General features: G+C 43.8%; 2 protein-coding genes and 1 non-coding gene across 3 annotated transcripts; all 3 read right to left on the bottom strand.

Annotated features, from left to right (window-relative positions):
- Positions 1 to 27,823: 27,823 nt before the first annotated feature.
- On the bottom strand, positions 27,824 to 29,443 carry RPS20 (ribosomal protein S20). Its single transcript, XM_040972704.1, has 4 exons — positions 29,309 to 29,443; positions 28,636 to 28,735; positions 28,268 to 28,341; positions 27,824 to 28,046 (listed from the first exon to the last, which is right to left on the bottom strand). The coding sequence occupies exons 1-4, from the start codon at positions 29,309 to 29,311 to the stop codon at positions 27,864 to 27,866; spliced, it is 360 nt and encodes a 119-aa protein (XP_040828638.1). The 5' UTR covers positions 29,312 to 29,443; the 3' UTR covers positions 27,824 to 27,863.
- LOC121151412 lies at positions 28,408 to 28,472 on the bottom strand. Its single transcript, XR_005883171.1, has one exon. It is a non-coding gene; the product is annotated as a small nucleolar RNA U54 (small nucleolar RNA).
- A 25,868-nt stretch (positions 29,444 to 55,311) lies between the features above and the next one.
- MOS (MOS proto-oncogene, serine/threonine kinase) lies at positions 55,312 to 56,355 on the bottom strand. The gene has a single exon (XM_040972687.1). The coding sequence runs from the start codon at positions 56,353 to 56,355 to the stop codon at positions 55,312 to 55,314; it is 1,044 nt and encodes a 347-aa protein (XP_040828621.1).
- Between the last annotated feature and the right edge of the window lie 12,174 nt (positions 56,356 to 68,529).

Raw genomic sequence — 68,529 nt, 5'->3', positions numbered from 1 at the left:
GTATCATAGGAATACAACACAGTTTGTGTATTTTATTATTAGCTTTTTGCTGGATTTGAGCAAAAGATACCTAATCCCTTATCTGCTTCCCTTTACATCAAATGTGTGAGATTTTGTTAAGATTAATACAATGAGGACCTGATGCCATAGCCTAGCTACTAAAGGTCTCACCTTACACACACCAGGACCCCATGTGGGCGCAGATTCTAAGCCTGGCAGCTCTGCTTGTGGCCTGTGAGAGTAGTAGAGAATAGCCCAAAGCCTTGGGATCCTGTACCCATGTGGAAGACCTAGGGGAGGCTCTGGGTTCCTGGCTTCAGATTGGTACAGTTCCAGCTGTTGTGGCCACTTGGGGAGCGAACCAAAGGATGGAAGATCTTCCTCTCTGTCTCTCCTCCTCTCTGTATATCTGACTTCCCAATAAAAATAAATAAATCTCTAAAAAAACAGATTAATACAATGAAATGAACAAATAATGGGTGGTTTTCCTCAGTGAACACCAAAGAAGAAACTTCTAATTAATTAACAACATTTCTGCATCAAAATGCCACACCAGTTGGCTGCATGCAATCTCTAAATGGATTCAGGTTGGTTTTGGTAATGAATTGAGGGGAGGGGTTATTTCATTTCATTTTTAATGTTGTTCACATAGTTGAGAAAGATGGATGCCCATGTGGGGCACTGGTTAGGCTGGAGAAGGTAGAGGTATGGAGGAAGGAGCATGGCACATGTGTTTCCAATCTTTTTCTCCTGCATTGGGTGTGTTCCACTGCACAGGCTTCAGCAGCTGTGGAGGGCCAGTCCCAACCCTTGCCAGTGGCTTTCATCTAGCCTAACCCATATCTCCCACATGAGCAGGTACACAGGTCTGATTCAGACATTCCCTCCAATTTCCCCTCTCCGAATCACCCTGTCTCTACTCCCTCATTTACCTGTGAGTGACCCAATTCATGGATGCCCCAGGGGTCATTCCATGCATGTTAAGTACTTCCTCAGCAGCCACACTCCCACATTTCTCCAAACCCCTTTTTCCTGGACAATCCACAGCCACCTCACCAGCATGGGCCCTGGGTTGTCGTCATGCAGTGGAAAAGGATAGACAATTATATTGGCGTAATGGTATAGTTAACACAAATTTGGCATTAACCAGGCCCAGAATGCCTAGCAGATATTGGCTGTGTTTCTCCCAGCAGTGTGACACTTGCCTAGGTGGAAAGCAACCTAGACAGTTGCCTGCAGCTGGAGGACCAATTGAGTTCAAGCAGCATTTAAATATATATATGGGCGTCAGTTCTGATCCAGATGGTCCCACTTCCCATCCAGCTCCCTGCTTGTGGCCTGGGAAAGCAGTTGAGGACAGCCCAAGCCTTTGGGATCCTGCATCTACATGGGAGACCCAGAGGAGGTTCCTGGCCCTTGGCTTCTAATCTGCTCAGCTCCAGCTATTGCAGACACTTGGGAAGTGAATCAACAGATGGAAAATCTTCCTCTCTGTCGCTGCTCCTCTCTGTATATCTGACTTTGCAATAAAAATAGATAAATCCTTTAAAAAATAAAGATGTATCTATCTATATATTTAAAAGTCAAAGTAGGGAGTTGGGGAGAATTGATCTTCCATATGCTACTTCATTCCCGAAATGGATGCAATGGCTGAGACAGAACCAGGTGAAAGTCAGACTCCAGGATCTTCTTGGTCTCCCAGGAGAGTGGCAGGGGCACTTGCACTTGATCCATTTCTATTGACTTCTGAGGCACAGGCACATTAGCATGGAGCTGAATCAGAAGTGGAGAAGCTAAGACTTGAACCAGCTGCTTGTCTTGCTGTACCACAACACTGACCCCTAAAACACCTTTTGGTTCTCAGGTTGGGAGTTCACAAATGCGGTTAAAGGCTTATAAACCTGTGCCATGGTGGCTTGAAGAATGTGCCAGAGTTGTCTATATCAAATGGCGTTTCCTGTTCCAAAGGGGCACACTCATTGGGTGTGCTCCAAACCCTTTCTATGTAGCCATGCTCAAAGATGCAAATTGTTGGAGCTGGTATGTTGGCTCAGCAAGCTGATTCTCTGCCCTGTGGTGCTGGCAACACACATGGGCATTAGTTTGTGTCCTGGCTGCTCCACTTCCCATTAAGCTCCCTGCTTATGGTCTAGGAAAGCAGCAGAGGATGGTCCTCGGCATACTGAACCCTCATGAGAGACCTGGAAGAGACTCCTGGCTCCTAGCTTCAGTCAGCTCTGCTCCAACCATAGCAGCCATTTGGGAAGTGGCTTTCCTCTGTCTCTCCTGCTCTTTATGCAAAATCTGCCTTTCAAATAAAAATGAATATTTCTAAAAAAAAAAAAAAACAACCCTGAAAGCTGTTTCTCTTTCTCCTTGAAGCAGCACAACAACAGGTGAGAGAATCTCTGATCAGATGCCACCTTGGAAGGGTCTGATGTAGAGTAAGTGGGTGAACATCTGGTGGTTTCAGTTGACCACTTGCGATGGGTGAGAGCCATAACAGTTACAGCATGAAGTGCTGGGGAGCTTGACAAATCTCCCCATGCATGGAGAGGTGCTGCTTTATTACAGGGAATTCAGCACTCACAGGGGCGCCCCATCTGGCTCTCACACTTGATGGCAGGTGTTCTTATCTTCAGTGCCTTGAATGGCCACTTTAAGCCCAAAAAGGACACAGAGTCTTCAGGAGTCACAGCACAGGTGTTCCTTGATCTGATGGAAAACAACTGAAATCAACTGAAAATCCTTGTTCTGTAAAATTATTATGTTTTAAAACCTGCTTGGTAAGCCTAGGTTTTTTCTTCCTTCTTTTTACATAAGTAATCTTTTTTTTAAAGTTCTTAAACTGTTTAAGTAGATTGACTGATTTGGAAGGTAAAGTGACAGAAAGGAGTGAAAAAAGAGAGAGAGAGAGATCCTACCTACTGGTTCACTTCCCATATGCCCTCAACGGCTGGGACTGGGCCTGGCTGAAGCCAGGAGCTCCATTCAGGTCTCCCACCTGCATGGCAAAGGCCCAAGTGCTTGGCATTTCAGCTGCTGCCTTGCAGGACACAGTATCAGAAGCTGAACTGAAAACAGAGTGACGGGGACACAAACCTACACTCCAGTATGAAATGCAGAGGTCCCAAGCAGCCATTCAACCAACTGTATCACAATGCCCACCTCAAGCCATTGAATTTTCCATCCGGGTCTCTGTGGACTGATTGCAGGGTTTTCCTAATGCACACTCTGAGCAGAAACTACAAAGCAAGAGAGGGAGAAATGGATAGAGAAAGGGAGAGAGAGACACATAGAGATAGAGAGAAACAGATCTTTCATGTGCTAGTTCACTGTCCAGACGGCCCCCAATGGCAAGTGCTGGGCCAAGCCAAAGCCAGGAGCTTTTTCTGGATCTCCTACATAGGTGGTAGAGGTGCACACATTAGGGCCATCTTCTACTGTTTTTCCCAGGTCATTACAAAGGATCTGGATAGAAAATGGAACAGCAAGGATACCAACTGGCACTCATAGAGGATGCTGTTTTTGCAGGTAGTGGTTTTTTTCTGCTCTGCCACAAAGCAGGCCCATGTCCTGTTCCTTCTTAAGGGATAGTAGATGTTTCCTTTTCTTTGGCTTGCCCAGTAGGTATCTCCAGCATGGCTGACCGCTGTTTGTGGAAGGTCTTGGGACCTGGGAACCAACTGCAGGATTGTTAATAGCAGGAATAACATCCCAGCAGACTCAGGCCTCTACAGTCACTAAGTCCACACAAAATGCATAAATTTCAAGCTTTTGCAAATTTATCTTTTAATCCCAGTTTGAAATGCCTTCTAGTCATATTCAGAGGGTTAAGACTTAAATGAACAGGTGCACAATTTAGTCCATGACCCCAAGTCTTTTGGGAAATAAAATGAATAGAGTGGAATTGGAAACAGACTCAGGACCCAACCAAGATACTGCTATGGCCAAATGCTCCATTTTCTTTAATGGTTTCTTCATTGATTTGGGGATACAGAACTACTGCTTGCTATTATTCCATATCCCCAGCCATGGTGAGCCCCAGGGTTGGTTTCCTACAGCTCCTACAGCTTTCAAATAAATAAAACTAACATTTCAAAACAAAATTATATATATATATATATATCCACAATAAGTTGGGTACTGTGGCACAGTGAGTTAAGCTGTTTATTTTAACACCAGCATTCCATATGGGCCTTAGTTCAAATCCCTGATGCTCAACTTCTCACCCAGCTTCCTGCTAATGTTCCCAAGAAAGCAGCAGATGACCCAAGCGCTTGGGATTGGCCTCTGCATCCATGTGAGAGTGAGGCTCCTGGCTCTGGGCTTTGGCCCACCCAACTATGGTTGTTGTGGCCCTTTGGCGAGTGAACTAGTTGATGGGAAGACCTCTCTTTGTCTCTAACCCTTCTCTCTCTTTCAGATCAATAAATGTTTTTAAACACAACAATTTTAAAATTTTTTGAAAACAGAATAGTAGGGGTATACCAAAGGGATGTAGGAGTAAAATGGCCAAAGCTGGAAAAAAAAATCAAGAAACAAACTAACTAAATAAAATAGTTTTGGATTCTAATCCAGAATGTAAAATAAACATCCCCAAGTCCACACTGGTATCAATCAGTCAGTCAATCAATGAGGTAGAAGAGAAAGGTTTTTCATATGCAGGTTTCCCCACAGTTCATGTAGATCCTTCAACTTCAAGGAGGTGAGTACAGGATGGCAAGGAGGAGTGACTTCCGAGCAGTGTCTGACACACGCTTCCTCAGCCGCCATGACGATCACGTGCTTGATAGACGTGAGGGCGCATCACCCTGTACCTTCATCCCATCAAGGCAGAACCTCATGCCAGTCGGGGAAAATGAAAAACTTCCACTACACTACAGCCAATCAAGAGCTTTCACAACACGCAAGATCAGCAGGGACAGAGAAGGTCTGAGAGACTGCTACAACCGGGAGGAGTGCCTGGGGACACAGTGACTTAAGTGGACCGGTGGCTGGGTTCCAGGACTGGTCCTGGCTGCTGACTCCTGACCCCACTTCCCGGTGGGCAGCAGAGATGGCCCAAGCCAAGGGATTCCTGCCACGTGTGGGAGACCTGGCTGAGCCCAACCCAGCTGAAGCCACTGTGGGCACTGGGGAAGACAAGCAACAAGTAAGAGCATGCCCCCCCACAAATAATTATTTTTTAATAATATGCACATATGGTGGCATTCTGGGTGGGATCTTGTGACAGAAAAAAAGACATTTTGGTAACAACTAGGAAAATACAAAGCTTGGGCATTATTAAAAATAAAGCACCAATATTGGTTCATTTATTGTGATAAAATAATGCGAGATGCTTGAATGAGGGGAAACTACATGTATAACTCTGTGCTTTTGCAATTTTTCTTTGACTCTAACGTGTTAGAATCAAATCAAGTCTATTAACAACAAAAACTCAGTTGACAAGTCCATCAGTTCTTGAACGGGGTAAAAACCATGGTGTCACTACGCCACCATCTGCTCTTCCAAAAGAGTGCACCAGAGTTACCTCACTTAAGAAGAACTCCGTTTAATCACAGATGATTATTCATAAAGTTAAAAAATTACTAGCCACAAAAATCAGAATTTGTCCCCTCAGTTTTGGAAAAACCAAAACAGTGAAACCATCCCAGAAATAATCTTGATAGGCAACTCTGGTCTAGTCCGCTGGGGAGCAGCGCCATCTAGTGTTCTCTCGTTTAATTGATGCAGTGCTGGTTCTTGTGACTTCAGATTGCCATAGTGTTAATTCTTATTTCAGAATCAAATAGAGCAATGAATCAGAAGCACGAAAGGAACATAGCACAGCAAGCACTCATGAATTCAAATGATTTCTAAATATAAGATTCAAATTACCTGTTTTCATTTACAAATTCATCCTAAAATTTGTATTTACAAAACATCTATTTTAACTTTTCAAAAATTCAGTCCAAATGAAAACATGTGGCAGAAAATAGCTTTCAAGTGGAAATATTAAAATAAGAACATTGCTGTGACTAAAACAAAGCAACATCAGTAAAAAAAAAAAAAAGACCTGCTACTAAGTGTGAGCAAGTTTTTAATATTATTTACATTTTTAGATTTCAATGTTTAGATTTATATTATTCATAGTTTATATGTTTAGATTTATATTATTTATTTTTATATTTATATTATTTATAGTTTATATGTTCAGATTTAATATTATTTACATTTTTAGAGTTTTAATGCCCATGTGGGTCTCTAAGAAGAGTGAGGAGAGTTGAGGTATGCAGGATGATGGGCAAATATTTCATTTCTTTCTTGCTTCTTTTCCTCCTATGCCAGGGTTCAGGGGGAAAGCCTGGGGGACCCCTACCTTTTGCTGTTGAACTATATCAGTGCCTCGGAGTGGAGATATCATTCGATGTCACCCTAGAGAGACCCCGATGTGGGGAAGAATGTTCTGAGGGTACTGCTTGAGTGGTCTTGATAATTCTGAGACGTTGTTGGGTCTTGAATGGTGTTAAAACAAATGGCCTTATGGTTGGGCATTTAGCTCACAGTGGATCCCATGTCAAAGTACGTGGGAAGGAGTCCCAGCTCTGCTCAGATTCCAGCTTCCTGCTCACACGCACCTTGGGAAACAGCTCAGGCAGTTGGGTCCCTGTCGTCCGTGTGGGGGCCCCAGGCTGAGCTCCCCGCTCCTGACTCAGGTTTGCCCCAACCCTGGAGGTTTTGAGTGAACCAGCAGCTCTCTCTCTCCAACTCTCCACCTTTCAAATTGAATATTTTAAATGCAACAATTACTATTTAAAAAAAACCAAAAACAATGTGCATGAAAAACATCAGAAACACAAACACAGAAAGTTACAAAATAATCACTTTGAGAGTTATTGAATGAATTCAGCACCATAAAATAGATTTCAATTCCAAATTCTAGAAACTCTCAAGCTATGACACAAGGGCTTTTGCAAGATTAGCTCTGTTACTTCATTTTAACTGAATATTTAACATAAAATTTTCCTTCTTAAAAAGTTCATGCTTACGGTATTACATTTTTACTCAGAGTTATAGATTTATTAGGAATAATAAAAGAGAAAAACACATATTCCATTAAAATCTTAAATATCTCAAGCAAAAAATTAAAATGATTAACTAATATACGTTAGTATTTGAACCTGAATAATTTTTTTAAATATGTCATAAAGAAAAATAAGCACAGCTGAAATAGCTGGCACCCTCCAATTGCAAATAATTGATGTAGCAGTTTGCCTGAAATAGAAATGGCGAACATGTACCATTGCCCCAATTTCCTACACACTTGGCATACAGGACGGGTGGGAGGAGACCTCACTCTGCTCATTCATTTTGCCATCATTTTTTTTTTTTTTAATTCAGGAGGCAGAGTGACAGTGACTTTCAAGGTCAAAAGCGATGGCGGATTTAGGTTCCCTCCACAAGAACATCGGTAACAAGATCTATCATGTTATGATTATACCCTGTCATAAATCAACTTGCAAGTTGATTTAAAATAAAGTCACTTTCTTGATCGAATAATCTAGCATTTTCGTTTGAATGCCACCTCTCACCACTTGAGTATTACCCATATACAATAGAAGTTATCAACGTGATTTTTAAAAATTTCTGTCCATCATTGAAATGATGAGGAGACTCCCTCAGGGATGGAGTAGATTTAAACTTTTTTCAAACATTCGAATGACTTTCAGGGCCTGAGTGGGTGAGTGGTGGGCCTGGAAATCTGTAACTGGACAGGACCTGGGGTGTACTCGGACGCAGGTGCAAGTACATTCCCACCCATAGCCTAAGCAGACCGATGACAGGTGCAACACTTCATTACATTTTCAAAGAAACAAAAGTACTCCCTCTGGAACCTCTTCAAAATTGAATAAAATTGCGTAATGATTTAAATCTGCTCCAATAAAGTTTATTACCACTCCTGATTCTTTGGAATTCATGAAAACATGAAGAGCTGCTTTGTGCTGTATGTGAATTCTGGGACCAGCTGAAAAAATTAAAGGAACATTCTCAAAAAAATGAGGTGTGTGGGGAGGACCATGAGGGTCCTGCAGGGTGGTCCAAAGCCATTACCACCCCCAACCAAGGGGTGGTGGGGAGAGGCAGGCAAGGAGGCCTGTGCTGAAGTCCAAGGAGACAGTAGCCCGGGAGGGTGCAGTCAGGAACCTGTTCAGAAGGAAGCAGGCAGCAAAATCGGGGCTTTTGGTGTGATTCCTCGTAGCTCAGGAAAATCAGGAATGAGAAGAGATGACTTTGACTCAGATTTATTATTACTTATCATGAGTTGTCCCCATCCACTGTGCCCTTGGTTGTTAAAGGAGAGAGAGGAAGAGAGTGTGTTGTAACCGACCCCAGCTGATGGGCTGCGCTTTCTTCAACATCCAGGACTTCAGCGAAGTGCACCAAGGGCGATGCGTAGAATGACTGGGGCAGCCAGTTCAGTTTGCTCTCCCACTACTGAAAGGTGAGGACACCTCACATTGCTTCCTGTACAACCCGACAATTAAAGCTATTGTATCCTATGCGGTGAGCTGCGACGGGGACTACGCTGCCGTTCAGTACCTGGACCACAGTCATTCTCCCTGTATTCCTCTGTGCCCTTCCTCCATGCCCCTGCCCCAGGCCGGGGCTCAGGTATGGGTCAGATGGCACTAGGACTCTCAGTTTTGCTTTTAGAAAATGAATGACCTTGTGAGCTGGCCTGTCTATTCCCACATCCCCGATGCCCTCTGCAGTCCTCAAGGCTCTGGCCACTCCAGCTTTCTGGTGCAAGAGCCCTGCAGCTATGGGGACAGCTGTACACCTTGCAGGCAAGGCATGCACCTCACCCCATGCTGTATATTTGCCAGAAGGGAATAACTGGACTTTTTTCTGGGACTGTTATAGTGTAATTTGGGTGATCTCCAGCCTGTTCTTCCAAAGACCTCTCCCACAGCTGAATCCAGGCCCCTATGAAGTACAACTGATGCAGTGACTAGATATTAGCAGGTCCCAATTTCCCAAAGTCTCTTAATTCAAAATACCTTTGCTCTCTGTGATTGCAACTAAACCTCTTACTAAAATGGACTCACAACACACAGGGAGTAAGGCAGCCACCAGAGAGGCCCAGACCTCAGACTCACATGGGGTCATTACATCCCCTAAGAAAGCATCTTGGTGCTCAGACTTACCTGGAAGTTTCCATAGGGTTTATTTCTTTCTCTTTTTATAAGATTTATTTTTATTAGAAAGTCGATATACAATGAGGAGTGGAGACAAAGAGGAAGATCTTCCATCTGCTGATTCACTCCCCAAGTGGCGGCAACCACCAAAGCTGAGCCAATTTGAAGCCAGGAACCAGGAGCTTCTTCCAGATCTCCCGTGTGGGTACAGGGTCCCAAGGCTGTCATTGACTGCTTTCCCAGGCTACATGGAGGGAGCTGGATGAGAAGTGGAGCAGCTGGGATATAAACCGGAGGCCATATGGGATCCTGGTGGCGTGTGTGAGGTGAGGAATTCAGCTACTAAGCTACAAAACCCGGCCTGAATTTTCTTTCTTTCTTTTTTCTCCTTTTTTCCTTCTTTTCCTTTCTTTCTTTCTTTCTCTTCTTTTTATCTTTCTTTTTCTTTTTTTTTTCATTTGAAAGGCAGGATTTAAAGAGTAGGAGCAACAGATAATCAATTTTTCTCCACAGATTCAGTCACCAAATGGCCACAATCACCAGAGCTGAGCTAATATGGAGTCAAGAGCCAGCAGCTTCCTCTCCAAGCCTTCCACATGGATGCAGGGGCCCTAGGCTTCAGGCCATCCTCTGCTGCTTTCCTAGACCATAGGCAGGGAGCTGGATCACACGTGGAGCGGCCAGGACTTGAAAGGGAATCGTAAAAGGCACTGGTGCCACAGGAAGGGGATCAACAGGAAGGGGAACCACCTCACCAGCCCGTCTTAAGGGTTTTTCTAAGAACCCCAGTCCTGGAGCACAAAACAGACTGGAGCCCACCAGACCATCGGTGCAGTTCCCTAAAGGACTTGGTAGTGTTCACTGACTACAGGAAGATGCATACACTGCACATAACCAGAGCCCTGCACATGAGCCCAACTTCAACGGAGAAGACTCCTTAGCCTTGATTGCTCAGTTAAGTCAAAGCTGCCCGGCTCCTTGCTTTCCACTTTGCAAAGAATCACACAGCGATGTCAGCGATTTATTTGCTGTGCATCAGTGAGGAAGAACCAGGGCTATGGGGGTTCAGTGACACAGCCAAGCGGGACGAGGGAGAGAGTGGAGGAAGAGGAATCCTATGTCAACACAAGCATTCTGCAGCGGTAGAAAGAGGCCAAGACTGGTACGAGCTGACTGATTCTATCCCTAAAATAAGTCAGAGGCAGACTCTTCAAAGCTCGGGAATCTTTACTTACCGGCCTGCGGATTGTCCCACACCACCGCAAGGGCAAGAGCAGAGCAGCCCAATTGGCCTCATGGGCACTCAATGATCAGCCAATCAGCTCTGTGCATGGCAGATCATCCAATCGGTTTAAGCAGTGAGCAGTACAAAGCATCCCATCAACTTAAGTTCAGCCAATCAGCTAACTTAACTTAAGCCAATCAGCTAGTAGGCATGCTTACAGAAGCAGATAGCCTCGGTTAGCAATGCTAGAAACCTAGTGAAGGAACCGAAACGGAGTCCATGTGCCCTCTACTATGAAGTGCTGTCACCAAGCTGCACCACCACACAAATACAAGGCTGGCCAGAGTGCAAATGGGGTGAGAGACAGAGGCAAACCCCAGCGCACAAATTAGCCCATGCCCATTTCGATTCTTCTCAAAAAAAAAAAAAAAAAGCTCTATAAAAAGACCCTAGTTGAAGAGAACGGAAAGAAAATCCTCTGCCTGCCGGTCAAGTACCTCCAGGGGGAGCTGAGGAGGCTGAAGAGCAGGGAGTGAGCTCTTGGCAGGGGAAGCTGGGCTCTGCCAGTGAGAGACTCCGCAGCCCAGGAAAGCGACGCGCAGCACTGCTGTTAATACTACTTACTTCAGTGTAATTACAGTTCATCTTGAAGGCCAGCATTCCTACACACAGAATAACCACACACTATGTAAAACAAGTTCAGCTCCTTCATGGCACTGGAATGATGGGCTGGACATTAGTGGGCACCCCCCACAGGACAGAGATTTTCTATAAAGGGAAATCAAAACGTAACAATTTTCCTCTCTGATTTTCTTCCATAAAAAGAGAGCACTTGGGATTGTTGTTGTTGTTGTGTTTATTTTGTTTTGCTTTGCTGGCTTCTCTTAACCTGCCAGACCTCTGACTCATTTCAGCATTTCAGTAGATGTAATGCACAAATAAATAAATAATAAAATAAAAAGAGTGGTGAGCTCTGCTTGGTTTTTATATTCAAACCATTACTAACATAAGTGGTGAGATGGAATTGTTTTCACCTAATAATTCAGCGTGAAAGCCAACATATTTACCATCCATCCCAGCAGGCCAACGACTTTTTGGATGCCACTGTTACCGTCAGCCCTTCAGACCCAACAGTTCTAGGAAAGTGTGTGCAACTTCTCAATTGCCACCTTTGACACTTCCATCCCCAAGAAGCCTGTCACAGTCAAACACTCAACCAAAATCTTGTGACCTTTTTCAACCTACTTCCTGATATGGCTGGAGAGCAACTTCGAATTTCAAAGGATTCAAAAACAAAGCAGAAAGAATTCTTTGACTTTGGTATTAATGTATGTGTCTTCCCCTCCTCCCAAAGCCCATTTGGATAACCAGAGTCTGTGTTAATGCTCAATGGGTTCATGTTCATGGTTCATGAATGGAGGGTGGTGGGCCTAAGGCAAAGTCACTGGGTACACACTCTCAAAGGGTAGCTCTTGGGCTGGCGCTGTGGTGTAGCGAATAAAGCTGCAGCCTGCAGTATTGGCATCCCATACAGGCATTCGTTCAAGTCCCAGCTGCTCCAGCGTGCGATCCTTCCCCTGCACGTACTCCACAAGGTCCCTGTCCGGCCTCAGCACACAGCCCAATGAACAGCGAGGGGGTGGGGCTCCCCTCTCTGACTGTGAACCTCCAAAACTGTAACCCCAAATAAGCCATCCTCCCTCACAAGCCTCCTGTCTCAGCTATTTGTAACAGAAAGCTGATTCAAAGGGGTACCGAGACGCCACCACATCCCACTACATATGCAACAGCTTGAAGCCTTCATAAAGTAGCTACAAGTTTTCTAAAATTACAGCAGCCGTTTTGTACTTTTGAACGCAGTGTTAGTAGAGCATGCCTCCTTCTATTCTTCTAGCTTTTGTGTAGACATAGAGGAGGATGAGAAAGACAGTTAACTTCTCCATGGGAGCTAGACAGGAAAGAAAATCTTTAATAGGTGTGACATCTTTAATATGTTGAAAGAAGAAAATTTCAACCCAGAGTTCCACATACAGTTAACTTATCCTTCCAAATGAAGCAGAACTGAAGACCAACAAGGCCTGTGCAGTGTGCCCTAGCTTGGATTTTCTGAAACAAGAATACTGTAAGTATAGCTATACATCCTTGGTATTTATTATGAGATTCTCGAATTTGTGGCTTGGCATCTGTCATTAATTTTGGAAACGCCCCAGAGATGATTATTTCTTATATTTGTTCCATCATCTCTTTCCTGAGTTCCAATTATATGTATGTAATACAATATGATTGTTCTATACATCTATAAATTCCTGCATTTTTTCTTTCTTTTTTTTTCCCCTTTGCCTTTCAGTTTGAGAAGTTTCTTTCAGCTTTTTTTTTTTTTCCCTAAACTTACTGGGAAGGCAGATTTATAGACAGGAGAGACAGAGAGAAAAATCTTCCCTCCGCTGCTTCACTCTCTAAATGGCTAAAATGGTTGGGGTTGAGCCGATCTGAAGCCAGAAACCAGGAGTCAAGAGCCTCTCTGGGTTTCCCCTGAATATGCAGGGTCCCAAGGTTTTGGACCATCCTCCATCACTTTCCCAGGCCAAAAGCAGGGATATGGATGGGACATGCAACAGCCAGGATATGAACTGATACCTATTGGGATGCTGGCACTTGCATGCGAGGATTAGCCAGTTGAGCCATCATGCCCCATGTTTGAGAAGTTTCTATTGACCTACCTTCAAGCTTACTGATTCTTTCCTCAGCTGTATTATATCAAATACCGACAGAGACTCATCATTTATATCACTGTTGTGAGATTTCTAGAAATTCTATCTAATTCTTATAATTACCATCTCTGTTTACAATGCTTAAGGGAAAAATAAGGACAATCTGTGGAAACTTAGACGAGATCTGAGATTAGACTGTAATCTGGCATCATTAATATTTCTAATTCTGATGGCTTTATTATGTTTGGGTTAGAAAGTGCATTTTTTGTGAGGAAAGACCTTCACGTGGTGTATGACAACAGCCCAATTACAGGTGACATGCATAAAACCAAGTCATATTATAATGGAGCTGAAAACTCCGTCCCCTCGGTAACATAGTAGCCATCACAACATCACAGTACAACGTGTCACTATGTGTTTGTCCTGATATGATTGTAAACAAACCTATTGGTGTTGTCTCATTAAATTATAGAGCATACAATCATGTACAGCTCACACTACTTGAAGATGATAAGACATGACTAGGTTCCTGGCCTATGTACTCACTATACTAGTCTGCCTAATGTTATTTTGGAATAGGCTCTGCTTTTTATAACAAAAAGTTGCTGTGAAACGTGGGTTGCAGAATCCATGTTTACTGCATCTCTTCATTGCGTGAAAAGTCCATGGAGACTGAGGGAGCTACATCAAATAGACTTTGACATATTTTCAGTGTGTGACATTCACATGGCAACACTGACTAATGACACTCTTCTAAGAAATCTCTTTGTCACTAAGCAGTGCGAAACCACACACTGCAGTTTTGAGGTTGATGTTCCAACACATTGGCATCTTAGAGGAAGGGACTTCAGAGATTTTGCAGAAAGTGGAATTAAAAGGTGAGTTTACTTGGTTACAAAAAAAATTTGAAATTCATGAATATTTTCTTCAGAATACGTATTTTTCACAAATTTTTGATGACCCTTTCTGCTTCCTAAAGGGTTGAAAAATATGTTCCGTGACCTGTTCTTGTAGCTTTTGTGTGAGATCATTTCAAAAGAAGACAGTCTGAAAATGTCCTTAAGGAGCATGTGCTTTTTAACATTATTGTCTCACATTGTGATAAAAATCAACTGAAATTATGATCAACCAACATCCCTGTTGGAACAGCTCTGGCTTACTACCTGTTCCTCAACTTTAAGAGATACTCTTTGTTGTGCCTGTGAATTTTCCCTTGCTTTAAGGAGAAAGTTAATGGTACTTGTCTATGCAAAAAAAAAAATCAAGCTCCCAGCATTGATTCTTTTGGAAATGAAAACACCAGCAACTTCATAATGTACATTGTGTTAAGTATAAACAAACAAAGAATGAAAGAGACACAAATTTAAAACACTTGACAAGGGCCTGTCGCAGTAGCCTAATAGCTAAAGTCTTCACCTCGCATATGCCACCAGGATCCCATATCCCAGCTGCTCTGCTTCCCTTCCAGTTCCCTGCTTGTGGCCTGGGAAAGCAGCAGAGGACAGCCCAAAGCCTTGGGACCCTGCACCCACATGGGAGACATGAAAGAAGCTCCTAGCTCCTGGCTTCAGATTGTCTCAGCTCCAGCCATTGTGGCCAATTGGGGAGTGAACCAGATGAAAAATCTTGCTCTCTGTATTTCTTTCTGTCTGTAAATCTGACTAATATAAATAAATCTTTAAAAAAATAAAATTAAAACATTTGACAAATAGTTCATATTAAAGCAATGTCAACAGTTCTCTTTTTTAAAATGTACTTTTGTTAAAGCTGTATCTTATGCTAAATATTCTACTGTAGTCTTTTTGTTGGACTTCAAATGAAGTTGTTACCTCCTCAAGCTTTGGCTGAAAAATCATGAGATTTCAATAGTTGATTAAAATAAAAGGCAGATGTTTGGAATTGGGTAGAGTGTGTGTATGCTTTGCCAGATTGTCTCTCTTGCTTCTCTAGGTTGGATGCTATGATGCTGGGCTGCAATGCCCATTGTCTACCAGCGATCCAGTCATCCAATCATCCAATGCACTTACCAGTTCATGTTTATTAACTACCTATTTAACTTCAAAAGAAGTCACCCTTAAACCTGGATTGATTGTTAAACAACTGTGTTTCAAGGAACATTGCACCACTGAATATGGTGTGACAAGCAATTCAGCAGCTTGCGTTTTCAGATATGTTCTGTTTCCTAAAGTACATTCATTTTCAAAATACAGAGCTCTGTTTTGCACCAAACACCGCCCTACATGCATTAAAAAGGTTGAGTCCTTTACTCTGAACAATTCTGGAAGGCATTTTTCATGCATAGGTGAGAAAACTAAGAGGCAGAGTATTAGTGGCATGCCAGTGTCAGCTGGGAAAGAACAGAGTTAGACGTGGGTACATGGTCTATCACGTGGTATGTGGCTCGGAAGCGCAGACCACTGTTCCACACACTCTTCTGCTCTCTACCTTCCAATAGGAACATTCTGGATAGGTGAAGTATTTTAAAAATTCAATTAAATCTCAGTTCAGGACTGAGACAGAGCAAAGATATTCACTTTCTCTCTGCCCAGAAATCCCATTGAAATGATTGCAGAGGATTGAAAAAAATAAAACAAGGAATAAATCAATTAAAAAGAGAGAGTGAGCATAGAAACAGGCTTGTGAGAGTAACAACTTTCTGAGACATGGCCAAAGGAGATACAGAATGAAGAAGGCCATGGTATAGAAGCTTCTGCTAATAGTGAAGCAAGGGTTGAGGGAAGAGCACAGAAGAACTATGGGAGCTCTTGGAAAGGGCAGGAGTTTCAAGGAGGCTGAAAATAGGAGCTTAGTTTAAAAATCAGCAGTGCATTAACGGAAGGCCAGTGCCAGTCAGCCTGTCCCCGAAGCAGCCCCCTCACCAAGAGGAAAGGGAAGCTCTACCCATATTGAATATTCCCTGGAGTAATCTAAGTCTCAAGGGCAAGGTTGATTACTCTTTAATTTCCTGATATCTGCTGTGAGGGGTTGCCAGAAGAGTAGTTGGTTTCTACGAGTTATACAGTAAGGAAAATTTTAATTTCAATTCCTAATTCTGGGGGGAAAAAAAATTCCAAGATTCCCAGATACATAGGGGGGAAAGTAGCTTCACAGAGAAAAAAACAAAATAAATGGACAACTGTCCTCTGAAGAATAAGACATCATAAAATGGATGGTCCTTGTCAAAGTTCTGTTTTCAAGAGTCTGATAGGCATGAACTTCAATCATGACAGCTGGGATAAGTAATGCCAGTCCCCAGGGCTGGACCTGAGGCAGGTTAAGCCATCACCTGCCACCCTGGCATCCCAGGCGGGTACCAGTTTGTGTTCTAGCTGCTCCATTTCTGACCCAGCTCCCTGCTGGTGTCCTGAGAAGGGTAGAAGAGAAAGGTCCAAGAGTTTGGGTCTCTGCCACCCACGTGGAAAACTCAGAAGAAGCTCCTGGCTTCATCCTGGATCAACACTGTACATTATGACCATTTGAGGAATGAACCAGCAGATGAAAGCAATATCTTTCTCTTTTTTTCTTTCTAATTCTGACTTTCAAACAACTAAATAAATTCATATTTAAAAAAAAAATAAAAGACAAGTTTTACTCTGTTGAAAAGAAAGAGTTCTTTACAGGGGATAACTGAAGGGCATCAGTAGCTAAAAGAATAAATAAAATACCAATCCTGCGATGACAACCTTTAAATGTCAACTACCATGGCGTATTAATTGCGCGTAATTTGCCCAGCAGATAAATGACAGTGAAAACTCTTCAACCCAAGAATCATGAACTAAATGATGTGCTCATAATGATTAGTGATAACTTCTGTCACATCTTTCAAAGAAAGACTTCTGGCTGGTTACAATATGCCTGCCATTCTGTTCTCACGGAGATAGCCAAAGATGGCAAAAGGTGTAGTGGTGTTTGACATCTGATTTCCCAGGGACAAACCTGTATGACAGTCTACAGAAATGGACAGTCACAGCAAGAAACTGCCAACGAAGATGGCAATTCATTAGAAAAACAAAGATTGACAGTTCTGGAAACATAAATGAATGTACAGATGAAATAGCATCAGGGGCATGCTGACACTGCCAACACTCTGTATTCACAGTAAGCGAAAGTTAAGAGAAGCAAACTTAGACAAACGAGGAAGGTGTGCTTGGCACAATGTATCCCAAGGTTCACATTCATGGATTTAACCAAATGCAAATAAAAAAATATTGTAAGAAAACATATGTATGTACTAATTATATATATAGTCTTTTTCTTGTCATTATTCCCTAAACAATTATGTTTTAGGTATTATAAATAATATAGGAGTGAACTAAAGTTTAGTTATAGCAATTATGCAAGAGGAAAAAAGAAAACATTTTGAATTGGAAAAAATGGAGTAAAATGATCTCTGATCACAGATGACATGATATTATATAGAGAGAAATCTAAAGATATCAGAAAATGTTTGTTAGAATCAGTAAGCCAGTTTGATAAAGTTGCAGCATTCAAAGTTATTACAAATATTAAGTACACTTTTTCTTCAAAGATTTATTTATTTTCATTTGAAAAGCAAATTTACAGAGAAAGGGGGAAGAGGAGACACATAGGAGAGAGACAGGCAGAGAGAGAGATCTTCCATCTGTTGGTTCACTCCCCAAATGGCTGCAATAACAGGAGCTGAGCCATTCTAAAGCCAGGAGCCAGCAGCTTCCAGTAGGTCTCCTGTGTGGGTTGAGCTATCTTTTGCTTCCTTCCCAAGCCATGACCAGGGAGCTGGTTTAGAAGTGTAGCAGTTGGGACTAGAACTGATGTCCCTATGGGATACTGCTGCTACAGACAGAATATTAACTTGCTACACCACTGTGCCAGTCCCTAAGTACATTTTTATATACTAAAAAAAAAGGCAATTTGAGATGAGAACTAAATGCTGGCATAATGGTGAAGCACATTAAGCTTCCAATTGCCATGTTGGCATCCATATTAAAGCTCCAGCTTTCAGTCCCCACTGCTCTGCTTCCAATTCAGTTCCTTGTTCATGTGCCTAGGAAAACAGCAGCACAGCTAAAGTATTTGGGTCTCTGCCACTCACATGGGAGACCCAGATGGAGTTTTTGGCCTCTAGCTTCAGACTGGCTTAGAATTTACAATTTAAACACTTAGGAAATGTGTAACCAGATGAAAATAACTCTATGTCTCTTCCCTTTGAATATTTTTTTTTAAAATGTTTTTGTAAAAAGGACATTAGAGGAAAAAATCCTAGTTGTAGTAGCATCAAAAACAAGTACTCAGAAATAAACTTAAGGTGAGAAATGACTTAAATACTGAAACACTGTAAAACGTAGCTAAAAGAAACAAATGAGGATGTAAATAAAAGGAAAAATATCCCAGGTCAATGGATTGAAAGATTTAGTAAAATTACTCTGTCAGCATCACCTAAACTGATCTACAGAGGCAACAAAACACCTGTCAGATTCTTTATGGCATGTGTGTGTGCATGCATGTGTTTGTGTGTGTGTGTGTGTGTGTGTGTGTGTGTGTGTGTGTGCATAGCATGTGAATGTTAAATGGAAGAAGTTCATAGGGATTTTATGGGACCCTGAATGGTCAAAGCAATCCTGAAAAAGAATAGAGCTGGAACAATTGCACAGTATGATTTCAAGATGTATTATAAAGCCACAATAATCAAAGAAATATGATACTAGCAAAATGACTAGACAAATGGGATAGAATAGAGAGAACCGATAAAAATTCTCATGTCTATGAAGGTTTAACCATGAATCCATGAGCAAGCATTGAATTCAATGAGAAAAGAAAGTATTTTGAATAAAACTGAAATTTAAAAAAATCAAAACACATGGGATGCAGCCAAAAAAAAAAAAAAAACCCACTATGGATCGGATTATTTAAGTTACACTTTCCATGCTGGAATGGTATTTGTTATTTTGTGATTGACTCATTTCATTGTACACAATGGTCTCTAGTAGGGACCACCTAGTTGTAAATAGTATAATTTCATTCCTCTTAATAGCTGAATAATATTCAATGGGGTAGATGTACCACCATTTCTTTAATCACTCTTCTTTGGACACACATCTGGATTGCTTCCATGTCTTTATAGCTGCAAATATAGAATTATATATTCCCTACTCATAAGAGTTTTCATTTCCTTTGGGTATATTCCTAGGAACGGGATAGCTGGGTCATATGGCAGGTTTATTTGCAATTCTCCAAGCACTCTCCATATTGATTTCCACAGTGGCTGTATTAGCCTACACTCTCACCAGCAGTGAAGGAAGGTGGCTTTCTCCTCACATCCATGCCAGCAGGTGTTGTCAGTTGAGTTGTAAAAACCCTGGACATATGTAAAATCTATTAAGAAGAATCTGATTGGGCCCAGCTTGGTAGCCTAGCGGCTAAAGTCCTTTCCTTGCACATGCCAGGAACGCATATGGGTGTCAATTTGTATCCCAGCTGCTCCACCTCTCTTTCACCTCCCTGCTTGTGGTCTCAGAAAGCAGCAGAGGACAGCCCAAAGCCTTTAGACCCCACACCCACATTGGAGATCCAGAAGAAGCTCATGGCTCTTGACTTCAGATTGGCTTAGCTCTGGTGGTTGCAGCCACTTGGGAAGTGAACCGGCAGACGGAAAATCCTTCTGTCTCTCTTTCTCTCTGTAAATTCTTATCTTTCAATAAAAACAAACAAATCTCTTTTTTAAAGGAAAATCTGGTTAAGTATTCTTCCATGTGATATAATATAGAAAAGAATCAGTTGTGACTTATACATGTAGGGATAGAAATTTCTCCCAGATATGTAATTTACAGAAAACAGATGCAATTGAACATTTTCCAGACATGAAATAAGAATAGGTGCCAACATTTGAAGCAACATGGATGGAAGTATAAGACATCATGTTGATGAAGTAAGCCAGGCATAGAAAGACAAAATCTGCATGTTCTCACCATAATGTACCAAAACAGGATGAATCAGTTCTAACACTCTACAGCAAAACAGAGTGTTGATATTTCAAAATAATCTTTCTGGGATCAGCACGTTGGCTCAACTAGCTAATCCTCACCTCCAACTTCTGGCATCCCATAGGTACCAGTTTGTGTCTTGGTTGCTCTGTTTCCCATCCAACTCTGTTTATGATCTGGCAAAGTCGAGGATGGCCTAATGCTTTGGGACCCTGCACCAGCAGGGGAGGCCCAGAAGAGGCTCTTGGCTTCTGCCTTCTGATTAGCTCAGCTCCAGCCACTGCAGCCGTCTCGGGGGGAGGTGATTCAGGGGATGGAAGATCTTCCTGTCTCTCCTCGGTAAATCTGCTTTTTCAAAAAAAAAATTTTTTTTAATGTATCCTATTTTCTATTAAGTACTAGATTCTTTATAAATAAAAAGATGGAAATGTCAATTACTCAGATTCTTAAATATTTACTTTTATTGGAAAGGCAGATTTATGCTTCCCAAACAGTCTCCATTGCAAGAGTTGGGCTAGTCCAAAGCTGGGAGCCAGGAACTTTGTCCGGGTCTCCCATGTGGGTGCAGGGGCTCAAGCACTTGGGCTATCCTCTATGGCCTTCCCAGGTGCACTAGCAGAGAGGTAGCTTGGAAGTGGAGCAATTGGAGCTTCAGCTAATGCCCATATAGGATGTTAGTTCCATGGGTGCTAAGTTTTCCTGCTATGCCACAGAGCTGGCCCCTAATACAATCTTTTTGTTTTCTGCGTTCACTTATTTTTTAAAATTTTGTTTTTGCTAAGGTTTGCATAGTTGACCAGGTGGGAAGGGCTGAGGATCAGGGGAAAGCAAATGATACTATTGCTTCCAAATTTTCCTTTTAATCTTCCTGTATCTGGGTTAGATAGAGGTTAGATCAGGGGAGAAGCCGCACCTAGCCTCCCAACTCCCTCAGTACCCGGGGATGGAGAACGGCCACCCGATGTCATCCCAGGGTCCCCCATATGGAGGATGCTCCACGGGTTCTGCTCAAGTGGTTTCAATAGTTTTGGAATGCTGTCAATCTTGCCAATCCAAGGATAAGGAAATTTTTCCAAGATTCATTGGCTGACATAGACCACTTTAGAGTCTCTGTTAGCCCAGATATTCACTGTCAATGCATGGCTGGGGTAGTTGAGCAATTGGTTCTGTCCTCCTTCCTCTGCTATGGTACCAGTTATTCTCTGGAGGCCCAAGTGGACTGCCATATCCTCCATGTGCATCTGGATAGCTGTCCACTGCTCTGTCTTAGCCACTAAGGAGGCCCAACTCTGACACATGCACTCCACGGTCAGACCACACCAATTCTTTGATTCTTCCCATGGTTGGAGCTCTGAGTCCAACAGTTCAGTTAGGGGGGTTCCCAAAGAAACTTCATCTGAGGTGATCCCAAACCTGATTCTAGTGTGTGCATACCAATAGAGGATCTGGCACAGTCCATCTCCCAAATCAGTCTATGCACACACTGGTAGTTGCAATTGTCCTGTCACCAGCCCTGTCTTCTACATAAACTAATGGGTGTTTCAGCCAATCCCGATTTTGTTCACCACACATTAGGCCCTATGTAAACCAGTGGGAGCCGCAGCCTAGTTGGAGTGACCTGCCTGCCCCCTGCCCTGGTTTCTGTGTTTGCCAGCATGAACAGCAGACTGGTCCAGTCTGTCCCACATCTCATTCCACTCTCATTCAAGTCAATACGCAATGAAGCCTAGTTCAATCTAACTAGCCCCACTATCCAGCCCACACTGGTTCTGGAGGGTGCCACTGTCTGCCTAGCCAGGCCTGCCCCTAGTCCTGGTTTCCATGCTCATCAGTGAGAGTTGCAATCCATCAGAGAGGCACCCACTATTTTCCTAATGGGCTCACTCCCACTCCCACTCCCAGATCTTGTACTTTACAGGATGTTCAGCAGTTTAGCTCGATAATTTGCCCCTAGGGCCAGCATCTGCTAGCTGATGCTGTAGCAAAGTCACCCACACCCACTTTGGCTTATGCATGTACCAATAGGTACAGTCCATCCAGCCTGGCTTTTCCCTGATCCAGGTTACATGCAGGCCAACAGGTGTTGTAGCCCTGGCAGGACTAGTCTGCCCCCAATCCCAGCTCTCATGCTCACCAGTAGGAGTAGTGGTCCAGCAGGAGAGCCCCTCCCCCAGTTTCCCTACCAGGTTTGCCCACTCTCCCCTGGATCTCACATGTGCTGGTTGGCTACTGCATGGCCCATCTCACCTCAGCATTTGTCAGTGGGTGCTGTAGCCTAGCCCAGCCCAGGCCCCAGTCCCTGCCCTTATGTGAACTGGCTGGTATTACGGCCTGACCTGGCATGACCCACATACTCTATTCTGGCGCTCAGATTTGTCTGTGGGTAATACGTACTGGCCCAGCCTGGCTGACAAGTAGGTACCTGTGGGTACCATAACCTAGCCTGGTCTGGGCTACTTCCCATCATGGTTCTTGTGCTCACCTGCAGGGACTGTGTCCCGACAGAGCAGTTTCCCCAGGCTCCTCCATCAGAACCTCTCCCAATGCCAGATTTCGAGCACAACAGTGGGTCCATGGGCCAGCCCTACTTAGTTCACTTCCTGTCCTAGCTGGAACAGTGGCCTTTCCTGACTGGGCCTCAACCATTCCAGTTCTTACTGTTCGGTGCTACAGCCCAGCCAAGGTTAGTCCACACCCAGACATGGCTCACACATGGCTCAGTAGGGGCAGAGACTTAGTTCTGGCCATCCTACACCCAACCTGGTTCTCATGAGTACCAGTAGGTGCTGGAGTCTAGCCCAGTCTGGCACACCCCAGACCTAGTCCACACTCATGCCATGGAACACTGCAGCCATGTCCAGACCAGATGGCAACCCCCACAATCACCAATGGGAAACACAGCCCAGCCAGGATGTTTCTTTTGCTCCCCAACCAGGCCTGCTCCCAGCCACACATCTTGCATGTGCCAGTGGTTACTCTAGCCTAACTTGGCATAGCCCTTCAGCTGTCTTGACCTTGCCTTTGGAAGCTGTAGTCTGGCCTGGCCCAGCTGACCCCAGTCCCAGATCTTGCTGGCGGGTGGTACAACCTGGCCCTGCTCAGTCTGCTCCCATCCGTGGCTCATGAGAGCCTGTATGTGTGACAACCTAGCCCAGCATGACCTGCACTCCACCATGGTTTCTGCGCTTGCCAGTGGGTTAAGGTTTGCTCAGCCTGCCCAGCCCGCCCCCTTCCGAAACCAACTCACACACTTGTCAACGAATGGAGCTATCTTACACAGCCTGCCCAACGCCCAGGTCTGGATCACGTGCTCACCAGTGGGAACTATGACACACTAGGGGAGTTTCCCACAAATGCCAGTGAGTGTTAGGCTCTTACCTAGCTTGACCGACCCCATCCATCCTGGCCTTTGTATGAGCCGGTGGATGTTGTGGCCTAGCCCACCCCACACCTTATTTTAGGTTGCTCATGCAGGTGCTGCAGCCTGGACCTGTCCCACCTGTTCCAAGCCACAACACCCATGAGTATCAGTGAGTTCAAAGGTCATGCCTAGCTCAGCCCATCACCATTCCAACTTTTTTTAAAAAAAAATTTATTTTTATCACAAAGTCAGATATACAGTGAGGAGGAGAGACAGAAGAAGATCTGTCCCACTGATTCACTCCCCAAGTGTCTGCAATTGGCCAGAGCTGAGCCAATCCAAAGCCAGGAGCCACTTTCATGTCTCCCATGTGGCTGCAGGCTCCCACAGCTTTGTGCCATCTTCTACTGATTTCCCAGGCCAAAAGCAGGGAGCTGGATGAGAAGTGGAATGTCCGGGATAAGAACTTGTGCCCATATGGGACCCCAGCATGTGCAAGACAAGGACTTTAGCCACTGGCTTACTTCGCCAGGCCCACCAACTTTTAAGCTAACCAGCGGGACTTGTAATTCTACAGGGTGGGGCCCACATATGTCCCACAGAATCCACCCCCCAGACATGGTTCTCTTGTGAGCTGGTTGGTGTATATGACTAATGTGACTCATACCCTGTATGACACTCACTGTCAGGTACTATGACCTAACCCTGCCAGACAGGCCCCCAAGCTTGCATGGGGGCTGGCATGTGGTGGTCAGCAATGTTCCATGCTAACAAGCCTAGTTCAGGTCTCCCATGTGGGCTGGGACATTGGTCTAACCAATAAAAATCTTGCAGTCTCTCCCCTCCAAACCACCAGGTCTCAGTCCCCTCTCTTACCTGCAAGTACAGGTGCCTTGTCGTTGGGAGTCCCTCAGGAGTCATTTCTTACTTGCAAGATATTCCCAGGATGGTCCTCCCTTACCTATACCCCCTGTTCCTTTTTCTAATCAACCCACATACCTTGTTCCTAGCCCAGCCTTCAGAAGTGCAGTAGGTGGTGTGCTGGTCAGGTGCTCTGCCACCCACCAATGTCCCAAGCTCCTGGCACATGTGCTGGCCTGGTGCTTTACCCAGGTCCCCACATGCCCACCAGTGCTATGGCCCTAGCCTTCCCTTCACCCAAGCCTGCATCTTCAGGGCCCAGGTTGCCTTATCCCAGCTGGCACACACTGGCACAGAAGCATGGCGGCAGGTCACTGCCTCCCCCCATAGGCACCCAGTCCAATTCATTTGTAATTAATTCATTTAGAATGATTCCTTTTGTAATGTTTACTTGAAAGAGAGAGACCTTTTCCAACCATGGGTTAACTTTCCCAATGTCTGCAACAATCAGGTAGGCTAGACTGAAGCCAAGAGCTGGGAACTTGATGGAGTTTGAAGGCACTAAGTGCATCGGTGGACAAGGGAGCTATTCACAGGCCAGAAACACCTTGGTTTGTGACTAACCTAGGAATACCAAGTGGCAGACTGAATACCCCAGTGTTGTATCTCTACTTTGCGTTTCCCTGTGGTTACAAATAATAGAAAAGTTCCCTGGCCTCAAACTATCTTTCCCTCTCTCTGTTCATGAGATACGAGTAACAAATCAAAGCTTATCAAGATTCTGTGTTAATGTCTTCTCCCTTATTTTTTCAGTTTTGCTAACATAAGAAAAATTATTCTAAGAATTGCTAGCTTCACATAAGATAAGGATTAATGAAAGCTTTGTATAACACCCTGCTTCCTTCAGGGCATCAAAGGTTATGTATTCTTAGACAAAGTACATCATCCTGACCGTGTGGATGATTAATAACACAATTTCTCCATTAAGCATATTCTAGTCTGATGAACCCTGACAGTTTCCCACCAGTGTTAAGGATCCAATCACTACTTACCAGGATGTGCATCAGCAAGAAGTCGGACCAGAAAAGTCAGGACTCAAACTTACACACTCAGTTATGGATACATGCGTCCCGATCAGTCACTTCTAGAAACAGATTTTCATATAGATAAAAATAACTACATATTACATATATTTCTATGTACATTCAAAGTTTTGAAGAATAGTAACACTATTTTGACTTGTTTTGAAGTTAAGAAAGATAATCATAATGTGTAAGGTGAAAATAAATAAATAGCAGTTAATAAGATGTGCAGACCTTAATCCTCTAGTTCCCAGTCTAATTCACTAACAAAGTAAGGTACACCTAGGGTTATTTTAGCTCTTCTTACTTTTAAGAGAAAGCTTTGCCTTTGTCAGGTTCTCCGGTTTACAGTTACACTTGCCTGGTCAACCTTTGAGTAGGATGCACTTAGAAAAACCATGCCCATGGGGATTCAAGTGTACGTCTTCATGTCCTCACAGCTTAACCTGATCAATGCCACTGGCCAGCTAGCGCACTACATCCCATGGCAACCAAGGTCCAGACAAGCCATCTATAGCCTTAGCAAATCTTGTTTTGCTGAGACAAGGGCACAACTCATGTGTCTGCATGTGAGACAATCAGTATCTCCACTTGGCACCAAGAACTGAGGCTCGAAGTTGTCAGGGAACCACATATAAATATCCAAGTACTACATCTGGAATGACGAGACCACACAGCCAGGGATTTCAACTTCATTCTATCCTCTCATTTTGACACTCAAAGCATACTCACAGGCTTTCCAGGGATGCTAGGTGCAGAAACCTGATGTAGTGGTCAGAGGTGTTTCTTCAGTGGTTGCTGGGACACATTTCTCAAACAGAACCGAGCTTTGCCCACTCAGATATGGATTAGAGACCTGTCCCATCTTCAACCCTGTTGTAGAAGTTGAAAAGATTTTGTGTCTATTTATACTATCAGTGAAAGTAAGATAATGTGCATTGTAAAAAAAAAAAAAGACAAAAACCTAATTACTTTATATTAAAGTGTTTCATAATTAGGCTCATTGGCTTATTGCCATTTAACCTATCCGTGTTTCCAATACCCCAAGTTTTGCCTGAGAAAGAATGGCTTCGGTCTGTTGGTTCATTCCCCAAATGTCTCCCAACAGCTAGGCCTTCCCAGGATGCCTGAACAGAGCCCCAAGGCAGAGTACTTGAACCAACACTCCAGAATGAGATGGGGGTGCCCCAAGCAGTGTCTTAAATTCAATTTAAAAATATTTTAAAATTTAATTTAAAAAATTTAAAATTCAACTAAGCTTAATTAAAACTCAATATTACAGAGCTTTTCTTTCAGTATCTTTGCTATCCTGAGGCAGATTTCCTGGGTATTTTGGTCACAAGCAGCTGTTTTCAAGGGCAAAAACATCAGCTCTCAAGATGCCAATTACGTTCCAGAGTTCTGATTATCAATTAAAACAATCTCACCTTTGTAGTATTTCATGGGAAAGCCATCCGTTTTGGTACTTGGGGTATTGACAAAGTGCATTTCCTAAGATCACTAGCGAGCTCCATCTGGTAGTTCCATTCGCCACTGCCTGGCAGGCCTGCAGTATTCTGCACTGTGATGTAAGGATGTAAGACCTGCCCGCCGATCTGGACACTATCCTATGAAACAGGAACGTAGGCCTCAGGAACTTAAGAAAATGTACAGAGGCCAACAGCAGTCCCTGCTGCACCACTTCAGATCCTTGCTCCTGCACTTGAGAAGCCAGCAGAATGTGGCCCAAGTCTTTGGGTCTCTGCACCCACAGGGGAGACCTACACTAGACTCCAGCTGTAGCCAAGTGACCCAGGATGGAATACCTCAGCCTGGCCTCTGTAAGTACACCCCCTGCACAATACATTTATCCAGAGCCTTCTGTGTCTCCAGTTCACAGGGACCCAAATGTCTGGTGTCATTGCTGCTGCCTTCCAGGTGCTTCAGATGTGAGACCTCAGCATCATGGATACTGACTTAACAAGGACCAAATCGGTCATTCCTGATGGACAGTCAGCGTTCCCTCGTAAGTTAAGAAGCTGGTTACATTACAAGGGTTTAACCTCATCAAAATGTGTCCCATGCAAAGACATCAAGGACACTATTCTATTCACACCAACGCCATTTTCCAGACTTGTACTAGAAACTTCCAAAATCTAGGGCACTGCCTACCAGCTAGGCAGATCCACCGTGGACAATACCAAGACTTTTGTCAATACACAGTCAACATCATTGTCATACTGTTATGAATCAATCAACAGTCAGGTCTTATGTACTAAAAACTGTTTCCAAATAATGGATAAAATTAAACCAACTCGTTTAGCTGCCTCTAGAACACATGAACAATGACCCACTACAGGCTATCCACAACCATTATGTCAACTGAAAAGGCAAATGAACTTCAAATAGCACCTCCATACCCCTTAATTTATTGGCACCCTAAATAATGAAGACCACGAAGTGTTAACAACCGGCAATCAATTTATTAAAATAGTCGGTGGGCTTAGGCATCTGCGATGGTGACCTCCACCTCCACCCCTGGCTCAATGCTGATGGAGGTGATCTGCTTCACAATCTCCGAAGGACTGTGCAGGTCGATGAGCCGCTTGTGGATCCTCATCTGGAAGCGGTCCCAGGTCTTGGATCCTTCCCCACAGGGCGTTTTTCTGGTAGTGATTCGCAAAGTCTGCAACAAAGGAGACCAAATGTTTACTGTAGGACATCTGCTAAAACAATTACACAGGGCATGTTCCTCTGAAAGGGCCTGCGTTAGCAGGTGCAGTTCCCATCAATCCGTGAGCCAGGCCCGCAGCTGGTGACAACCCGCAGCTCCTGCAGGCACTCACTGCTGACGAGGTACTTAACCCCAGCACTCAACACGAGACATGTTCCTGGGGTCTATTTTACCTTGGTAGGCATCCGAACTGGTCCTTTCACTTTCAGATTCTTCTCCTTTGCTCCTCTGATCAAGTCAGCACACACTAGCAAGGGGAAAAAAAGTCTTACAAGCTCATTCACTACACAGGCAGCCTAACACTGCTCCCCTCTGCCGGCTCAGAATAGCGTATGAAGTTATCACCGTGCATTCAACACAGGTATTTCCTCATAGCCAGCTGTGTCGGGCCTTACCATTAGCTGGGACTGAAAGTGCAGCAGGGAGACAATTAAGAACATGGGAGCTACGCTACCATTTGATCAACAACTATTCAAACAAATGGCTCCTTCCCTCACCCCCGTCTCACTAGGTCCAACCCACCACCCCACTAAGTACCGACCCTTCTCCAGGGACTTGACGTTGCGGCTGGTCAGCGTGATCCTGATGCGGTGGATGGCCACCTCGGGCTCCACGGGCGTCTTGCCGGTGTCCTTAAAAGCCTGCGGGAGCACGGGGCTCCGTGAGCATGCCAGGAATCGCCATTCATTCCTGGACCACGAGCGTCTCACAGCAGCCCCAGGTTTACTCGTTCATCCCGAGCTCGGCCTGGCCGCCGGCCGCCCCCTGTAACACCTGAGCGTCCCGCAGCAGCCTGCCCCGTGCGGGAGCCGTGCCCCTACCCACCCCGTGCCGCAGCCTGCCCCTGTCCACCCGCGCTCGTCCACCCCAGACCGCAGCCTGCCCCGTCCACCCGCGCTCGTCCACCCCACACCGCAGCCTGCCCCGTCCACCCGCGCTCGTCCACCCCACACCGCAGCCGTACCCCTGTCCACCTGGGCTCGCACACCCCGTGTGGGAGCCGTGCCCCTGTCCACCTGAGATCTCGTCCACCCCACACCGCAGCCGTGCCCCCTGTCCACCCGCGCTCGTCCACCCCACACCGCAGCCGTGCCCCCTGTCCACCTGGGCTCGCACACTCCGTGCCGCAGCCATGCCGCCCGCCCACGCCGGCTCATCCTCGCCGCCTCCCTCCGCCCCAGCCCGGCACGGTCCCAGAGGGCCGCCGCTCTCACCATGGCTGTGGCGCGGCTTCCTGACCGACTTGTTCCTCGGCGAGAGCGAACAGCGGTGAGTCAGGAGCCGGAGCGGCCGACGAAGCCCTCCCGGCAGCCGCGACAGCGTCTTCCCGAAAGAACCACACGGGCGCGGGGCGGCGCTTATATAGCACGCTTACATCCGGGTCCCGCACACCCCGGAAGAGGAACTTCCCGGCGGGCTCTCAAGAAGGCCGGGAGACGCCGGGCTGGGGCGTGCCCGGAGGTGGCGGGAAAGGTGCGTGTGCACGAGCGCCTCCTGTCGGCGTGGCGGAGTCAATGCCCTCGGGGTTGGGTGTCCAAGGCTTCGTCGAGGCCTCCTGGCCGAGGTGACAGAGAAAATCCCCGTCGGGTTCCTCACAACTTGCAGACAACTCCTGTGGTTGTGCACGTGTTACTCCCCAAATTTCTGAGTCTCTGAGGAAGCCGAATTTGGACAAATGCTTTTGATAAACTGAACGTGTTGCTTTTAACAGTAGTTCACATTTTTTTCGGAGACTGAAATGCCCTTTTTGTGCTGTTTCAAATCCTGTCTTCCCAGCGTGTAGACGTTTCGGATCTTGAACTTGGCTGGATTTTCCTCAGGCGAGCGAAGGAGGGCGACCGTGCCCGGCGGAGGGCGGACTGTCAAGGCAAGCTGTGGGGTGCGGGTCTGTGGAGCCTGGGGCCCCGGGCACGTGCCCAATTCTTAGAAACGTTATCCACCTTTCGCGAGTTGGACGAATCTGTCCCAAAAGTGTGTAGGAGGCGGACTCAGAAGCTTGGCCGACCGTCCCGTGCCTGCACGTGGAAGAGGGGGCGGTCCCAGTGACCGCTGTGTGTGTGTGGGGTGGGGGGTTTAACCGCAACCCCAGCATGAAAAACCATCCAGTCAACTAGGCTAACATTGTCATGAGCACAAAAGACCGTCCAGTCAACTAGGCGAACGCAGGCACACGGTGACGAGAAGGGAACTGTCAGGAATTCTTGTCTACTCGAGGCTGGGCACGCCGCCCTCAACTGGCCAACCCTCTGGCAAAGGTGACGACAAACCTCAAACCTGCAAAGGACCTGTGTGCCTTTGCCTGGCCTGTTGCGAAACTTTGTAGCCGGGTGCTGATCTGAGGCTAAGGGGAAGGTTCACCGTCTGCTGCCCAACTGCCCGGCACCGTTAGGAGCAACGATGAGACTTGATTCTGCTCCTGGGTCTCTGTAATCTGGTCTTCCGGGATGTGTCACACAGGATGTGACCTTCAGAGGTTCTGCTAGACAAAGAAAGGAGATATTTTCTTGAGATACACACTCTCACCCATAGGAAGGACTCCCCTAGAACTTGAGGTCGTGGCAAAGGTCAACTTGTGGGCACGTCAGAATATTTTAGGGGGGTCCAGCTTGACTGTCGCCATTTTCTATTGCCTGGGCTGCCACACATTCTCTGTGATGGGACATGAACTCCCCGAGTTCTCCAACACCAAGTGTCTCTTCATAACCAAACATGTGACAGAGTTCCCCGAAAAACCCAGAGGGGTGCTCCATGCAATATGAGTGGGAAAGTGTCATTGGAGAACCGGGAATGGCTGCCATGAGTTTTGGACGGAAGGAAGAGTAACCACCTCCCTTGATGGCTCAGGCTAAGCGCTGAGCCAGGAGACATTTCTCAGACACACAAGCAGCTGCCGAGGGATGGAGCTCCGGGCGCCCCCGATCACAGGTCTTTCTTGGGCTTGCTTTTCTGTTCCTGTGTGCAAATTGGGCTTGGAACTCTCATCAAATGATAGCATTGGCTTCCTGGATGATAACTACACATGTCTAGCAACCGAATGGCTTTGATTTACACACAAACCAGGCTTCACTCGTATTCGCCAGTCAGCTGAAAGGTGGACATGTATTACCTAGTTCTACTTTGTCAGATGTCATCTGTTGGCTCTGAGTACTCCCTTAGTGAAAGTTACAGTAGGAGATTTGAACGCTTGTATTCTTATATCGTTTGTCACCCAGATGAGACTTCATAACTTAGAATGTTAGCTTGTGGTATGGCTGTGTTGCTGACAAAATATGCGGTAGCCCAGTTCCCTGTCTTCTCATATTTTAGTACCATTCTAAGAACACCCAGAAAGCTAATGCAAGGCCTTGAGGAGTACCATTGAATTTTTGGAAAGATAGATATCCAAAGAAAAGGAGATACACAGAGAAACATCTTTCGTCTGCTGCTTCACTCCCCAAGTGAGTGCAATGGCCAGAGCTGAGCTTTTCCAAAGTCAGGAGCCCTTTCCTCCAGGCCTCCCATGCGGGTGCAGGGTCCCAAGGCTTTGGGCCGACCTCAACTGCTTTCCCAGGCCACAAGCAGAGAGCTAGATGGGAAGTGGAGCAGCTGGGACATGAACCGGTGCATATATGGGATCCTGGCACATGCAAGGCAAGGATTTTAGCCACTAGGCCATCACACCAGGCCTATACAGTTGAAATGTTTTTCACTAACAAATTTGGCATGTCTATTCTTCAGTTTGCCTTACCCTAGAAGAGCTTGAGAAAATGATCAACAAGCTAACATTCTAGATCACAATAAATAAATAAATTTCAGGTTAGAAAAGGTAAAATAAGCCTGGATATATTGAGAAAATGATTGGAACAAAGGAAACAGAAAGATTACGTAATACCAGGCAAGCATAATGAAAAGCATGACTTTTTACTAGAAAACAATATGGGAATTTCTTTTAAAAAATAAGAATATACCTAAATACCATGTGATCCAGCAATCTCACTTTTGTTCATCTAATCAAAGAATTCACATCAACATATTGAGGAGACCTCTGCACGCGTCAACTCTGTACCTGTTGACAATGGCCAAGACACGATCTAATCATCTATCAATAGATCAATGCATAAAGACAATGTGACATGTGTAACAAAAGAGCATTCACCCTTTAAAGAGAAGGAGCTCCTATAATGTGTGAAAATGTGAGTGAGGTTGAAGGATGTTTTAGTTAAGCCAAGCACAGAAACATGATATTATGTGATCTCACACATGAAATCTGAAAAAAAAAAGTCAGATTTATGGAAGTGGAGAATAGAGATTCATAAAGGCAGGGAAATTTAGGGATGTATTAAGGAAAAAGTTACTATTTTAAAGTTTGGTTTTTCTTTTAAACCTTAGTTTTAGCTTGAAGCATTTTGTTGCATGATTCTCTTGAAAAGAAGCAGCTGCCGTGGTCCTCAAACTTCTCCTTAAAATTCACATGTAAGGACAGTGTCCATTGAAGAAAAAAAATACAAAATAGCAGGAAATGAGAACAAAATACATAATTGCATCATTCCCGGACAACCACCATGTACATCCTCATATTCAGGTATGTAAATTAAAAAAGAAAAAAACCCGACTTATAACGTATGCACGCTTTAAGAGCCTGATTTATGGAATATGGCTAAAATTTTTCCTTTTGTAAATTTTTGCTATGTGAGATTTATAATTAGGATCCATAGTTCCGCAACATCCCTTTTAAGGGTTTCTTGATCATGAATTGAAGAGCCATCCTTCATATTTTGTTAACGGTCCTCTATTTTTTTTAAATTAAGTTTGTCAATTTTCCCCCCTTGAAGATAGTTCCATGAGTGAGTTGTACGCCTGCGCACGAGGATTAAGTGCAGATGACATCTGGGGGCCAGGGAACGTTTTTGTCCTGGGAGACTGTCCTTTGCATCGTTGCTCCGTGACATCTGGTCTCGGCCCTTGGAGGCTGCAGCAAACTCTCCCTCGAGTTATGACAATCACACAAGCATCCAGTTTCTGTCAAATGTATTTGGCAAGACTCACCAACCCCCTGCAGACCACCCCTCCCCCCATCTGACTGTCACTCTTGTAGATCAACCTTTATGTTAACCTTAGACCAATTCTTAGCATCCTCATCCTTTGAGGATGTGATCAAGTAGACTTGTGTGAAATACTTTGCTATGAGGTCTGTTGCCTCCTGGGAAGGTGGAGGATGTAGACAAATAGATACTTCCTCTAGCAGTGCAATGTGAAAAAATACATTCATTTCGTTTTAACTTTAAAAATTTCCCTAAAACTATTGTGAACAGGGGTTGCCAATTTGTCTTCAGCCTTTCTTTTCTTCTGATAACCTGTTCCGGAGTCAGCTTGCAGAGATTGCTCCCTGCACCGCCATCTACTGACCATTTGCTGCAATGACAGTGCCATCCCATCTCTTCCCAAAGTAGATCAACACCAACCAGTCAGAAGGACTTAGTGCATGGTCCCCAGGTGTACATTAATAAATAAATAATAAAAATAAGCTATCAAAGGAGTGTGGATACACATGTGTTAAGATAGAATTTTATTTGCACAATTTTGGATTTAAGTAAAAATGCTTATGTTGAACTTTAAGTCTGAAACTTAAAAGCCAGAGAGATTTAAAGCTTTCTCTTTTGGTTTACCTGTGTTGGGCAGGTCTGGGAGTAAAATGTGGAGGCAGGTCCCTGTGGCCACCTTGGATTACAGGTGAGGATTTAAAACAGCACACGGCAGGTAGCAGCCAGCGCTGTGGGCAGTGTTCTCCATCCAGATCCCCGTCCATCCTCCTGATTCCTGTGTCAGCACGAGGACGGAGCACTGTTTTGTTTTGTTTTTATTTGCTTTTATTGGAAAGTCAGATTTACAGAGAAAAGAAGAGACAGAGTACTTCCATCCACTGCTTTACTCCTCAAGTGGCCACACTGCTGGAGTTGAACTGATCTGAAGCCAGGAGTATCTTTTGGGTCTCCCACACAGGTGCAGGGTCCCAAGGCTTTGGGCCATCCTCGACTGCTTTCCCAGGGCACAAGCAGGAGGCTGGATGGGAAGTGGAGCAGCTGGGACATGAACTAGCACCCATACGGAATCCTGGAGCCTGCAAGGCAAGGACTTTAACCGCTAGGCTATGACCCGGGCCCGTAAGTACCGTTATTCATATTCTCTTTCTGAGGGAGGAGAAGTTAGGCAGTGTGCCCAAGGCCTCAGGAGGAGCCAGTGTCGGATCCTGTGCTAACTCTGGCATCCACAGTCTGAGCCAGAGTCTCACCACCAGGACATGTCAGCGCTCATACTCCTCAGCACTGGGATGAGCTCAGACATGCAAAGCCCTAGTCTATCGCAGCGCGGCCCAGGAGAGCTTTATGCAGTTCAGTGACCCCCTCATCCATGAGGCTAGCTTGGGCACTTCCAGTGCCCGCCTAAAATCGCACATACTAATATTTTCACAGATAGTAATAAAAATTGTCATAATTGTAATTTTTTCTACAACAATCTTTTAAAAAAAGATTTATTTATTGGAAAGTCAGATCTACAGAGAGGAGAGACAGAAAGATCTTTCATCCACTGGTTTACTCCCCAGGTGGCTGGCTGCAATGGCCAGAGTTGAGTCGATCTAAAGCCAGGAGCCAGGAGCTTCCTCCAGGTCTCCCATGCAGGTGCAGGGCCCAAAGGCCGTCCTCTACTGGCCTCGCAGGTCACAAGCAGGGAGCTGGAAGGGAAGCAAAGCAGCTGGGACACAAACCGACTCCCATATGGGATCCTGACGTGTGCAAGGCGAGGACTTGAGCCACTAGGCTTTTACACTGGGACCAGGTTTTTTTTTTTTTAAGACTTTTAAAAAATTTTTGTAAGGCAGATTTACAGAAAGAATTACAGACAAGAGCACGAGATAAAGAGACAGAGTGAAAGATATCTTCCACCTACTAGTTCACTCCTCAAGTGCTGTAAGGGCTGGAGCTGCATCAACCTGAAGCCAGGAGCCAGGAGCTTCTTTCAGGTCTTCCCCCAGGTGCAGAGCCCAAAGGCTTGGGCCTCCTCTGCTGCTTTCCCAGGCCATGAACAGGGAGCCGGATTGGAAGTGGAACAGCCGGGACTTGAGCTGAAGCCCTTATGAGACGCTGGCACCACAGGCAGAGGAGGACCAGCTTACTGAGCCACTGTTTTGGCCTCAAGAAAGTTTAAACTGTTTAACAATTTATTTAACAACAAGGTTTACATTAACCACCGTAAAAACAGTGACAACAGTCATAAATAATGAAGCACACCGGCAAGGGAAGTGTGAGTATGGTCTCTCAGTATCGTGCGCACTACTCGTCCTCAGGTGAGGATGTGAGGTGACACAGTGCCTACAGGAAATGAAGTGAGGTGAATGGCACTGGCATTAGGACCTAATGTTAGGCCTGCCTCTGTGACAGAAGGAGGACTGTGCTTTGACTGGTTCAGTTATTATTTATATCGTAGCTGACCCCGAGGAGTGGAACCTGCAGAAGGCACAGCGCAGAGCAGAGCCGGTCCCTGCAGCTGCTGTCACAGGTTGTACTGAGTTGCTAGGAGGCATTCATTAGAGAATGGAAAGCTACTTTTAAACTTTAACTAGTCAAGGCCAGTTAACTCTGTTAGTTCATTAGAGTCCCTTCACTGAAGCGAGCAAGGGGCTAGAACAAAGGACACGGTAAGATCCTTTTACCAAGAATGATTTGTCTGAAATGTAGGATAGATAAGTAATTTCCAATTGTGCCTCGCACGGCTCACAGAATTCCCTTTCAGGGCGGGAGCTGAATGGCCACCAGGCGTCATCCGGGCTACTCTTGCTCCTTCTCCTGCTTCTGACTTCCATACAATCTGAAAAACCAAGGCACCCTCCATCTCACGGTGCCTCTCCATCCCTAGCAGGTGACCCATGGAGAGTTCTATCACCCTGCTTTTTTTGTTGTTTTATTATTTTTTTTAAAGATTTATTTATGTGAAAGGGAGAGTTACAAAGGGAAGGGAAGAGAGGATGAGAAAGCTTCCATCCATTGGTTCATTCGCCTAAATGGCCAACGTAGCTGGAGTTGGGACAGGCCAAAGTCAGGAGCCTGGAATTCCATCCTGGTCTCCCACGTGGGTGGCAGGGACCCAAGCCTTCAGACCATCCTCTGCTGCTTCCCCAGGAACATAACCCGGGAACTGGATCAAAGTGGAGCAGGCAGGACTCAAACAGGGATTCATCTGGCGTGCCAACATTTCAGGCAGTGGCTTGACATACTGAGCACACCACTAGCCCCTGTGTAACTATTTTGAATACCTGTTTTATTTGAAAATATTTGACACAAAAGCTGTGCCTATTTTTGGGTCACCCTGTGATGTTTTGATACTTGGGTGCCCTTTCACCACTGCGTCTTTGTCATTTTGACATCGTGCAGGGAGGCAGGGCTGTGCTCGGCCATCGGTCACTTTTCCAAGACTTGCGCTTTTTATCTTGTATAGCATTCATCTAAGTTACTAGAAAAAACTTACACCGTTTGCCTTCTTCTATGAAACGAGTGAAATCTGGTCTCCACACACTCGGATCCCGCTGTCTGTCTTTGTATGGTAGATGGCCCCAGAACCCCAACTCCAGCTACTCATTTGCTGACGGAATCTCCTCTCTCAACGAAGGAACATGTAACTGGCTTCCAAACATCAGCCTCTGGAAAAAGTGCTGGAATGCCACATCCATGCTTCGGGTATGTGGGAATCCGTCTTCCATCGGCCTCACAGACTTTTCTGGCTTGGAAAAGCAAGCTACCTGTTAGTGGTGAGACCCCGGAGGGCGCCCTCTAGCGAATCCACAAGGAACTGAGGCTCTCAGCACCAGAAATGGAAAAGAATCATTCTAAGCCAATCATTTCACTGTGGAAGCCGGTGCCTCCTCAGTTGAGTTCAGGTAGGCCCCCTGAACTGGCCAATACCTGAATTGTACTCCCAATGAAAGACATGAAGCAGAGGACCCCCCCTAAAGCCAGACCTGGATTCCTGATTCACAGAGCCTAAGAGATGACAAAACTTGTACTGGTTAAAGCTACAAAGTGGTGGTAATTTCATATTCAATCATGCACAACTTATGTGTTGTATAGACGCAAAATGTTTATGGTGATTAAATACAATTATTATGATCATCTGGCAGTCTCAAAGGGGCGACCCAAGGCAGTATGTGATCAACTAGTCCTGAATTGTTTTGCCCGTGCTGTTGTGGTGAAAACAGAATTACACGCTGATGGTATAAGAGCAGTTCACCCTTTGGAGTTCTTTCGGCATATCTCAAGTTCAGCCGATCTGCCAGGAGCGTGAGGGCCGCGCTTCCTCCTACAGATGATGTATACAGGAGGCTCTGGCTTGCTTGTCTGCTAACTCGCAGAAGGCTGAGGGATGGCCTCAAAGCTGTGTCAGTACCGCCATTAAAGTCCTTCTGCTGTGGTCTCACATCCCAGCTGTTCTGCTTCTAATCCAGCTTCCTGCCGGTGAGTGGAAAGACAGCAGGAGATAATGGCCCTCAGTTCTTGGACCCTGTCACCAACATAGGAAGCCTGAATAGAGGCTCAGGCTACAGGCTTTGACCTGAACCAGCTCCAGCCAATGTAGTCATTTGGGGGGTGAAGCACGTATGAAGATCTTCTTTTCTCCTTCCCCTCATCTCCTCTCCCTCATTTTTCTCCTCTTATCACCTTTGTGGCTCTGCATTCAAATAGATTAAATAAATAAGTAAGTCTTTTAAAAGATCATTCTAAAGCCAAACCCATAATTGTAATTTCAAAGACTCTCTGTTTGAAGCAAACAAATAAAACTTTCAGTAAGACATTCTATGATGAAAATGACACAGGCTCCCCAGCAGAGCAAGCTGCATGGTCAGGGGCTGGCAGCACAGGAAGGCCTCGGGAAGGGACAGGACACCTGTGAGCAAGGTCCACAGAGTCTCTTTGGATCACTAGAAGCCAAGGTGTGTGGCAAGGCTTGGAACTAGATGTAGAAGACACACTACAGGAACCATGCCTAGCTCCTGAGCAGACTGAGCAGTCCCAGATCTCAAGTCCAAAGCACTCCCAGAGCTGAAATGCTGTGAATTCCAAATGGCACAGATAGAAAACCTCACACTTTAGCTTAATGTTGTAGCACATTAGGTTAAGCTGCCTACGGTGCCAGCATCCTATATGAGCCCCCACTCAAGTCCAGGCTGCTCCATTCTAATGCGTCTGGGAAAGCAGCAGCACATGGCTCAAGTGATGCGGCCCCTGTCACACTACATGAGAGCCCTGGACAGAGCTGGAAGCTGCTGACCTTGGCCTGGCCCGGCTCTGGTCACTGCCGTCATTTGAGGGGTGAAGCAGCAAATGGAAGATCGCTCGCTCTCTTTCTTTTTTTCTCTCTCTTTCTGTAACTCTGCCTTTCAAATAAATAAATATTTTTAAGAGAAAATTTCACATCTGATTTTCTGTGACAGGTTTGAGTCTGTATTGGATAACATTCTCTCTGGCCATGTGTGCAAGGTGAACATGAAATGTGTGTGGGGGGGTGGATATCAACACAATTTGCGTGTTTAGACTTGGGTCCCATCCTCCAGATATTTCATGACACATATGCAAATATTCTCAAAAAGAATCAGAAACATTTCTGGTCTTCTTCCTGTTCAAGCGCCGGGAATCCTCTTCTGGGTCTCCCACACAGGTGCAGGGTGCCAAGGCTTTAGGCCATCCTTTACTGCTTTCCCAGGCCACAGGCAGGGAACTGAATGGGAAGTGGGGCTGCCAGGATTAGAACTGGCACCCGCATGGGATCCTGGCACAATCAAGACGAGGACTTTAGCCACTAGGCTTCTGCGCCAGGTCCTGGTGTGATGATTTGATACATGCATGTAATATGCAGTGATCAAATTACAGTTAATTAGTGTTTTCATTTTCTCAACTGTCACTTCTATATTTTGAAAACCTTTGGCTCTTATAATGATTTTGAATTATATCATAAGTTGTAGTAGACTGTGGTAAGCGTGCTGTGTTCTAGAACACGCCATTATTTAACCTCTCTATCTGTACTTGCTGCTATACTTCCTCATTCCTAGTGCCCCTCATTCTGCTCCTTTCTTTTGCAGATCAAGTTCTCATTACTTTTGTGGTTTTTCATGTGTCCTCATTGATTCCTTTAGCAAACACTAATTGAGGGTCGGCTGCATACATAGGCTGTGTGAGGTGAGACACCTTTGAGTCCACGCCTCCTCTTGTGACACATTCCTTATGTTACATCATACAAGACGGACTTTTTAAGAGAAAACTAAGCAAATAAATAGCATATTTTCATATCACAATAAATATTATGAAGAAAATAAAAAGTGAGTTAATGACACGGAATAGAGTACCTGGGGTGGTGAGATGTAAATGTTTGTTAAGGAAACTTCCAGGTGGAAATCTTTGAGTCAAGGCCAGTAACTGTGGTGTGGTGCATTGAGCAGCTGCCACGACACCAGCAAGTCAGACCCGTGCCTGTTGGAGTCCTGGCCACAATCCGCAGCCCTTTATATCCAGCTCGCTGCTAAGACACTTGGAAAGACAATGGAACTGTGCCCACATGGGCTGCTCCTGGCTGCAGTGCTCATGTAAAATGCTGCCATCACAAATGGCAGTTTAATTTGCATCACCACAATGTTGGCCCTGAAAAGAATAATTAAGAAAAGATATGACTTAAGAATATTTATTCCATCGGTTGCCTTTATCACTCTGTTTATTATTTTCATGCACAAAAGTACTTAAGTTTTATGTAGTTCCATTTGTCTATCTTTGCTCTGATTGCTCTTGCTTTTCATGTTGTCTGCAAGGGCACTGCCAAATCCTGCGTTGTGCTTTCCCTTCACACACTTCCTTCTAGGAGTCTTGTAACTAAGTCTAAGTTAGATCTTTAGTTAGTTTTGAGTTCACTTTGTATATTGACAATTAGGTAAGGTCCTAACCTCTGTATTTTCAATCCAGTTTTCATGACACTATTGGTTGAAGAGACTATCTTTTCCTCTATTGAGTGATCTTGGTATCTCTGTTGAAGATCATTTGATCATATATTTATTTATTTATTTATTTATTTATTTATTTATTTAAAAGATTTATTTTTATTATTTTTTTATTGGAAAGGCGGATATACAGAGAAGAGAGACAGAGAGGAAGATCTTCCGTCCAATGATCCACTCCCCAAGTGAGCGCAACGGCTGATGCTATGCCAATCCGAAGCCAGGAGCCTCTTCCGGGTCTCCCACGCGGGTGCAGGGTCCCAAAGCTTTGGGCCGTCCTCGACCTCTTTCCCGGGTCACAGGCAGGGAGCTGGAAGGGAAGCGGGTCTGCCGGGATAGAACAGGCGCCCATATGGGATCCCGGGCGTGCAAGGCGAGGACCTTAACCACTTGATGGGCCCTGATCATATATTTATAAGGGTTTATTTCCAACCTCTCTGTTTTGCTCCATTCATTTCCTTTTATGTAAGTATAATTTTGTTTTGATTACAGTAGTTTCATAAAGTTTTGAAACGAGGACATGAAAGTCTCCATACTATATTCTTTTTAAAAATCATGTTGGCCACGCAAAGTCCCTTGAAATTTCTTAGGAATTTTAGGGTGAATTTTTCCCTTTCTGTAAAACATGACATTAGAATTTTGATTCATTGCACTGAATCTATCAATATATATTTTTAAAATGTGGACATCTTTCTAACAGTAATCCTTCTAATCCATGAAAATAAGATGCTATTTTATTTAATTGTGTTATTTACTTCTTTGGTAATGTGTGTAGCATTGTAAAAGTCTTCTATCTTCTTGGTTAGGATTATTCCTGAGTTTTTTTTTTATGTATTTAATGTTATTGTATTGTAAATAGCATTATTTTCTGAATCTTATTTACTGATTTTCATTATTAATGTATATAAATGAAAGTAATATTTCCATTTATTTTAACAGTTTTATTATGAAGAACTTCTAGAAATTAGAAAATAAAAAATTGTTAGCTTAAGTGAAAATATGCATAGTCCCCCAAACAAAACTTGTTTATAGTTTTTTCCTCTGCATATTTAAAAAATTTTTTGATTGACTTAAAAGCGTAGTTCAGATGAAACTATGAGGTACTTTAAGAAATTACAGAGATAATCTTATTTTAATGCAAAATTTGAAATCCATGAAAAACTTTATATAATAAGCATTTTCCATGAGTTGCTTTGTTTTTAATTTACTTGAGCGGCAGAGAGAAAGGGGCTTCCATCCACTCGTTCTCTCCCCAAACGGGGCAAGGCAGTGATGAAGTGAAGAGCTTGGAATTCCACCTGGTGTCCCACTGTAGTGGCAGGAGCCCAAATACATGGTCATGTTTTGCTGCTTTTCCCAGGCCAGTTAATAGGGAGCTGGATTGGAAGCAGAGCAGCCACGAACTTGAACTAATGTCCTACATAAAATGGTAGTGTTACACATAGGTGCTTAACCAGCTGCTTGTATCTACCTCTCTTACTTAATTTTGTTCTCTTCCCCAGCAATTTAACACTGTCATATAGACAATTCATATTATTAAATTCACAACATTTTGAATCAATGATTATACTGTAATTTGTTTAACCATTTTGGGGCACTTAATTTATTTAATTTTTTCCCAAAGTATTTCTGCACATATATTTCATTGATAACAAAATCTTATTTTGTAGTGTTTCACAGGATAGATTTCCAGAAAACATAATTATCAAGTCAATGAAAAGAAACATTGAGGTTCTTGTGACACTGCCAAACTGAAGTTGTTTTCCAGAGAGTTCTGAGGTTGGTCCAATTGTCACCAACTCGTGTGGAATATCTTGCTTTCCCACAATTTTTGGACTTTGTGTGCCTTTAACGCATTTTTTAAAGTTTGAAGTTCTTAAAGTATTTGTGACATAATATTTTCTTGTTTTTCTGCTAAATGCATTTTTTTATTGTACACTGACCTTTCATAATTTTATTTTGTTCCTCCACACTTATTAGGATATGACATCTCTCTGTCTTCATTTGTATGTGCTTTTTATTTAATAAAAAGATTAACCTAGTATCACATTTGGACCACATACTTTAACATGCAGCAGTTAACATGTTGACAATCTCCTCTATAGTTTTTCCGTGGCTTTTATGGTTAGAAGTCCCTTCTCCAAATTTATACCAACTTCTCAATTCTGTTTTCTTTCAGTTTTACATATGCTCTCTAATCCATCTGGAAATGATTTTGGTATGTGGTATGTAAAGTATTTATTGAAAAAAAAAAAGTTTTAGTGAAACTAATGGCGGCAGGCTAAACGTTCGTTGAAAACAGGAAGCATGTTTTATTCAGTCTTGGGTTTCCTCGATTTTCCCAGACAGAAGAATCACTAAACGCAGCTCCTGTTTCCTTTGGCTGCAGCAGCCCAAGCTGCATTTGGAGAACGGGAGCACTCCCTGCTTTCCGCGGCTCCCTCTGCTGGAAGACATTAAGCAGCTGCTCCTCGTCCCAGAGAGACACCTTCCACTGTGTCTTCACAAATCCGGGGACAGGATGCCCAGCCTTTGACCAGCAGCGCCCCCTGGCGCCTACTTCACCTTCCTTTTCAGACAATCCTCACCTTTTATTGCTAATTTGTCCTAGATGGTGCCTCAAAAGATCTTTCCTTGAGCTCTGACCGTGGCCCAGGCTACAGTGCTCTGATATTCACTTTAGGACAGATTTCTTCTCCATTTGAACAGCTCCTTAACACCTAGAGAGGAACCATTATTTCCCGGTTGCTCTTTATTTTGTTGATATTGGGACAGTAGAGGGGCCATGGGTTGGCAGTCAGTTGTTACTCCCAACTTCTCAGGATGCCTGATTTCCTCTAGGGACTTATTGAGGCTTTAGACAGATAACGTCCCAATGCGGGCTTTCTGCTGCCCATGCTCATGCCCAAAATGGTCGGTTCCAACAGATTTGATGCTGGGACCCTTATTAAAAACTTTAAACAAATAAAAACCCGTGGAAGTCTTTTCAAGTTCCCATAAAGCAGGCAGGGTGGGGAGAGTTCACATAATTGAAGCCTAGAAATACTTTTCAAATTTGATTAAAGCAAAGACCAGATGGTGATCCTGTAAGAAGGAGCGTAAATTGTGGAATGTACATGCATTATTTTCTCGTCCTACAGCTTAGCAGAGGCACTATGGAGCACCAGGATGGCCAAAAGGTGGACAGTAAGAAATCCAGGGGCAAGATCTCCCACAATCCATTAACTGTATGAATTCAGTTGATTCTTTCTACAAAAACACCATTGTTGCCAAGGTGGATTATTCTAGTTGAAATTTTAATAGCATGGAATTAGGCATCATGGCAAGATGTAACATGGCAGATAGTTCATGAGAACTCTATGATCTGCCACAGTTGATTAGCATGACCCCCGTCACCACCTTAGAGAAACAGGAGAGAAAGCAGGCTTTTATTTTTTACTTTTTTTTTTTTGAAGAATTCTTCAGGTTGTTTGTGGCAGAATCAAAGCATCTTAAAGATTTAATATGAAGATTACTCAGTGTTTGACAAATGTTTGGTCAGAGTGACTGTACAGTGTGTTCCAAAATGATTCACTATTCCTGCAAGTGGGAAACATCTACTTCCAGTTCTTATGTCAGGGAAATTCTGTAAGCTGATGCCTCTGGGAGGCGACAGGCTGCTGGCACTGCTCGCTGTTACTCCGTCATCATTCTCCTTGTTTCTCTTTAAATTTCTTCTGGCTGTACTCTGGTATTCCATAGGCCCTTAGGTTCTCCGTCTTTGTAATCCGATGCCCTCTTCAGCAGTGTGCAGGAAGCCCTGGGACTTTATTTTAGTCCTCCTCAGCTGCTTCTGCTTGCCTTAGCTAAATGTGTGGCTTGCTTCATCTTCAGCATTTTCCCCTTTTAAAGGGAGCTGATGCTATTCTAAATTCTTTGTAAGAAGTTACAGATTACATGTGATGTATTGATTCACATATGCCAGGGTAATTAAGATTAGTGTTGATTCTTTGATAATTGCCTGTTTCTCAAAATGCATATTTCATAGACAAAGCAGACTAAAATATGCCCCCATCACACACCTTCTCCTTGAGCATATCCATACACTCATTTCCTTGTCCTTTCTAGCTTTGGTTTTAAGTTTCATCACTATTCATGAGCACCAGAGTCAGATGCTTACACAGGAAGGATTGAGCAAGAAAGGATGCCACACCAACTCTTGGAGTCTCCCAATCACTTTCTCTCTTTCCTTTTCATAAAAGATGTATTTATTTAATTTTTTATTGGAAAGTCAGATTTACACAGAGAAGGAGAGACAGAGATGAAGATCTTCCATCCACTGATTTCACTCCCCAAAAGTGGCTCTAACAGCCAGAGCTGAGCCAATCAGAAGCCAGGAGCCCGGAGCTTCTTCCAGATCTCCCATGAGGGTGCAGGGTCCCAAGGACTTGGACCATTCTCTACTGCTTTCCCAGGCCACAAATGAGGAGCTAAAAGGGAAGTGGAGCAGCCAGGATACTCACCAGCACCCATAGGGGATCCCAGTGGATGCAAGGCAAGGATTTAGCCACTACGCTATCACACCGGCCCCTCCCAATCACTGTCTATTCTTGTGGCTGATTTTGGTACTCAAAAATCTCTAAATAGTGTGCTTATGTGAATGCCTTCTGGATGTTTTAAGGATTGATCTATTGATTTTCTGCTATGGTTTGAATAGTTTGTATGTACCCTTGAAAGCCTTAAGCTGAAATGTAATTGCCATTGTGAGGTATTAAGAGAAGTGGATGTGTAATTCAACTATGGTGTTTAGAGAAAAGGCCTACAAGAAACAGTTAACGTCAGGGCAAAACTTTGATGGCTGAATCTCGGCGATTGTATAAGAAGAAGGTGTGAGACCACACAGACACTCAGGAGCTTACTTCACTCCCCTTTCCTATTCCGTGGAGCCCTTGGCTGCTTCAGGTCTCTGCCAGCTGAGACCCCTAGGACCTGCAGCCCCCAGTTTGTGAGCCCAAGTTAACCTCTTCTCTTTATAACTTAGCCTGCCTTGAGTATTCTGCTGTTGCAATGAAAAGTGAAAGGCTAAATAATACACTTCCCTCTTCGGAAAAACGGGGATTTAGTTTCTTTGTCACTTGTATCTCATACACATAATTACCTTTCTTTTCCATTTATCCTTTCATCATAATTATTATAATTTTGGTTAGATCACACAACACTATATTGCATCACTACAACTATACAAGGCTATTTTTAATTGTACCATTTGCTTTAATTTTATTTTCTATTTTTTTTTGTTTCTTCTAATGTTAATACAGATTTTCATTTCTTGTGCTTTGTTTTCTGTGTGCTCATCATTAAGTGAATCTCAGACTCTCCTCAAACTGTAGGAACTCATGAGTTTTATGTCTGCATTTTGGGGTCTGCACTGATACACAGCTGACTGCTCGCAGCTCACTTGCCATCAATGTGGAGTTTCCCTTGTTCTCTTCACGGAGCTGTGTCTATTTCCTGGATCCCACAGATGCTTCTCTCTTGGTCTGTGCTGCTGCTTTGGTGGGTTGTCCCAGTAAGCAGCTTTTTGAAGAGGTCTGTGAAGGGGTAAATCTTGGAGTTCTTGCATATCTAAAAAACATTTGTGATCCACCTGTAAATTCAGTTGATAGCTTGGCAAGTTAAGAAAATATTCCAGATTGGAAAGTATTTTTCATTAGAATTTTGGAGATAGCAACCTCCATTGTCTTTTAGCCTCTTTACCTTTTGGAATGTGGCATGATTTTATTTTTGATTTCTGGCAGCATTTAGGACTTTACACTAAAATTTCAAGGTGGCATGCCTGCTTATGGTCTGATTCCTTTCATTATCTGGATAATCAAACACCTTTTCAAAATGATTTTTTTGTTTGTTTGTTTCCTAAATTGTCCTTTGATAATTTTGTCCTGCTTTTCTTCTTTGTAAATATACATTTATTTATTTGGAAGTTGGAATTTCAAGGAGGGAGGGAGAGAGAGCTTCCATTTACTGGTTCACCCCCAGATGGCAGCAACAGCCAACGCTGAGCTGGGTTGGAGCCAGGAATCAGCAGTTTCATCTGAGTCTCCCATGTGGATGGCAGGGGCCTAAACACTTGGGCATTTTTAGCTGCTTTCTCAAGCCATTAGCAGGGGGCTGGATCAGAAGTGGAGCAACTGGGCCATAAACTGACACAGGGGGTGCCAGTATGGTGGTATTTACCTGCTACCCCATAAGACTACCCCCAATTTTTTCCTGACATTTTTGTTATTTGGATACTGGATTTCAGATGTCTTTGTGATTTTCAATATCTCATTTTTCTCCTTTCTGAGAAATTTCCTTCTTTATCTATCAATTTCCAGTGGATTTTTAATTGATATTATAGTTCTCATTTCCAAGGCTTCTGTTATCTTCTAATTTTTTAAAGGAAAAACAAAAGCTCCTTTTTTGTTGTTGTTTTGCATAGTCAATAGCCCCTTTGGTTTGTCTCTGGCAGAAGTTATGTTTTATTGATCTTCCTCATTCATGTTGAATGCTTTACCCAGGTAATCTGGACCATGTTTTCCTACTGATGGGCAGTGTTCTGAAAGACTGGTGGGCACTTCTGCACATGTGGATACGTCTTTATGAATGAAAATCCCAGGGGAAAGCACTAGGCAACAACAGATGAAGTCATGCTGCTTGCATCCCATGTACACACTGACTCAAGTTCCAGCTGCTTCCCTACCAATCCAGTGCCCTGCTACTGTACCTGGAAAGGCAGTGGCAGATGCCCTAAGTCCCTGGGCTCCAGCAACCACATGAGAGAGCTAGGTGGAGCTTCAACCTGGTCCACCCCTGGCAGCTGAGGCCATTTCAGGAGTGAACCAGCAGATGAAAATCAGGCTCTCCCTCTCTTCCTGGAACTTTGCTTTGAAATAAATTTTTTAAAAAGAATGAACATATCATTTTCAGTTATTTTGCTGTCTTGCAGGAAAACCTTCATCAAGAGCATCAGGTCATTTTCCTGGGCTACTTCCGTTTTGCTTCCTACATGTTATTCGTTTGGTTGCCAGTTCCTGTGGACGTAAATTGCCAGCCCTAAGATTTGGGGGCCTTCTGTAACATAACACAAGCTGTACCTCAGCATCTCCCACCACTGGCTCAGGGCTGAATTTTTCAGAGCATATTGAACTTGCCAGTTTCTAAAATTTTGTACTTAGAATTTTCTCCCATCTTCTTTGTTCTTCTCAGTGCCCCAAAAAATTAATTTACGATCACAGGAAAGGGTATTTAACAAGAGTAAAGGAAATTAAAAGGTAAGTTTATAATGGTGCAACCTTAACAGTAACAAATGATTTTTCCAAGCGATAAAGGGGTAATTACAAGAGTGATGGGTGCTGGGCAAAAGCATGCTACATTAGGAATGCTTATCAGAGGCATGTGACTCAAGAGAGCGCACTGCAGTCCTTTTCTTTCAAACACCTGAGCCCTGTTAGCTGCCTTCTGCTTTGAATCTGAGGAAGTGACCAGTGGGGCGAGAGTGTGGCACAGCAGGTTAGTGCTGCATGAGATGCCCAGATCCCTTCACTGAATGCTGGTTTGAGTTCTGGACACTCCGCTTCAGATCAGTTCCCGGCTAATGTTCCTTAGAGGCAGCAGATAACAACTTCACTGCATGGCTCTCTCCTACCTGTGTGGAAGACCCTGATGGAGTTCAATGTCCTTGCTTTAGCCTGATACAGAACTGACAATTGTGGCCACTTGGAGAGTGAGCCAGCAGATGGAAGGTTGTCTTTCTCTCACTCCCTCCGCCTCCTTCTGTCTGGCTTTCAAATAAAGAAAGAGGGAGAAAAAGAAACAATGAAGAAAAAATAGAAAAGAAGGAAATAGGGAGATAGGAAAGAAAAGAGGTGGGGAGGGAGGGAAGGAAGGAAGAAAGGAAGAGGAAGGAAGAGAAAGAAAAAGAAAGAAAGAAAGAAAGAAAGAAAGAAAGAAAGAGAAAGAAAGAAAGAAAGAAAGAAAGAAAGAAAGAAAGAAAGAAAGAAAGAGGAAGGAAGGAAGGAAGGAAGAGAGAGAGGAAGAAAGGAAGAATAACTAGGAGGACCCGGCGCGATGGCACAGTGGTTAAGGTCCTCGCCTTGCACGCCCAGGATCCCATATGGGCGCGGGTTCTAATCCCGGCAGCCCCGCTTCCCATCCAGCTCCCTGCCTGTGGCCCGGGAAAGCAGTCAAGCAGATCTTCCTCTCTGTCTCTCCTCTCTGGATATCTGCCTTTCCAATAAAAATAAAATAAATCTTAAAAAAAAGGAAGGAAGAAAGAAGAAAAGAGGTCAGATAGAAACGAATGTCCTGGCGCAGTTAAAAGCAAGTTTATTATGAATCAGTTGACTTGAGCAGGACTAATTGAGAGATTGGCAACCAGTATCATATACAAAAAGATCAAGTGGGATTGTGGATTCAAGGGGTTTTAAAGAAAAACTCGTGCAGACTGGGATTTAATTTGGCTTAATGAGTTGTTACTATTAAATTTAGAAAATATTTATTCATTTTTATTGAAAAGGCAGATTTACACAGATAAGGAGAAACAAAGAAAAAGATCTTCCATTTGTTGCTTCACTTTCCAAACGGTCACAATGGTTAGAGCTGAGCTGATCAAAAAGCAGGAACCAGGAGCTTCTTCCAGGTCTCCCCTGTGTGTGCAAGGTCCCAAGGCTTTGAACCATCCTCTACTGCTTTCTCAGGCCACAAGCAGGGAGCTGGATGGGAAGTGGAGCAGCTGAGACTTGAACTGATGTCCCGATGGGATGCCGAACTTGCTGCGCAGGATCAGCCAACTGAGCCATCATGCTGACCCCTACTATTGCACTTTAGTGTGTTTAAGCAAGTAGTACATTTTTCAGGATTATCACAGAAGGAGCACATGTTCTTCTCTTTGTGTCATAGCCGGAGGCACATGAGGTTAATTTGCCCCATTATTGGTGACATTAACTTCATAGTGTTATCTCTTATGCAATTCGCAGGACTTGCACAGTATTAGGAGAGTCAATCAGTTCTTTAAATAGTTGACATTCTATTGTAAGAATTTCCCTTCTCAGGGCCTGGCACGATAGCATAGTGGTTAAGGTCCTTGCCTTGCACACACCAGGATCCCATATGGGCGCCGGTTCTAATCCTGGCAGCCCCACTTCCCCTCCAGCTCCCTGCTTGTGGCCTGGGAAAGCAGTCAAGGACAGTCCAAAGCTTTGGGACCCTGCTCCCGCTGGGAGACCTGCAAGAGGCTCCTGGCTTCAGATTGGCTCAGCTCAGCTCCAGCCGTTGTGGCCGCCTGGGGAGTGAATCATCAGACGGAAGATCTTTGTCTCTCCTCTCTGTATATCCGCCTTTCCAATTAAAAAAAAAAAGAATTTCCCTTCTCTCTTCTTTCCTTCCTTCCTTTCTCTTCTTTTCTTAGTATAGAGTCCTATTTCACTCATTGTGACTGTTTGTATCTAATTCACTCACAATGACAAATTATTTCTGCACTCAAATTGGAAGATCTCTAGACTAGAGTTACATCTCCCTGTCTTTGCTGTGCTCCTCCTTACTTGTAGACATACGGTGTTCCAGGCTCAGGTTGAATGCTCCCTCTTCTGGTATCAGCCAGTTCTCCAAGAAGATCTGGATTCATTCTTTTTTGTATAATTAAGCATCCATAAACTAAAAAGTCAAAATTAAGACATAAAAATTTGGTCTGACATGAACTCCTGAGTGTCCTTACTGGAGTCTATGAAAGGGCACAGCTAGGAAATATACGTAGGTATATGCATGCATGCACAGCCATTTGTGCCCACTTTAGTCTCCATCCAGCTTTCCATCTGCTCTAAGAAAAACTAAGTTTACACTGATATGTGCAATTTCAATCTAACACTTAACATTTCTTCCAGGCTCCTTCCTTTCTGTACTAGTCCTATCCTCTCCCTAACATTTATATAACCTGGCTCTCATTATCCTTAATTACCTACTTAGCTGTTCAACCTCCCTATATGTATACACACACACACACACACACACACACACACACACACACACACACACACACAGGGTTACCATTTTGGTTAACTATACCATCTCTTATCCTGCCTTTAATAACTTTTCAAGCTGCAACTCCATCAGAGAAACAATATATTTTTTTCATTGATATTGTAAAAGGGATCATCTTCTCTCATCAGTTTTTTTGGCTTTTGTTTACATACCAAAATCTATTGATTTCTGTATATCAATTTTACATCTTATTACTAACATAATTTTCTTGTTTTAGCTTTTCTATTGTTATCTCTCTCTCTTTCAGCTATACATCCTGAAAGTAGAATCTGTAAACAGAGTTAATTTTTACTCTCTCTGTAATTCTTAGCATTGGATTTAATCTCTTTTTAAACATCATTGACCAGGACTGGGTGTGTAGAGCAGTGGCTAAGATACTGTGTGCGATCACCACATCTCCTGTCGGAGTATCTGGCTTTGAGTCCTGGGTCTGCTTGCTGCCAGTGCACTCTCAGACACCAGCAGGTGATGTCTCATTCCAGTGCTTGACTCTGTTATCCACCTGCGGCTGCAGCATTGAGTTCCTGGATCCTAACACAGCTTGGCCCAGCATGGCTGTTGTGTGCATTTGGGAAATGATAATGAATAGGAGAGCTCTGTATTCCTCTGCCTTTCACATAAATATAATACAACATTTTTAAAACATACTATTGACTGACAAAATATTAACTCACAGTGACAGTAATGGACATTCTCATACCATTGCTAACCTCAATGAAAATGATGATTTCCTATTTAAATGGTGGCTATGGACTGAAATGTGGGTGTTTCACAAATTTTTAAAATTATTTTGAAATAATTTTTAGGAATATAGAAAACTTTCAAAGATATTTCACAAGCTTTCTGTCAATATTTTACTCAGCTTCACCTAATTTTAATCACAGGTAACATTTATGAAAGCTAAGAAATTTACATTGGTTATATGTTTGTATTTTTAAAATCAGGTTAAGAAAGTACCCACCAGTTCCCTTTTATGAATCTCTATTTAAAAATTGGGACTAGGGTCCGGCACGATAGCATAGTGGTTAAGGTCCTCGCCTTGCATGCCCGGGATCCCATATTGGCGTGGTTCTAATCCCGGCAGCCCCACTTCCCTTCCAGCTCCCTGCCTGTGGCCTGGGAAAGCAGTCGAGGACGGCCCAAAGCTTTGGGACCCTGCACCCACGTGGGAGACCTGGAAGAGGCTCCTGGCTTCAGATTGGCATGGCATCGGCCATTGCGCTCACTTGGGTAGTGAATCATCGGACAGAAGATCTTCCTGTATATCTGCCTTTCCAATAAAAATAAAATAAATCTTTAAAAAAAAAATTGGGACTAAATTTTTTTTTTTGCTCAATGTCTTTTTAGCACATGTTATTGTCTTTCTGTTTTGGCCTATCACTGTGACAAACAAAATTAATAGAATTCCCAATATTGAACTGTCCCTGGCATCTTGGAAGAAACTCACATGATCAAAAATATCTTGTACATGTTTTCTAAAATTGTAAAGTTCTGTCTGCCAATATTGGAATTTTTAAATGATTATTTTAAACAAGATAGGTTTGGAATTTAAGAAATTTTTTCTTAAGACAATTTTTAAAATCAAATTTCAAAATCTTAAGATTCATTTGGAAGTTTTCTTTCCATGCTGTGGAATAATTTAAGAAGCAGCAAGACTCTTGATCTTTCCGGTTTGGTAGAGCCAGTTGAACTTTGAGCCTTACAGTGTACGGGGTGAGGAGGGTAGGAGTTAGACAACCCTTTCTATTCCATAAAAACTATATACTACAATTTCTATCTTCCTGGGGTTAGTTTTATGGTAAATTGCAGTTCCCTTGAAAGTTAAATGTTCTAAGCATTCAAATCTACTTAAACAGAGCTTTGCAAAGATTTCTCCTAAAATGTAAAGAAATTTTCTAATTTTGTATGCACATGACTTAAGTGATCTAATGGTTTGTCTGTTTTTTTAAAAAAACATGTTTATTCTTTTATTTGTTCTGTTCCTTTTGACTCATTACATCTATTTTAATTCATGTTTTCTGATTCTCTCAATTGTTCATTTTTCCCCACATGCTTCAGTTATTCGTCTTTACTACTTTTATAAAAGAGTCATAGTATTACTCAAAGTTACCTTTTTTTTGTTGTTGTTTTTATCCGTGGGTTCCAATAGGTTTTCATTAGGACTGCTCTCTAGAATTTTCGTTTTGATTAGCTTTTTCCTGACACAGAGTTGCCTAAGAGTTTTTACATATCCAGATAAACATGGCTTTTTCTTTCTTTTTTTTTTTTTTGTTTGCCATTCAATTTTACTTATCTGTTATACTGTTATTTTCGGTTTTGAATACCTGTCTTTTCCCCCATAATCCCAGACACTATCTGTCTGCTCCATCCTTGAGCAGTGATGGCAGCGATGGCACTGACTTAGAACTTTACCTTCCGTCTGTCCCGACCCCACTGGCTCTCTTCCTTAATGGCGTTCTCTTCCTTAATATTCAATTTTGCACTGTCAAATATGCTTTTACTTCTGATTTGATTTGTCAGCCCTGAATAATATCCCTTGGCTCTTAGCTATTACAGACAAGCAGTCCATGGACTTATTTTCCCTCCCATCAGGGTGGTCTTCCTACAGCTCAAAGACTTCCTTCATCTGCTTGTTTCCTTCAAACATAGCATTTCTGTGGGTTTCTCCACGCAGCCACAACTTTCTCTCTCCCCAAAGCAAACCCGGCTCAGGCGGCTTCTGAGCCTCTCTTGTATTCCCTGACCCTGCCTCCCAAGGTGACCCTCTCAAGTTCTCGAGCTGGGTTTTGCTGCCCCATTCTGGGCTCTGCTATGGCTGGACCCTCCTTAACACCTTCTCTGTCTTCTCTCTTTCGCCTAATCCTTAGACGCCTGGCTCTGTTTGTTCTCAGCCCTGTTCTCAGGGCTTTCTTCCCCGACTTTTGCGCTTCCCAGTGGGCTCCTGTTCTCCAGAGTTTCTATTTTTGCAGGTCTTTCTGGGAGATCACGGATGCTGCCCCGTCCCTCTCTCCTACAGCTTCTTGCGCTTTCTGTCTGAGGTTAGGCCAGGCTGCCCATCACTACTTACATTTTGGAATTCATATTCTCTATGTCTTCTAGTTCACTGATTATAGAGTTTACAGAATTTATTCCCTCTTGTCATTTTGGTTTCTAGGAAAAAGGGAGATACTTGAATCTAAATTGTGACTATGTTCATTCTGGGAGTTATTCTGGTTTTTCACATGTTTACTAAGGCATGAATTCTCATGTAGTTCACTGACAATCATCAAGGCATTCAGCATTGGCCGAATCGCATTTTAACCTGCTTGCAGGGACAAAGTTGGTCTGCTGTAATTTTAAAGAAATCTGTTGTGTTTTAAATTGCACAATATGATGCCCTGTAACAGGAGGAATTAAAAATGCTTCTTGATTTATTATGGGGTGGCATGCTGATAAACTATCATATGCTAGTGAAAATATACTAAATTGAAAACGTATTTGATTCTGTGTACCTAACCTATACCCTAGCTTAGCCCAGCCTGTCTTAAATGTGCCCAGAATACTGACATTAGCCCAAAGTCAAAGTCATCTAACACATAGCCTATTTTATAAGGTATAAATTTATCAAGTACTTTATTGACAATCCATATCAAAAAGGGAAAAAAACCCACCAACAACCTATCACTGTGAGAAGTGTGGGCTGCTCCCCGTGTGACCATGGGGGTGTCTAGAAACTGCTCCTGGTGGCTGCTGCCCAGTATCACCAGCAAGGACTGCACTGTAGACCGCACACCAGCAGAAGATCAGATTCAATGCGCCAAGCAAAGTTCCTGCTGAGCATGCGCTACACCATTTTTTTTGGTATTTAGAATGAACAAGCTAATTTTGTCTATCAGCTCTCCTCTGTCTAAATGGTTGGCTTTGTTCTTTGGGACTTTCTCCTCACATATCATAATTTTGTTATCTTAATTCTGAGTATAAACGCCAGATAACAAAAATTTTGTTTAGCATTTTCTGCAAAAATCTGTCTACTTACAGCAATGCACAAGTTCTAAATATCAGCTCATGGAATGTGTTATTTAAAAATAATTCCACCTCAATAGGTGGATTTTATATGTGAAAGTCATCACAAATAAATTCTCTTGGAGACTAGGATGAAATTATTATTATTGGTATTATTTTTACAGCTTTTAACTGGGCAAGGCATTTATTGTAGCAATAAAGGCTGAGTCCCATATCCAACCCACTGTGTCTGGGTTAGACTTCCAGCTCAAGCTCCCATTCTGGCTTACTGCTACTACAGACCCCTGGGAGGTAGACCACTCCAGCCACTGGGAGACCAGGGTTGAGTTCTCTACTTCCCGCCTCCTTGAGGTGGCATATGGGAAGTGAATCAACAGATAGGAGCTCTTTCTCTCATTTCTCTCAAATTTAGGGAGGAAATTGCTTTTTAGAAAATTTTGCTTTGGACCAGCAATGTACATAGTAGGCTACACTTCTGCCTTCGACACTAATATCCCATGTGAGCACCAATTGGAGTTATGGCTGCATCACTTCCCATCCAGCTCCCTGCTTACAACCCTGGAAAGCAGCAGAGGATGGCCCAAAGCCTTCGGCCCCTGTTTCCACCTGGGAGACCCAGAGGAGGCTCCCGGCTCCTGGCTTCAGATCATCTCAGTTTCTGCTGTTGTATCCATTTGGGAAATAAACCAGTGGATGAAAGCTTCCTCTCTGTATCTCTCCTCTCTGTAACTCTGCCTTTCAAATAAAAGAAAATGTCTTAAAAGACTTTGCTCAGTTGTTATGTAAACTGATTTTGTAAGTTAAATGTTAATACTTTGAATATGTGTGGTACAGACAGTGTTGTGTGAATTTGTAGATAATTTTTGCATTTCTGCAATTGAATGCTGTTTCAGACAAGTTTTTTATCAGTAACAAATCTGAATACAGGCAATACGATGGAGTTGTTCAAGTAAGCCCTGGCACTATGGAAAGTAAACCACGTAATTATAATAAGGGATGAGGCAAGTTAACAACAACTACTACTACTTGTTTCAGGGAATGAAAGTTTTCAGTAACTTTATTTTTTAAAGATCCAAGCTAAGAATGTTTTCTTCTACAAGTGCACTTCTTTAAAACAGATACAAAGACAAAATTTATCTGGAAATGAGTAGTCAGTTAGGTGAACTCTGTCCTTAAGGACTTAAGGTCCACCAGGAGGAGACCTGCACTGGGTCTGTGCACAGCACTTGCCTTCCAGCAGCTCGCGATGATGTCCCCAAGCCTTTGTCCAGTCACAGTGTCCTTGAAGACGGCCGCCGACAGAGACGGCCTGAGGTTGTAGGCAACCACCGCATACAGGACGTACTGACGCTCCCCGGAGTAAGGCATCTCCTTGGTGGCCATCTGCCACAGCGTAATGGCAAAGGAGTAGATGTCGGCTTTGGGCGTGATGGCCTCTCCCTTCAGGATCTCCGGGGCTCTGTGCGTGTATGTGCCCCCCAGGTGGTAAGCAGGACGGCACCACTGATCTTCCAGCCTCTCGGAGCACCCGAAGTCACCGATCTTACAGACATCCTGCTCGCTGATCAGAATGTTTGCGGGCTTCAGGTCCAAGTGTACAATGCCTTGTGAGTGAAGGAAAAGCAGGCCGTTGACAACATCCAGAGAGTACTTCTGACACTTGCCCAAACTCAATTGCTCGCCAGCGCAGCGGTGGGGTGCTCCAAGCGCCTCAGAGGTGTGGCTGGGAACCCCGTAGATGACTTGGTGCAAAGTGACGTTGCCTCCAAACTCCATGATGATGGTCCCTAGGCTGTTGGAGCCCGCGGGTGTGCGCGTGCTGGCAGCGACCACTCGCACAATGTTGTCATGGTGCAGTCTTGCGATGTTCAACTCGGCCCAGAAACTCCGCTGGGATGCTCGCAGGTTCTTAGTGCACCTCTTCACCTGCTTGACAGCCACCTGGACGCCGCGATAAGTTGCCTTGTACACAGAGCCAAACCCTCCAGTTCCCAGCCTCTGTAGCAAGCACACCTGTTCCCAGTCAATGGAGTACCAGGCTAACCTGCGAGGCAGCCGAGGAGCCCGAGGAGGAGTGGCCCCTAGGAAAAGCTTCCCCGCCTTCCCCGGGAACTCTGAGGGGCTACTGCAGGGCCTTGAGTCCACCTCCGGGGACAACTCACCCGCGAGACAGCGGCGCAGGATGAGAGGTGAGGGCATGGCAACCCACTCCCAGCCGGGACCCAGGCCAGGCCACGTAGGTGAGTAAAATGATCAGCAAAAAGTGCAGGAGTCTGGAAGCATGATAACCACTCCTTCACCCCACCCTACTCTTTTTTTCTCTTCTTCCTTCATTTTCTCCAAATGAGCTACATCTGTGCTTCTCACTCAGCAAGGATCTTCATCAGATTGGCTGGAGGGGGAGGGAAGTCTGAATGAAGCAGAACAATTCCTTACAGATGAGAAGTTTCCCTTCCACACTTAAAGTAAATTCTCAGCAAAGTAGGCTATCCTCAGATAAACAGCACTGGTCTGTTCCAGAACTCACCTCTCTCACACAACGATATTTTCATAAAACGCTGCCCCACTCCCCTCCCAGTCTGGTCCAATGCACATTGCCTAGGGCCAAAGAGATCACAACAATAGGTTATAATTGTTTCACACTTTTCGGGCTTTAATGATTGTGAGGGTTATTTTCCAGCTGGGCTAAATCACTTCCAGCAGTTAGTGGCTGCAAGAGTTGAACAAAAAAACAGACAATTGTTGAACCTGTTTCTAAGATAATTAGATGCAAAACTCATGTAGCTACAAAAACTGCAACTTTAAAGAGAATCATACAGAGGTCAAAGCACACACCTCATTCACCAAGGGAAAGAGTAGTCTCCATCCAGCATGTAAGCAGATTGGCAAGACTTCTTAACATCACCTTGACTTTCTGACCACGCTTCCTTTCCACAGCAACTTGACTCACCTGGCAAACTCACTTGTTAGGGTCGTGGTGGACTAGGTGGCAAATGAGCAAAACTACTGAGACAGAATTGGGGGAGGAAAAACAAACAGTGATTCAGAGCCATGGTCAGAGTTTAAATAATAATGAATATGGAGGAATTGCACAAGAGTAAAGATTTGAAGACATAGAAATGGCACAAAAAAAAAAAGTAATTTTTTCTTTTTTAATTAGGAAGTCAGATACACAGAGAGGAGGAAGGACAGAGAAGATCTTCCATCTGATGACTCATTCCACAAATGGCTACAATGGCCAGAGCTGAGCTGATTCAAAGCCAAGAGCCAGGAGTTTATTCTGGATCTCCCACGCAGGTACAGGATTCCAAGGCTTTGGGCTGTCTTTAACTGCTTTCCTAGGCAACAAGCAGGGTACTGGATGGGAAGCGCGTTCAAGGCGAGGACCTTAACCACTACGCTATCACGCTGGACCCTTAAAAATTATTTTAAAGGGGGCTAGTGCCTTAGAGTACTGGGCTAAGCTTCAGCCTGCAATGTCAGCACTCTGTATTGGACACCAGTTAGTGTCCCAGTTGCTCCACTTCCAATCTGGCTGCCTGCTTATGGCCTGGGAAAGCAGCAGAAAATGACTCCAGTCCCTGGGCCCCTGAACTCAGGTTGGAGATCTCGAGGAGGCTTTTGGTTCCTGGCTTCCAATTGCTTCAGCTCCAGCCATCAAAGCCATTTGGAGAGTTAACAACAGATGGAAGATTTATCTCTCTCTCAACATTTTTAGGGCCCAACACAGAAGTCCTCACCTTGCACACACTGGGATCCCATATGGGCGCCGGTTCTAATTACAGCAGCCCCGCTTCCCATCCAACTTCCTGCTTGTGGCCTGGGAAAGCAGTTGAGGATGGCCCGCAGCTTTGGGACCCTGCACCCAAGTGGGAGACCTGAAAAAAGCTCCTGGCTCCCGGCTTCAGATTGGCTCAGCTCCAGCCGCTGTAGCCGCTTGGGGAGTGAACCATCGGACGGAAGATCTTCCTCTCTGCCTGTTTTCCTCTATGTGTATCTGCCTTTCCAATAAAATAAAATAATTTTTTTTAAAAGATTTCTTTATTATTTGAAAGTTACAGGTGAAGGAGAGGGAGGAGAGGATCTTCCATCCACAGGTCCACTCTCCAAATGGCTATGACAGCCAAAGCCAGGAACTTCTTTCAGGTCTCCCACATGATACAGTGGAGCAGGCCCTCTTCTGCTTTTCTAGGTATATTAGCAAGCAGCTGGACTGGAGGTGGTGCAAATTGGATCATCGCCCATATGAGATGGTGGTGCCACAGGTGGAAGCTTAACCACAGTGCCAGCCACTCAGTCTGATTCTTATAATAAATGTTAGTATTCAGATATTTTTAAAAAGACCAATATTTCCAATATTATGGATGTTGAAAAGATACCTAATGCAGGATCTGCAATTGTAAGGTGCAGTGGTTGACATGCACTCCTAACACCCAAATGCCTGTGTTTCACACCTGCTCTATCTCTAAGTGTCACTTCCTGCTAATGTGCACTTTGGAAGGCAGCAGTGATGGCTCAAGTTCCTGAATCCCTGTCACTCACATGGGAGACTTAGATTGTCATTCAGGCTCCTGATTTAGGACTAGTCCAAGCTTGGCTAATGTAGGCATATATTTTTTTAAAGATTTATTTATCTGTTATTGGAAAATCAGATATATAGAAATGAGGAGAGACAGAGAGGAAGATCATTCCCCAGGGGACCGCAATGGCCAAAACTGAGTCAATTTGAAGCCAGGAGCCTCTTCCAGATCTCCCATGTGGGTGCAGGGTCCCAAGTCTTTGGACCGTCCTTGACTGCTTTCCCAGGCCACAAGTAGGGAGCTGGATGGGAAGCAGGGCTGCAGGATTAGAACCGGTGCCCATATGAGATTCTGGTGCGGGCAGGGTGAGGATTTCAGCCACCAGAGTACCGCCCTAGGTATATCTTTAGGAGAAGGAAGGTCTCTTTCTGCCTGTCTGCCTATGTCCCTGTCTGCCTGGGTCTCTTTATGTCAAATAAACATATAAATATGCAATTTAAAAAGAGGAGCTAGCATCATGGCACAGCTAGCTAATCTGCCCTGTAGCATTAGCATCCCTCAAGGGCATGAGTTCAAATCCCAGCTACTTCACTCCTGATCCAGCTTTCTACTTATGACTTGGGAAAGCAGTAGAAGATGGCTTAAGCACTTAGAAGCAGTACCCACGTGGAGACCTGGAATAAGCTCCTGGCTCCCAGCTTCCAATCAGTTCAGCTGTGGCCATTAACAATTCTTTGGGGAGTAAACAGGTGAATGGAAGACTTTCTCCTCTCTTTGTAAAATCTGTTTTTCAAATAAAAATAAATAAATCTTTTTAAAAAAGGAACAAAAGCAAAAACTACAGTGAAGTAGAAAAAGGAAAAGAAGAAATTCACACACTGTAACACATACATATACACATAGGCAAGGGGTGTAGAAAAACAAGAGGATAACAGACTATATTTTCTAATAGGTCAATATTATGAAAATTGCTCATTAGACAGCACACAGTGGGAATAATAATCTAGGGCTCTAAATTATAGATAATTTGCACTGTGAATTGTAGCAGCATAGAGCAATAGGGGAGTGTCTTAATGCCTAGAGATCAGAATAGTGCAAAAAGATGTGACTTGCTATTATATAATCTTTTTCACATGATCACACAAAAACTTTATTTTCTTTTTAATTTTTTTATTAATTACATTGCATTATGTGACACAGTTTTATAGGCACTGGGAGTCCTCCCATTCCTCCGCAAATCTTCCCCCCATGGTGGATTTCTCCACCTTGTTGCATTACCACAGTTCAAGTTCAGTTGAGATTCTTTCATTGCAAGCATATACTAAGCATACAGTCCAGCATCTTATTGTTCAGATAAGTTCAACGGCTTCCTTGGGAGACCATCTCTGGTCTGAAGATAGAGCCGGCAAAGTATCATCCTGATCAATTAAAAGCCCTAACATAACATCAGCAACAATTTATAATGTTATGGGATTAATTGACATAGTATTGAGTAACCAATATATGTTTAAAAAATGCAAGTTCTCAACCATACCCTGTGACTTCTACATTGATATTTCAACTTTAGTTTATATACAACTGGGTTCTATACACCTTAAAATGGCTCTGGATTACTATTCAGCTGTCTCACGTCTATTTTCATTATAGTATTTAGCCTTTCATAGTGTTGAAGCATAATTTTGCTGAACCTGGCTGTTTTTCGGGCAGTCTAGACTGGCTTATAACTCTTACAAGACATATGTCAGCAATTGAGGTGTAGAACAGTTTTAGGAGGGGTGTGCAGAGAAATCCTCAATACCCTAGTGAGGAGTAAACTAATCTTTGTGTCCCACTTAGGTATAAGTGAATCTATGCTGACCATTTCCTGTCTGATTCTAAGCTTTCCTTGTTGTTCGCTATCTATTCTAGATTTTTTGTTTGTTGTTTGGTTATTTGTTTGTTTTGAGGGGTTTCTGGAGCGATCTTGATGATCACTGCCAGAGAGGGTGTGGACCCAAAGTTGGAACCAAGTGAGGACCAGGGAGAGCTCCCCTTCCTATTCCCGAAGGAAGTTTGCTGTTCTTCTGTTTCTGCAGACTGCTCAGGGCTTTTGGCTGTTGTTCTGATGCCCTTGGATCCTGCGAGGAAGGATTTGGACTTCTTTCATCCCATGTGGTAGATCTAAACGGGGGTGGATGACCTCAGAGTTCTTGGCCTTCAAAGGCACTCCAATTCCCATGGTCTCCTTGGTAGTTGGGATGTAGTCCTTGGTGCTCGTACTGATTGTCCTTGATGAGGATCCGGGATGTCTTCAGGGTTGGGATACAAGCCTCCTGTCCTCCTGCTCCGCTCTGGGGTTCCACCCCTGCTCTGTGCGTATGACCTCCTGTTAAGAGGTTGTCAAGATCGCTCTTGATTCCCCCTATATGTCTTTATAGTTTAACTATTGTCTAATGCTGATTCAGATCTGTTGTCTGTGAGTTACCAGTTATGAGCCTGGTAGGTTGTATTTCACGGCTTCCTCACACATTCTTGGGAGATGAAAGATTTCTCTGCTCTCCTGCTCCATTACAGAATAACATAGTGTATTAAAAGCATATTATTTTTACAGTTCTATGATGTAGATCATTAGCAGTCTGACTCACATTGATTGTTGGTTTATTGGTTACTTCACAATATCTTATTGCATGTGGGTTGGGTTGTTTGAGGTTGAGATATTATTACATTTTACACGTACTATTTTCATATTGACATCATTTCATCTTACATTAAGGCAAACACGTGGTACCTAACCTTTTGAGATTGGCTCATTTCCCTTAGCATTATGGCTTCCAGTTGGGTCCATTTGGCCACAAAGAACTGCATTTTGTTTCTTTTTAATAGCTGAGTAGTATTCCATGGAGTAGATGAACCATAGCTTTCTTATCCAGTCTTCTGCTGATGGGCATTTTGGTTGCTTCTATGTTTTGGCAATTACTGATTGTGCTGCTATGAACATAGGAGTGCAAGTTGGTTTGTCATGTAACAGGTGTTTTGGATATATTCCTAGGAGTGCTATTGCTGGGTCATATGGTATGCAGATTTTGAGTTGTTTGAGTGTTCTCCATACTGATTTCCATGGAGGCTGTACCAACCTGCAGCCCCACCAGCAGTGGAGTAGGGTTCCCTTTTCCCCACATCCTCGCCAGGAAGTATTGTTGGTGTTTTGTTTTGTTTTGTTTTTTGTATGTGGGCCAATCTTACTGGCATTAGGTGGTACCTCGTTGATGTCTTAATTTGGATTTCCCTTATTGCCAGGGAACTTGAGCATTTTTTTCATGTGTGTGTTTGCTATTTGGGTTTGTTCCTTTGTGAACTGTCTGCCCATTTCCTGTGCCCATTTCTTGAGTGGCTTGTTTGTTTTGGTATTTTGGTTGTTTTGGAGTTCTTTGTATATTCTGGAGATTAGCCCTCTGTCACCTGTGTAGTGTGCAAAGATCTTTTCCCATTCTGTGGGTTGCTTTTTTACTTTGTTGATTGTTTCCCTTGCTGTACAGAAGCTTCTAAGTTTGATGAAGTCCCATTTGTTTATTTTGGTTTTGATTGCTAGTGCTTTTGGTGTCCTTTTTAGGAAGTCAGGACCTACCCCTAGATCTTGCAGGGTATATTTCCAACATTTTCTTCCTTAAGTTTGAAGGTTTCTGAATGTAGGTTTAGGTCTTTTATCCATTTAGATTGGATCTTAGTGTATGGTGAGAGATGTGGGTCTTTTTGTTTCTGCACGCTATCAGCCAGTTGTCCCAACAGCATTTATTGAAGAGACCTTCCCATTTGCCTGGATTGTTGTTTGTCTTTTTGTCAAAGATTATTTGGCTGTATCTGTGTGGATTCTCTTCTGGTGTTTCTATTCTGCTCCATTGATCCTCCTCTCTATCTTTGTGCCAGTACCAGGTTGTTTTGATAACTACCACCCTATAGTATGTCCAGAGGTCCAGAACTGTGATTCCCCCTGTTCACTTCCTGTTCTTTAGGATGGTTCTAGCTATTTGTGGTTTTTTGTGTTTCTGGATGAACCTTTGTATCGTTATTTCCAAAAAACTTTATTTTCTAAAGTTGATTTTACAATTTACACCACAAAGAAAGTATTAATAAAAATATGATACTTAGTGCATTGACAAACCATAAATTCAGGCTGCGAGCAGGAGCCGGATTCTAGCTTGGTCCTTCCTGTGGATGCTGGGAATCCCACAGGCTGCAACAACCAGGTGCAGACTGGGACTCCAGCCCAGGCGCCTGGACACAGAGAGTGGGGATCTCAGCTGCTGTGCAAACGCCAACCTCATCTTAATCTTGTTACCAGAGTCTGTGGATAATGATAGAGAATGAGAATAAAGAGCGAAGGCTCTGGGGGCAGCTGGCCTGGGTTTCTCACCAGCCCAGGCTCATTCTCCTCAATTGCAAAGTGAGGGAAGACATGTCCACCTTAGTTGAGTTGTGAAGATGAAGAGTTTCTAGTACCTAGATCTGGGTCTCATTTAGAGTAAACACCCAATGTGCTAATCGGTATTTACAGAATTAATTTTAAAAATCATGTTTGTAGATTCACATCAATGAGACAGACCTAGCTCTGTTTCGGACTACAGCAGCTTTCTAATGTGCACCTTGCGAGGCAGGAGATAAAGGTTCAAACCCCTGGGGGTCGCTGTCACTCAGGTGGGAGACCCAAACTTGAGTTCCAAGCTCCTAAGCCCGGGTTCTGGATATATAAGCGAGTGAATCAAGAGATGTCAATGCTTCTGTCTGTGTCTTTCAAAAATAAATATCGGGCCGGCTTGGTAGCCTAGTAGCTGAAGTCCTGCCCTTGCACTTGCCGGGATGCCATTTGGGAGCCGTTCTAATCCTGGCGGCCCCGTTTCCCATCCAGCTCTCTGCTTGTGGCCTGGGAAAGCAGTCAAGCACAGCCCAAGACCTTGGGACCCTGAACTTGCATGGGAGACCTGGAGGAAGCTCCTGGCTTCAGATCAGCACAGCTCTGGCCGTTGTGGCCGCTTGGGGAGTGAATCATCAGACGGAAGATCTGTCTCTCCTCCTCTCTGTATATCTGAGTTTCCAATAATAATAAATAAGTCTTAAATATCAAGTTGTATTATCGGTGTAAATATTAAAGTCGTGGAGGGTTCACACTAATATCAAATAAACCTTTACACCCTCATCAACCAGCGCAGGAACTACCTGCACTTATAACTGAGGCAAAGAGCCAGGGTAAAGGAGCTCTGCACACCTCCCGAGGCGGGAAACGCGGCTCAGGCTCCGCTCCTACCGACATCAGTGCGCTCTCCGCCCTTGGGCCGCAGCCTGGCTAAGAGGCTCCAACATCTAGCACCGACCAGCTTATTCATCCCGCGGTGCGGCCACACATACCAGCACCGATGCTGGCAGATTCCGACCACGGCGGAGTCCTGCCCGGGGTTGCAGCAGCGCGGCCGCCGCCCCGGACGTCTGCGGGATTCCACCGAGCCCAGCGGGTTGCTGCTGCTCTGGCCCCGGCCCGTGGGTGGACGTCCACGCGCGTCCGCGGGCTGGCCGGCTGCTGGGCCCCGGGCTGCCGGGGAGCACGTGGCGCACGCCGCGCTCCCCGCGCGAGGCCCGACCCCGCGCGCCGCCCCGCGCCGCTGCCGGACACAGCGGCCGTCCGTTTACACCCGAGGGGCCCTCACACCGTTCTGGGGAAGACATGTTTCAAAGGCCACGGCACTGACCGGGCCTGCCCCACCCACGCGCAGGGCCCCGCCGACGGCTGCGTGTGCGCACGCGCGCCGGCCACAGCCGCGTCACGCCGTGCGGCTGCTGCAGGGAGCTCTGGTTACGACCCAGTTCTGCCCGTTGCAAGGTGAAGGAATGCGGTGAGGGCGAGGGCGAGCTGTGCGGCTGTTTACAAGCCCCGGTGGAGGCTCAGAGCTCACTTTTGCCGCCCTTAGAACGAAAAATTGAGATTACGGAAGAAAACTTAGCTTTACTTAACATTCGAACACCGAGGCTGTTGGGTCAAGCTCGATTAGACATATAATTAAAAACTCAATTGTTTTGCCCAGGTGGGATTATACTCTTCCTATTATCTTAAAATAATACCTTAAATGTTATATTTAGCAACATGACATAAACTTGTTTCCAAGCCAAGGCAGTGCACATGGAGCCACTTTCATGCTTGTCTGTGGTCAACATAACACGATTAAGGTCTAATCCAACTGTGTGGAATCGGGGTTTGCAAGCGATGTAACCTGTGAAAGCTACCTGCGGCTGCGTGTGGGTTCCCACAGCCTCATTGTGGCCATCTGTGTGGATTATTTGCATTTTGTGTTTCTACTCTTTTTGGTCCATAGTTTTACTTCTAACTACCGTTTAATTGGACAGAATCTTAGGGCAAGGATGTCTTTCAAACTAGCGTTAGAGACTTTTGCAGTTATTGAACACGATAACATGTTTGTCGCTGTTTGAAAATAGGTCACACTGCCACTTGGCCTCTTGAGTGACCTGAACCAGTTTATTCACAACTGATGGGATCGTTGTGTCGGCATCCCCAAAGCCAGAAATGCTTTCCAACTCTATCTGAAGGGTATCCTAGGGTCTGTATTTTTCACTGATAAATGAGTCAAAATAATAACATGTTGGAGTACAGGATATGAAAGTAATGGGGTCTGTTCAGGTGAGGATCTTCAGGCTATCCCAGTGTCATGGGGGAGAGTGGATTTCAGCCATTTGTCCCCATGTATTCTGGAAATGTGGTGTTAGAAATCGTGTCAGCATTAAATTTGCAAATCAGGTTTATTCTTTTAACCCTCTATTCCTCCTTTTAACTGACACAATTGGAAAACACACTTTTTGTTTAAGATGCATGGATTCCTATTGGTATTACTAATTTCGTTCTAACGTTGTGGTATTTTGATTTTATTTCTCTCCATCTCTATTATTTCAAAATTCCCTCAACACAATTAATAAGTGAATATAATTAGTTGTTATCTTATAAAATGCATAAAATGAAAATATTTTTTACAATTATTTTTATACAAGCTTTGCAATTAAGGATGTGTTGTCAAACTATTTTCTTGTAGAGTCATTCATAATTACTCATTCTGTGAGGCTTTGTGTTGCATATATCGTGTATTATTCATTTGTTTTCCATTCTGTGAGATTACCAGTATAACTAGCTGGCAGTTCACTTAGAGAAGTGTTTTTTACCCAAGAGGTTTAAATTCTAGAGGATGACAGAAAACTACTTTCAAAGTGTGTTGTAAGAGATGGATCAGAGGAACAGGAAAGAAAGGGAAAAAATCAAGCAATTTAATTTTCCTAGTTCTGTATGAGAGTTGGTTTAACCATCCTTTGGTTTATATGTAATGACAATATACACTGTAACATGCCTGAGATTCGTATGCAGCAGTTCTAGACAGGCAGCCCCATTCTGTAATTTGCTATTCCGTTTTCCATCATCTTAGGACCTATGTAGGTGTGTGAATTTCATTAGAGTTTAATTTAGTAAATTTAGCTTAGTCAATTTTAAGTGGTATTAATGTTTTAAAAATATATTCCATATTTTTATCTTCTCTAATGTACATTTTCCCCATAAATATTATCATATAATACCAGTGTTTGCAATGTATAATTGTAAGTTACTCTCTAAATTGATATGATCATAATCCAGTGCCAGATCGCTAATATTTTCTCCCCTCTCTGTGAAGAGTACTACAAAGCATTCATAGAAAATAGAATTTTGAAGTTTTTTTGGAGTGTAATAATTGTGGATTTCATACATATGGGGGAGCTTTAAGAAGTTCATAAAAATGTATATTACTGTGGAAAAGCTATATCTAAATTTCAAAATTTTGGTACTAGAACAAACTTATCATTTGATCTCATTTTCCATCACCCTTCCTGAATTACCCTCAGATACAAAATGTATCTTATTAATACCGCTTATTTCACTAGGAGTTTTTGTTTTAACATATTAACAGTTTCTTTATCACCTGGGCTTCTGCTGCCTAGCTTATTTTTTAAAGGACTTATTTATTTTTCTTGGAAAGTCAGATATACAGATAGGAGGAGAGACAAAAAGGAAGATCTTATGTCTGATGATTCACTCCCCAAGCGGCTGCAATGGCCAGAGCTGAGCCAATCCAAAACCAGGAACCAGGAGCTTCTTCTAGGTCTCCCGCACAGGTGCAGGGTTCCAAGGCTTTGGGTTGTCCTCGACTGCTTTCCCAGGCCACAAGTAGGGAGGTGGATGGGAAGCGGGACTGCTGGGATTGGAACCAGTGCCCATATGGGATCCTGGTGCTTGCAAGGCAAGGACTTTAGATGTTAGGTGACCATGCTGGGTCCTGTCCAGCTAATTTTTATCTTTTTTCCATTTTATTCTAAAATACTAGCCTACTGTGCTTTTACTAGATAAAAAATATTCTATTTCTAGGGTGTGCCTTCCTAATGGCTTATGGATTCTAGTGTTAATACTTTGAGACTTAATCCTGTGTAAGATTAAGAAGCAATTTAATCTCAACTGAGATTAAAGGGCACTTTAGAGCAAAGCTCCTGGCATCTCTTGTTGGCGTCTTTGCAAGCTAGACACCAGACAACATGCTGGAACTTCACATGAGGTCAGTTTCACTAACTCTCAAGGCAGAGATGTAACCCAATTATAGATGGTCCTTAGCTCTTGTTGAAAAGGGAGTCGGGAGTCAGTCTGAGTGTTATCAAATATGGGCAGGAAATGGAGTGAAAACCTTGTGGAGGGCTTCTCAACATCTCAATAAGGCTTTGGCTATATGTATGTATATATATATATGTATACATATATATATTTTAGCAATTGTGTCAGATCCTCATCTTTCAATATACTGCATGACTCAATCTGGTTGGCATGGTGATCCCACTGGTTTTTGCTTATATGTTCAGGATATCATAGTTCTTGATTCATAAATAGAAAAGTAAAATGTGGTGTCATCCTTGGCATGACCATTGCAGATTTTACAGACCATTCACTCCAGCTGTTCGGCACAGATGGAGGGATGCTAGCAATGTCCTCACATTTAGAATCATGGTGCCATGGCTAGTTAATTTATCCTATGGAGGAAAAAAAGGTATGAAATCCTTTCATTGAATGCTAAGGTTATAAAGGGAGAAGGACTCTCAGGCTAGATAAAGATTTAATTTAGGATTCCTATGTGAGGCAAGATTCTTTTGCATTAAATGGAGTTGAGTGTAAACAGAAACCAATACAGCAGAGATAACCAAGAACTGAAGTCAAAAGGAAGACAAATGGTTAAAAGTCCAGACCCATTCTGCAACTTTTCTGCTGAGCTCAATTTCCCATTCCTTCAAAGTCTCTTGGAAGTTCTTTGCCCAATTTTGGTAGGAACAAAGATCCTGGTTTCTGACTTTGCTACTCTGTTTTGTGCTGTTAATCTGTATCGAGAGAGATGGAAGTGAGCTCACACGTGGAACAGTGGTTCAGTTCCCTAGTCTTCCAGGAATATTCAAATGCTCTTTCTGTGGAACACTTAAGAGCAGTTTACCCACATTAAGCAGGACAACCCAGAACCTATCTGGGGATCACTTTTCTCTGAGTGCAGGGAGTCCTTGCGTAGTGGAACAGGGTGGGAGCAGACACCTGTGTCCTAGGGGAGAAGCTCGCACTTCTGAGACAGCTGGGTAGAATTTTCACCAAAAGCCAGGATGGGAGTCCTAACCCAGACCACCAGCAGACACTAGGCACTTCCCTGCATCTACCTCTACTACATCTGCATGGGCTTCAGAACTTTTGCAACTGAATAAACTTATATTTTAATCCCCCTTTCCATGAGCTTTCTGAAGCCTTCTCACAGGAGAGGAGGGCTTTTATATG

Source organism: Ochotona curzoniae, unplaced genomic scaffold (assembly GCF_017591425.1).
Source record: "Ochotona curzoniae isolate NIBS_2020 unplaced genomic scaffold, NIBS_Ocur_1.0 contig_2318, whole genome shotgun sequence".
Taxonomy (NCBI): domain Eukaryota; kingdom Metazoa; phylum Chordata; class Mammalia; order Lagomorpha; family Ochotonidae; genus Ochotona; species Ochotona curzoniae.
Note: the sequence above shows the minus strand (reverse complement) of the source record. Positions and strands in the feature narration are given on the sequence as shown.

Coding starts and splice junctions, on each gene's coding strand:
- MOS (XM_040972687.1), bottom strand. CDS start 56,355: ATGCCCTCACCTCTCATCCTGCGCCGCTGTCTCGCGGGTGAGTTGTCC.
- RPS20 (XM_040972704.1), bottom strand. Junction 28,342..28,635: donor CGTCAAGTCCCTGGAGAAGG/GTCGGTACTTAG, acceptor TCCCCTTGCTAG/TGTGTGCTGACTTGATCAGA. Junction 28,047..28,267: donor CAGTTCGGATGCCTACCAAG/GTAAAATAGACC, acceptor CCTTTGTTGCAG/ACTTTGCGAATCACTACCAG.